The sequence below is a fragment of the Equus przewalskii genome, chromosome 3 (genome assembly GCF_037783145.1).
Source record: "Equus przewalskii isolate Varuska chromosome 3, EquPr2, whole genome shotgun sequence".
In the NCBI taxonomy this organism is placed as follows: Eukaryota; Metazoa; Chordata; class Mammalia; order Perissodactyla; family Equidae; genus Equus; species Equus przewalskii.
In genome coordinates this window covers 7,904,022-7,963,562 of record NC_091833.1, presented here as the reverse complement: position 1 = coordinate 7,963,562, position 59,541 = coordinate 7,904,022, and the positions used below count along the sequence as shown (strand labels likewise).

At 46.9% G+C, this 59,541-nt stretch overlaps 1 protein-coding gene across 2 annotated transcripts; it reads left to right on the top strand.

Annotated features, from left to right (window-relative positions):
• Positions 1-15,297: 15,297 nt before the first annotated feature.
• LOC103567208 (liver carboxylesterase 1-like) lies at positions 15,298-47,181 on the top strand. Of its 2 annotated transcripts, XM_070613676.1 has the most exons (14): positions 15,341-15,407; positions 18,296-18,500; positions 21,887-22,031; positions 25,040-25,173; positions 27,908-28,061; positions 29,744-29,848; positions 31,699-31,802; positions 34,124-34,163; positions 38,335-38,475; positions 40,338-40,418; positions 40,681-40,828; positions 45,326-45,457; positions 46,453-46,525; positions 46,806-47,180. In XM_070613676.1, the coding sequence occupies exons 1-14, from the start codon at positions 15,356-15,358 to the stop codon at positions 46,987-46,989; spliced, it is 1,698 nt and encodes a 565-aa protein (XP_070469777.1). In that variant the 5' UTR covers positions 15,341-15,355; the 3' UTR covers positions 46,990-47,180. The 2 variants fall into 2 exon arrangements, with proteins under 2 accessions (XP_070469776.1, XP_070469777.1); XM_070613675.1 differs by lacking the exon at positions 34,124-34,163 and having other exon boundaries at positions 15,298-15,407; positions 31,699-31,803; positions 46,806-47,181.
• The last annotated feature ends 12,360 nt before the right edge of the window (positions 47,182-59,541 follow it).

Below are 59,541 nucleotides of genomic sequence, written 5' to 3'. Positions count from 1 at the left end.
GTAAATACGAAGGCGGCACAGTTGAGCATCTACCTGGAGTCAGGGGGAGAGGGGAGGTTCCTTGCTGACCTTGACACATGTTATGTGGCCTTTATTGACCCTTCTACAGGTCTACAATTCTTTCTTCAACATGCACAGTATCCTCAAAGACCACTCACTGAGGCCATCTCTTCCAACAACTCATCTGAGCCCCTTCTGTAGTCTGGACCACTTCAGTCAAAGATGTGACCACCTTGGAGTGATCCCTGAAGTGTCAGGCTCTAACTGCCTCTTTAAGAATCCCTGGGGTGACTCCTGGCTTCTGCTGGGATGTAGAAAGCTCTACGGAGTGACACTCCCACCCTAATAGCAAGGAAACACTGGAGTATCCTCAAAACCATGACTTTTCCTAAACCATTCAAAGATCTGAGGCAGCAGGTGAACAATTACCCTGAAGTCTCAGGAAGACAGGCACTTTGGAGCAGAGATGGGATGTGGATGCTGACTCACTGTCTGCTACAGGTGGAAGATGGGGTCACCGTGGGTGTGGGTAGAATTACTCTAAGATTCCTAATCAAGTGCTAAAGGCCAAGTGTGGGCTAGTGTGAGGGTATAAAGTCCTTGAGAGCCACAAACGCATGGGGGAGTGTACACAGACTCTTCTCCATAGACCTCCATCAGAGGCTCCTAAGAAAGATGGGGAGCATGTAGTAAGACCAGAGAAAGCCTGTCTCAGGGGTGCAGGCATGAAGTCCTGCTCAGAGGCTTCTCCCTTAAGGAATGAAATCCCTAAACCATTGGGAAAAGGGCAGCAAAACCACCTCCCTCAGGGCCCTGGGGAAGACCTATTGAGGCTGTGGAAAGGAGAAAAATTTAAATTTTCTATTCCTCGGACTGTAACAGGAGACCATCTTGGGTCCTGGTCCTTAGAGGTCCTTTACTGCTGGGGAGGGGCAGAATCACTGAGAAAGCCCCCTCTCCATGACCAAGGAACACAGGGTCTGCCTGAGGCTGAGGCTGGACCAGGACAAGAGAAACCACTCCTGGATGCCAGCACTCAGTTAGTACACACCAAGTACTGAGAAGCAGAAGTTTACCACTGGGGAAGGGAGACAGTGTGGAGCGAGACCCTCTCTGAGGGGCAGGTGCACAGGGCAGGGCTATAGCTGAGGGTAGAACAAGAATATGGGGAAAACCTTTCAGCAGCTCTCGCCCTAAGCATGAGGTAACACTGGAAGAATGTGAATCGGGTGGTGCACTGAAGAAAACCACAGCAACAATGAAACCCAAGCTCAGCTCCACTCCTGATAAACGCACTCAACTCTCCCAACAAACACACATGCACAGACACACACACACGTATACACAAACACATTATCAGAATAGCAGAAGAGGCATTCCCATTTCCACTCATACATACTATTTACTTCATTTTCTACTCTCTCACATTTGCTGCTCAGGGGGACTCTGGATCCCTCATCCAAAATTGCAAACACACAAAAAGCAAGAAAAAACTCCACTAACATGAAACAAAACAATCAGCAGAAGTAGAGTCAGAGATGGCCCAGGTGTTAGAACTAACAGACTAGGGATCCAAAACAACTATATGGAAAACTTGTATCAACAGATGGGTAATTTCCACAGAGAGAAGCAAATTTATGTGTTAGAAATTTTGAAAAATAGTAACAGAGATGAAGAATACCTTCAATGGTTTTATCAGTATACTTGACACAGCTGAGGAGAGAATGAGCGAAGGTGAGGAGAGGTCGATAGACATTGCCCAACTTAAATAAAAAGAGGAAAAAGAGTAGAGAAAAACAGTACAGAGGATCTAAGAGATGTGGAATAATATGGCATGGTCCAACATAGGTGTAATTGGAATCCCAGGAGAAGAAGAGAGAAAGAAGGAGCAGAAAACGTATTTCAAAAACTAGTGGCTGAGAATTTTCCAAAAATAATGAAAGATACTGAAGCTTGATCTAGGAAGATCAGTCAGTTCCAAGCAGGATTAAAGAACACACACATCTAGCCATACAATGAGACAATATTGAAGGCAATGAGAGGAAAAGGACACAACATGACGTAGAAGGGCACCAGGGACGGCAATTGACCACCTATATGTATGGACAAAGGAGGCCCAGAGAGGGGAAGGAACTGGCTCAAATCACCCAGAAGACATGGATGAAACAACTGGAGCCAAACTGAGGCCTCCTCGCCCCTAAGCTGGCATCTCCCTACGGCACTGCCTGGCCACCCCCAGATCGACCCCGCCCACACAGGAAGGGCCTTTTCCTCTTGACCATACTCTCCACTCCTCACCCATCAGCCCCTGCCTGCAGCTGCTCCCCCTCCCTGCCCAGCTCTGGGGTGTGCAACCAAGTCTGTCAAACACGCTTTGCCCCCACATTCCAGGCAGCTGTGAGAGACCAGGGGCTTTGAAAGTGCTATTAATGAACATTTCCCTTAAATAATTATGACTAATCTTTGGGGAAACTGATGCTGGTGCCTGATGTAGACCAAGTCATGACCTACAATAGAGGAAGGGAAAGCAGAAAAAGAAGGGAGAAAAAACACGTAAAAGAAAGACTGGAGATGAACAAAATTCAGGCTGCCTTAAAAGAAGCAGAAACCTACAGAGGCTGAAAGAAATCCACTGGATGAGACGCTCTCCATCCTCACTGCCACTGGAATCAGCTGAGCTGCTTTTAAAAAATTACCTTTGCCCGGGCCCCATCTTGATTCTGATTCCCTTCCTCTGAGGAGATGCCTGGGCGTCAGGAGTTTTTAAAAGCCCCCCACGTGAAGACGGTGGACAGCCAGGGTTGAAAACCTCTCACCTGCTCCATTTGTTCCTGAGGGGAACACTTTCTATCAGTCTCTGCGTCTCCAGGGCCGGGCACAGAGCAAGTGCTGAATGCCGGCAGGCATGCAGGGCTGAATGCACGAGCAGGCGAGTGAAGGAGTTGTTTCCCAGGTGCCTGGAGATTGTAAACATGTGAGCCCACCCAGGATTTCTTCAGTGACTGGGATGTTGTGGTCAGAATGCAGGAAGAAGAAGGAAAGCAGCATATTGACCAGGCCTTCTGGAGACTGGAATATCATCTGGGAGATGAACCCTAGGTAGTTATGACAACAGAGTCATTGTATCATTTCCCCTGCAGTGACACCCACCTCCCCAACCCTGGATGTGGCCCTTCATGGCAACTCAACCCCTCTGAGCTTCTGCTTCGACAGCTCCTGCTGATGTCTCTGGGTCGCTGAAGGTTTCTGCTCACTGGGACCTTGCGTTGCACTCTGTCCGCTCTCCTGGCCTCTGGCTTTCTCTGCACAGTTTCAGTCCAACCTTCCTGAGACAGAAGGTCTGATTGATCGTCTCAGCCACCCTCCAGTAGAGACCATCCCAACCATGGTGTGGTTCTCCACTTCTTGGCCTGGGTGCCTGCCCTGGACTGTGCAGCTGTGACCACACCATGGGGAGCAGAGTAGCCCACATCTCACCCTCAGAAGAGCACTGGGGAGGGGCAGCCTTCTGAAGCTGGTCCCTTGTATCTGTAGGCCCTGCCTGGAGCTTCCCTGGTCAGTCCAGGAGATGAGCATCCAGAAGAGGGATGGACAGTGAGTCTAGGATCAGCAAACGTGTCCTGTCCATCAGTCCCTGTGTCATCAGCTCATTTGTGTTCCTCTGTGCACTGGCACCAGGAATAAATGTGAAGGCAAGGAAGCTGGTGACCAGAAGGGTTCCTGTTAGACTGGGGGCTCCTCGGGGTCAGGACCAAGGTCAGATTCATTTTCACGGTCCCCTAGAAAGTTCTTGGCAACAGGACTATATTGTCAGATTGATAGATGGCAAGCCAGATGGATCTTTACAAGGTGGATTTGGACATCACCTTTGGTGACCAGTAGATTATGTCTTTGAACTCTATGCTAATAATAGTAACTAAAAGTTATTAACTATTTATTATTTGTCTTCATAATAAAACGCTTTTCATATTAATTGAAATAATCTTTATGGCAACCCTCTCAGGTTGCCACAAGGCCCAAGAAAACTCAATTAGTAAGTGACAGCCAGGACCAGCTACTCAATTGACTGTGCAAAATAGAAACGTGTAATTTGCATAATTTTGTTGTGCAGAATAAAATAACTCCTCATTTTAAAAATTAAGATTAACAAGATGGTAGCAGCAGAGCATTAAAGCAACTGGGGAGCCAGGAGGCCTTCAGAGAGCCGGGTCTGTGTGACCGCACAGGTCTCACGTCCATGAAGCCGGCCCTGGTGACAGAGCTGGGATGTGAACCTCGCAGTCTGGCTCCAGAGCCTGAGTCCTTAAGTGCAAAGCACCCCTTCCTTCCTACACAGGACATTGTTTACTGTCCACGTCTGGGCCTGAAGGCATCCTAACTTCATCTCCTGATTCTGGCCAGAGGCACCAATTTGGCTGAGAATTCTCTGCTGCCCTCTTGTGGGCAGAGTCCATGCAGCCACACCTGCTTCAAAGATGGAGCCAGGACTGCACCCCAGGCCAAGACTCTCCACCGTGTCCCCAAATAGTGTGACCATGCCTGAGCTGACACATCCAGGGATGGCATTTAGAGTAATCTCTTGGCTCTTGTGGCCTCTGGGGTCCTATCCATGCAGGGCCTGCTTGGGTGGAGCTTCCTAGATCTTATTCCTCCTTCAAACTGAGATAAATGCCTTCATGCCCAGGTGTTCTCCCAGCCTCTAAGACAGAACTAATCCAGTTCCCAGCTCCTCAAAAGTGCTCAGGAAGCTCCACTCACATAACATTTCTCTGCAGAAAATCTATACTTTGCCTCTCACCTGAGCTCGTTTAAGACTATCTAGTCTGCCTGCCATTATTCTCCACCCTGCAGAGCCAGAGTGATGCATCTGAATGGCCACAACTGTTATCACCTCTCTATACACACACCTTTTGCCATGCGATTCTGCAGGTCCACTCATTCAGAGTCTGGGCTGGACTCTTGACTTGCTTTGACAGTAAAACAAGGTGGAAGTGATGGGGTGCCAGTTCTCACCTAACAACTCATAAGTCCTTGCATGTGTCCCCTCCCTCTCTTGAGCCCATGTGACTGTCATGTGAACATTCCCAGGCTAGCCTGCTGGAGAACGAGATACCACATACAGGGGAGCCATCCCAGGAAAGGCTGTCTCAGACCAGCCAGCCTCCAGCTGACCCACAGCTACAGATACATGGTTGAGCCTGACCAAGCTCAACTGACCAGGTTGAGATCAGCAGAACTGTAGGAGGCAAGTGGTCCACAGACTCATGAGCTACATACATGGTTATTGTTTTAAGATCCGAGGTGGCAATAGGAGACTGTTTTGGTGCCACCTGGAAACCACAGTGCCCGTGTTCTATTTGAATCAGCTTCATCTGTTGCTCAGGTGCCCTGTCAGCTCAGAGAAGGGGAGAGAGAAGCTGAAATGGGGAGAAATGCTCTGCTCAGCAGTCATATGCATCTACTTAGCCAGCTCAGAGGTTCCTCCCTGAATGCCAATCTCAGGTCTGTCTGTCCTCACCCTGCAGGAACTGAGTCCTGAGTCCCCATAACGTGAGCCCAAGAGAATAATGATCTCAGCCCACGGGACAAAGAAGCCCTTCTCTAGGGCTCTCATTCCACGGTGCTTTCCACAACATCCCTCCCCACCTTTTTCAGCAGATGATAGAATCCCGGGTGAGGATGCCACGGGAAGGGAGACAACGACCAGCCTCTTCCCGATATCCTTCTTGTCCTCTTCCTAAGAGAAATCTGATTCTGTCCAGAGAAGCAATGTACTGAGTTACAAATTCTTACCCCAACCTCCATACTCCCTTGTAGTTAGCAGTTGCCATGTTACAAGGATCTGGCCAATGAGATGGAGGCAGACATCTGAGTGGGGTTCTAGAAAAATCTATGCTTCTCCAGAGTAAAGAGGCACAGACTCAGCTGGCATCTGCCTTATACACTCTTTATTTTCCTTCCTCCTACGTGAAAGGTGGGCAAGATGTCTGCAGGTGTGTTACCCATTTTTCCTCCGTGAACATGAGAACCACATGCTATGGATGGTGGAACAGCAAGCTAGAAGGTTTCCAAATTCTTGATGACTTTCTTAAGCATCTCCAGAGTGTTCCTGGGTTTCTGGGCATGTCCAAGGAGAGACCATCACTAAAGTTCTTTTCCAGAACCAAGGACACCTCTCCCTCTTCTTCCTGATGAAGAACACCTCTCTCCCTGACCCATTGCCTACTTGTCACACAGAATGAGAAAACCTCATTTGTCGAGAGACCATAGTTATTTCTGTTACATGGAGCCACTTGTCATCCTTACATATATGTACTGTATATATAGTCTTTTTGCTTCTTGATAGTGAGCTCTATTTCTGGCATAAAGAACAAGAAAGCGTGGGATTGGGGTGTACTTGCAGAAAGCCAGTAAATGTATTTCCCCTGGGATACACGAGACCTCTGTTCAAGATGAACTCTCTCTTACTATGTGACATAGGATAAGTCATTTCTTCCTAGCACATTGTAGGCTCTTACATATATATATATAAATCATGTATACTTTAGTGTGTGTGCATATATATGTTTCATATATGTGTAAAATTATACATATGTATATACAAATAGATTTAATTTAATATGTATTATGCATTTGCAACAAAGAGGGTGTTCGAACAGTTGAGGACCCATGTCCCTACCACCTGGACCATGTTATGCCTGTACGGCTGGGGACCAGGGAGATGGCATATCAGAGTCGTTAAAAGAACACTCCAGAGCCTGACTTCCTGGGATCAAACCCCAGTCTCACCCCCTAGTAACTTATTTCATTTCTTTATGTCTCAGTTTCCCCCACTTGTAAATGGGCTTAATAATACTACCTCATGAACTCATTAGGAGGATTCAGTGAGCTGCAGTTTATAAAGCACTAGAAACGGTAACTGGCACAGGATAAACCAATGTGTTTGCTAATTACATGTCAGCTCAGGGCACTGGCCTTGTCCAAGGTGCTGATGCTCCTAAGGTCTCAGTCCTTCTGGGAATCCATGGCTTGTGAGACTGGGATGACCCCATTCTTTCTCTTAACAAAGCCAGGTACTCCTTCTGCCATGTTTCCCCTCCAATTCAAAAACTCCAGTGGGGACCTCTGTAAACTTAATTACCTAGCTAGTAATTCTAATCTTGGCTCTGTGTCTGCATCTGAAATGAAATGTCAGAGTTGCAGTGTTCTTTCTTATCTCAAAATTGGCCATGCCCTCACACTCCTCTCCATTGGTGGAGTATTGTTACTGCTAAGTGACTAGAGATTGAGGGGAGGGTTCAACAGCAAATTTGAGGGGAGTTTGCAAGGTTGTGGTGCAGGAATGAAATTTAGCTAAGACCAGGGAATGAGCTCAAGGTGGGCAGCCTGCAGGTGACTTGCTGTTGGACTGACCATGGCCTTCAAGTCTGCAACAGGGTTACTGTGGCCAGGGACTGGGTTTGCTTCATGCCTCTTCTCTTCTGACTCTGAGTGATCCTGTCCTAGGTTGGGACTCTGGAATGGAGTGTGAAGCTGCAGGAGGTCTGAGAGCTGCTCCCTGTATAATAGCCATTCTCTGCTGAAGAATTAATGGATCTGGGACTCCTGGTTATGTCGATGCCATGGCCCTTAAGAGAGCCTTCTCTGGGGACAGAAATGGTCTTCCTTGATTTCTTTAAGCCCAAACGCTCACCTTCATACCCTGCTAGTCTGTCCTAGCTCAGGCCTTCCGAGGCCTGAGGCTGATAGAGCCAGTAGCTGATGAGCAGGACACCGGGAGCCAGTCAGTTACCAGCTCTTTCAGGAGTCTGGTCACCACACTTCTGATTTGAGCATTCACGGATTTTGGTATCCACAAGGGATCCTGGGACCATCCAGGATAGATTGGATAGATTTTGGATAGAATTTGCCAAATCATCCCCTAAGACACTATGCTAGTTAATCTGCCACATGAGTTGTGAAACTTCCTGTTTTCCATACTCTTTACAATACTTGGTGGGGGCTGGCCCCATGGCTGAGTGGTTAAGTTCATGCGCTCCGCTGCAGGCGGCCCAGTGTTTCCTTGGTTCGAATCCTGGACACGGACATGGCGCTACTCATCAAGCCACGCTGAGGCAGCATCCCACATGCCACAACTGGAGGAACCCACAAAGAGGAATATACAACTATGTACCAGGGGGCTTTGGGGAGAAAAAGGAAAACATAAAATCTTTAAAAAATATATTAATACTTGGCATGACCACGAAAACAGTAATGGTACAAATCCTTGCCAATTTGATAGGGGCAATTTGAGTATCTGGCTTTACTTTGCACGTCTTGTTGTTCATGCTTATTGGTATGTTGAAATGACGTTTTATATGTACGTAGCGTGAAAGGCCCTTGGAACCTCGTGATGGGATGGGGGACAGTGGACTGACTCATCCTCCCACACACACTGGTGCCACCCCAATGTGCTCCCAATCTGCTTGCATAGAAGGACAAGTGGGACAGGACAGACAACGGTTTGGGGGATCTCAGAGGGTTACAACTTCCCTGTGCCTTCCATGACCTTCTAAATTGAGAACGAAGAACCAGCATCAATAGATCCTGCGATATGAGAAAGCTTTGCACAGTCCAGCACTTTGGAAATGCTTATGTCATTATTCTTGCTGAGGCCTGTGCGAGCCCAAAAGGCCAAGCTTTCACACGCAAAGAACTTAGCCATCTTTGGAAAGGAGAGCTCACCCTCCACCCTCCCAGTGAGTGCTTGGGAGGTTCCTTTTCAGAGGAACCCTCTTGGCCTCTCCAATGGCTTGCCTGCTTCTGCCACATTCTACTTTCAGAAATGACCTTTTTGTCTTGTCGTTCCCTGGATTAAAGGCTTTCAATGGCTCCCCATTGTCCAGGGTGAAAGTCACCTTTCCTTAGCTTAGCTTCTAAGCCCTCGCTCCTTATTCACCCACCCAGCCCCAGTGACCTCCCCAAGAAGCCCACAAATCCACCTTGCACCACTGCTAATGTTCTCTCTTCTCTGTGCCTCCAAATACTGCTCGCCTGTTAATGCCCTGTATAATCAGGAGGTCACAGAGAGTTCAGGGCACTAATACATAGAAACTTTCTGGGTAAGAAAACACACAAAACACTTGTCTAGTTAAGGTCACTGTATTCACTCAGATGTCTATAATAAAATATAATAATAATTTGAGCTGTGGGCCCTTTCCAATGTATGATTCAGTCTTAACTTTTCTGGGCCTAAATTTTAGTGTTTATTTCTGATTCACCCATTTACCTCTTTTTTTCATACAAAACTGAAGGAAACCTTTGTAGCTAGCCCTAGGAAGTAGAGACTGGGTTTACAATCAGGCTCTGGGAATTTAAATCAAAGAAATACAAAATCTCAGTGTTTACCTGAGGGTAGTATACTTATTCCCAGAGTTGTACAAGATTGTTTTAGATGGCATGCAAACAAACTTTAATGTATTTATATAATGGTTACATATTCACTTTGCTGTCTATTAGAAAAAAATCCCTAATATCAAATCTGTAAATTGATGTATTAATTTTGTCAGGAATTGCTAGCTTTCCATTAACGTCTGTCCTACCTTCTTTGGCGTAAAAACTGACCACGATCCCAGCCTTCTTTGCAATTAGTTGGCCACATGGCTAAGTTCCTTCCAGTGGAATGTGAGTGGAAGTGAGAAGTGCCACATCCAAGTCTGGTCCAAAATGCATCCTCCACCGTGTTCACTTCTTCATGCTCGTCCCCTCTTCAGCTGACTTGAATCAACACCCATAACAACATGCGAAACCATGAATTAAAGACAGCAAAGCCATAATGGTCTAGGTCACAGGCCACCAAACACAGGCCCATGAGTCAAAGCTCCCTGCCATCTCTTCTTAAAATAAAGTTTTACTGAAACACAGCCATGCCCATTTGCCTAGGTATAGTCTATGCTGCTTTTGCTAAAACAGCAGAGTTGAGTAGTTCCCACAGAGACCATACGACCCCCAAAGCCTAAAATATTTACTCTCTGGCCCTTTCCAGAGTAAGTTTACTGAGCACCTGGGAAGTCCCTGAATGAGCATGTGGAGGACAGACACCTTGTTGACCTGAACAGCACCCCATTTCTTTACATCAGCAGGAAATAAGCCCCTGAAATTCTGGGCCCATTCACTCCCACAGTACTCTACTCTCACAGTATGTTCTTACTCAGCAGGAGCTAAACTAGGCAGTCCCACATGATAACCTGATGTGGATGACCTGATCACCAGTTGTAATGCCATGGAGAATGGCTACTTATGTCCACGGGGCAGTGCTGCTCTCTGGGACCCACTGTCAGGTCAAAATTTCCCACAGGTGCTCTCTCCCACTCAGTCCTAGGACCGGATTGACCCCAGGAAGTCTGACCACCTGAGTACAACACAGCATCGAGGGCCTTGAGATTGTGAACAAGATGTGAGTCCTCCCCAGTTATCTGAGTGTCACAAGGAAGAAGTTCCCTGAAGCTCGAGGAGATGGCTGCAATAAAATGACCCTCGATGTAGCCAAAGCCTGGTCACCTGTCTAGTGGTCATGATTTCGGAGAACTCTGTTCCTGACCTTATGTTACTGTCTGTCAATTGTCCACTTTTCCCGTTAAGTAACTTATTTTTGGGTGTACACTTTTGTAACTCGATTGAAGATATTACTACATATATTTCCTTATCCACGTCTTATTTTTACCATCACTTTAATTTTTAAAAATACAATGACACATTTTCCATGCTTAACTTTAATTCATGGTAAGTTGTAGAAGTCTTCCATTTATGGAAATTATGTGAAATTTCATTTTTAAATGATTGTGTTAAAGTAAAATGTATTAACCCATTTAAGAAATGGAAAACTGCTAATAACAGTACAAGCGGTATGCTGATATGGCAAAAAAAGTGATGTTATTATGAGAAGAAAAAACATTAAAAATAACATCAAAATAATGCACAATAGCAAAATAACATCAAATAACATCCAGAAACACGATGTTATTATGAAAATAACTGAGGTTCCAGAAACACTGCATATGTCTAGGCCCCACAGGAAAATGTGAAGGAATTCTAGATTCAGAGAATATTGATCCAGTTTGAATGGTGCATGAGAGGTTACCACACCCATAGTAATCCCCTTGCCTCTCACTTCCTCGTTTCCGGAAAGGATCCCCGAATGTCACCCAGTGGGGTTCCCTGACCTCTGGGCTCCCAGTGCCCTGTTCTCCACCATGAAGGCTCTGCCTGGTTAATCCCATGGTTAATAGACAAAGTCAAGTGAAGGGCCCAGGAGGACAGGGGCTCATGCTACTTCAGTGCTTGTTCTAATACATGCTCTTCATGTATCTATTGAGTGAAGGATGGAGATGGAGAGGTTTGGGGGGCTAATTTGGAGACCCAGAGGTGTCTTCTCTCCTGAGACCTGCTCAGGTGCTTAGGAGGTAAGGCCAGTTCCTGGGATTTTACTCTTCAGTTCATCTCATTCCACATGGGAAACCACAGGGAGTTCCCCAAGAGAAAGCGATAATCCCAATCAACTGTCACCAAAACAGGAAGAGCTGTATTGCTTAGAGGTGATGTGACCCAGGGAGATTACACATGTAAAGCAAAGCTGAGGACTTCTTGAGGCTTCATGCACTCCAGTCTCTCCCGTCACTTCTCCAGAGTCACCATGAACAAGGAATTGATTTACAGCCTGCAACTACGCATAGCAACTTCTGGGAGTGGCTGCCTATATTTGAGAGATTGGTTGGTGTCACAAGCAGGCATGTGAGTGAACAATGGTATTGAGAGAATAATTCACCCAAGCCTTTTTTTTTTTTTTTTCGCTTTTTGAGGAAGGTTAACCCTGAGCTAACAGCTGTCGCCAATCCTCCCCTTTTTGAAGACTGGCCCTGAGCTAACATCTATGCCAAGCTTCCTCTGCTTTATACGTGGGATGCCTACTATAGCATGGCTTGACCAGCGGTGCCATGTCTGCACCTGGGATCCCAACCAGCGAACCCCAGGCTGCCGAAGCAGAAGGTGTGAACTTAACCACTGGCCCCTAATTCACTCCTGCCTTTTATATTGTGTTAAATCAGCACTCTACAATCTTCATAGGCTGAGAGCCAGGGCTGAGCTCCCAAGTTGCAAAGGCCAGCTGGCCAGGGCAAAAAGCAGGATGATTATGCCTTAACAGGTGTGTGTGTGTGTGTGTGTGTGGTGTGCTAAGTGATTAGAAACAGCCTTGCTATGTGCTATCAGAACCACCCAGATTGTCCCATGCGGACAGAGATAGGGGTGCTCTTTATTAGGGTGCTCTTTATGACCCGTGTTTCTTTCCTGGATAAAAGGGAAGAACACAGGCCAGGTCAGTCTTTGCAGAAGCAATGACCTCTGGGGACTGACTCTAATGCTGTCACAAAGTTCTCACCCCACCACAGGGCTCCCTCTCTGGCCTGCCACAGTGTCTAGAATTAGTGCAACTTAGCATCATGTTTTTAGTTTTGGGTCTCCAGAAGCTTGATTCAGCTACAGCCTATGGCTTTGGCCAAAAATCCATGAGCTTTTCTTAGACTGTGATGTGCTTTATGCTGCTGGTTGCCCAGTTTTCCCTGACGTCAATATTGGTCTGGCCTGCACAAAGGCAAGCTTTCCCATGACACTGAGAAAACAGTGCGAGCGTGGAGAAGGCACAGCTGTCTCTTTACCGCATTGGCTTGCAGACAACCCTGCTTCACATCTGCCCCCTCTCCATTGGCAAGAATGAATGTCATGACTCCAGTTAACTCGAAGGGGACTAGGGCACGCAATCCTGGCTGGGCAGCATTTTCTCAGTGACGAGTCTGCACTGGGAGAGGGAACCACGAAGTGTGAGACATCAGCAAGCACCTCCACCACCTGGTCACTCCCTCTCCCAGGAACCCCAGCACTCCTGGTTCCAACCAGCCTTCCAGGCAGCCTGGGGATCCAGGAGGGGTCAACAGAAAGGTATAGCCTTTTGAAGGGATGGAGGTGGCGGAGATCCAAGAAGAGTGAGGTCACCTGAGCTCACCTATAGGGGAACCAAGAAACAGAAAGTGGGTTTGCCATAAAGTTTTTGACACCAACGCAGAGTGGTTGAGAGTATCGGCTGTGACGTTGTGCAGCTTTTGTTCAATCCTCAGCTCTTCCCCATACTTGTTGTATGACTGTGGGCCAGTTCCTGACCAGGCTGAGCCCCAGGAGATAATTGTATCAATTCACAGGGTTATCTGAGGTCTAAGTGAGATCCTGCATACAAAACACTTCAGCACAGTGTTCTCCACACAGTAAAATGAATGTCCAAATGAATAAAAGTGGAAAATATAAATGAGTATAAACACTCAAAATCCTACAGCCAGGAAATGGCTATTGTAATACTAATTAGATGTATAACCTTCCAAAATTTTTCCTATGTAAATAAAGATATATTTTTACTAAAGTGGAACATTATATGTAATATTTTAAATTTTAAAATATTTTAAATAATGGTAAATTTTAAAAAATATTTGTTTTATTGAAATACAATTCATGTACCATAAAATTCACCATTTTAAAGTGCACAACTCAGTGATTTTAGTATATTCGCACAGTTGTATAATCATCACCACTTTGTAATCCCATAACATTTCCATCACTCCCAAAGCACCCTCATCCTCGCTAGCAGTCATTTCTCCTTCTCTCCTCCTTTAACCCCTAGCAACCTCTAATCTACTTTCTGTCCCTGTGGATTTGCTTATTCTGCACATTTCTTATACGTAGACCCATACGATATGTGGCCTTTTGTGTCTGGATCCTTTCACTAGTGTGAGGTTTTCAAATTTCAGTCTTACAATGAATGAAAAGATCCTTGTTGTAACAAATATCTATATTTCATTTCTTTTATGACTGAATAATATTTCATGGTTTGGATAGATCACATTTTATTTGTCCATTCATCTGTTGATGGATATTTGGGTTGTTTCCCCTTTTGGCTATTATGAATAATCCTCCTTTTGTGTACAAGTTTTTGTATGAACATGTTTTCAGTTATCTTGGGTAGTTAACTAGGAGTGGATGCTAGAAAATATGGTAACTTTACATTTAATTTTTTTAAGGAACTATTAAACCTTTTCCCAAAGAGCAGCCATAACTGTTCTGTCAGCTGTTCCTTTTTCCCTTCACAACACATCATGACTGTCCTTCCTTGCCAATAAATAGCTGTGGGCATCACTACTTTGAGTGAATGGATAGTATTTCCTTAGCCAGCTGTGCGAAAGTGTCTATAACTGATTCCCCATTGTTGGACATTTAATGATCCTATGAAATAGGCTTTGAGCATATTTCTCATGGTACCCAGAAGGAAAAGGACACTTTTCCAGGTGGACCCAGAGCACTTTGCATCCCTCTATTTTGATTATTTCATATTGCACTGCAATTCACACCCCACACACACACACACACACACCATCTGTCTTACCTACTACACAGTGAGCTCCTTAGGACATGGAACATGTCTTTAATTCATCTTGGTATTCATAACACCTAGCATGGTGCCAGGCATTTGGTAAATGTTTGGAGAATGAATGAATAAACAGAATAAGAACAAATGGAAGGATGGATGGAAGGATGGATAGAAGGATGGATGGAAGGATGGATGGGTGAATGAACAAATAGATTGAGGAACATGGAGAGATGCAGTTTGTTGCTCTAAGAAGATTCTATCCAAAGATCCTTTCCTGTAGAGGTAATGAGTTACATGACCTGGGAAGTGTGTGAAAGGAGGCTGAGTCACTTGGTAGGAATATTGTAAAATTAATTTAGGCATCAGAAGGGAGACTGGATGCAATTTAAGATGCCTCCAAGCCTGATAGCAGAGACCCCTATGAAACAGAAGCCCAGGGAAGCTAAGAGATTTGTCCTCAGTTCCCCAGCTGAGCATCTGTGGGGCTGGGAGCTGCTCTAAAGGTTTTTGGGTTTGTTCTGGGAATCCAAGACCAAAGTGTCCCCTTGTCCAAAAGCATCTGTTGCTTATGCCTTCCTTTGGGAAGCTCACAGCGCACTAAGGCTAAAGTCTAGTAAGGGAGAAAAACTTATGTAATAAGTTGTTTGACCAGTCTGTGGCTATCTGTAATGGCAGAGTTCATTCTGTGCTGTTTAGATAAAAGAGGGTAAACTCTAAGAGGCACAGCATAAAGGATCCACAAAGCCCAGAGTGATCTTTGGAAGGGGAAATCTGTTCTGCCTGATTAGGCTATTGGCTGGGAGGGAGGGAGCTGAGGGGCAGGGCAGGAGCTGGGGCTCTGGGGCTGACTGCACAGCCCCTCCCTGACGCGCTGAGTGCTGCAGGTCCGGGAGCTGCTGTCCTTCTGAGATGTGGCTCTTTGCTCTGGTCCTGGTCTCCCTGGACACTTCCACAGTTTGGGGTGAGTCTTTCTGACATCTAAATAGGGGGCCACGTTGGAAATCCTGGTCCAGGGACGAAGTGAGGGACATGCATGTAGGACAAAGGCGTGACAGGTCCGGTTCTGCAGCAGCTGCCCTCCAGATGTGGATCTCCCGGTGCAGACTGCCCCATCCAAGGGGAGGATAAACACCCAACCTCAGGTGCCAGGGCCGCACGCAGGAGGGTAGCAGCTAGTGTCGTGGCCCCAGATAAGAACTTCGAAGAACTCAGTTTGTTTCCCCTTGAGGTTAGTCCAGATATGGCCAAATCAATGACAGTGGCCTCACAGAATATAAATATCAACTCTGGGGCAGAAGTGTGTGGGTTTAAGTCCCTGCTCAGCACTTAACTAGCTGTGTGTCCTTAGGTGATGTACTTTGCCTTTCAGTGCCTCAATGTCCTCCTCTCAGATGGAGATGAGGACAACACCTAATTCATCGGGCTGTTGTGGGGACGAAATGCATTGTTCTTGCTAAGGGGTATATTTTCATCAAAGTTCAAAATAAAGATTAATAACTGAAGGGGTGGTTTTAAAATATAGTATATTCATAGAAATTTGAGGTATGGTAAGACCAACAGAGCAGGACACCACTGCCCCTGAAAAGATAGTTTGTTACTCACAGTTCCCAGGGAAGGAGGCATGTCACCACCATGGTGGCCACAGCGTGAAGGACCAGGTGGGTCTGGAGACAGAGGGAGGAGGAGGAATTGGGGACAAGAGTCTTCATCCTGGTTGCTGTTGGAAGGAAGGGGTGAGGCAGGGTAAGCAGGATTAGGGTTGGCAAACTCAACAAACTGCTCTGGGGCCTGGGACCATCCACCGTTGTCAGGATCCTGGAAGTGGAGTGATTAAGGCTGGATAACAGTGGCCTGGTATGTGAGAGGCCCATGAAGAAGGTGGTCGGGGTGTGGGCTCCAGCAAGCTGGAAGGGCAAGCTAATTCCTGCCTCTAGGAATGGCTGAGTCTGGGAGGGGTGGTCCCTCCATGGTCAGCAACGTCACCGATGTCAAAGCATCTGATCAGAGAAACAAAAAGACACGGTTAACACAAGGGTGCAGCAAGGGGCCTCAGAAAGCATTTGTGCCATTTAATAGATGGAGAATGTGAGACTGAGACAGGGAGATATCTTTGTCCAAGAACAACTGAAAAATCACCCTCTGGAGTCTGTCTGTGACTCCTGAACCCAGAGCCAGTGCTCTGGCCATCAGTGGGGACAGGCCAGGCCCCACATGGATTTCATGTTCTTTCTGGTGGTATGACACCATGAGAGGCCTGGAACTGAGTGTCAGGGCAGAGTAAGAACCAAATTAGGGAAAATAATTCCTTTACTAATGGTCCCCTTTTAGCAAGGCCACCCCATTTCCATCTTCAGAAAGTCCGCAGTGGCTGCCTGCATTTCCTCAGCTTCATCATCTGCAAAGAGGGCACAATACACCTACCAGGACAGGCCTTTGTAAAGATTGATTTAGCTGAGCTGGAATGCACATTGGCACATCGGAAGTGCTATTACCTATAACACACGTGGTAACTCCTGCTCTTGCACTACGACTGATGCCTCTCACACCATCGCCCACTTTGTCACCCTCGGCATCCGGCTTCTGTCCACTTCATCTCTCCTGAAGGTTAGCATTGGATATCCTTCTTTAAGAACAAGTCTGGGTTATTCTTTCTGCTCTGGCCACACACTTTGAGGGAGATGCTGCCCTTGTGTCTACATCTAAAGACCAGCAGTTGGGAGGACGAGAGGCTAGACATCATTTCCTACGAGGAACACTGGAACCATGTGAGGACGGACAAGAGGAGGCCTGAGGGATGGGCAGGCTCAGGGGTCTGCAAGGCCGCTGCCACATGGGAGCTCAGGACGGGCCACAGCAGGTAGAAGCAGGGCTGATGTGGAAGCTGCAGGGGAGGAACTTCAGCTCAGCGAGGAAGAGCTGTCTGCTCCACAAGAACGGAACAGACGGGGATCTGACCCCAGTCTCAGCCCCTCTGGACGACCCTGCTCAGAGCCGCCAGAAGAATCCTCCTCAAGCTGATGGAGTCACTCTCCCGTACTCTAACAGTTCATTCCTGCTCATTTACCCACAATAAAGCCCAAATCCTTAGCCTGGCATTCAAGGCCATCCCATACATGACCTTTCTGACGCAAGGATTATTTTCCGCTCCCCATAGACTCCCTCTGGCTCACAAGGGCCATCACTCTTCCTCGGGCAGGCCTTGCCTTTTGCTGTCTCAGAGCCTCGCCTCGGCACATTCTCTTCTCTGCTTTGTACCCTTATAGACCCTTGTCCATCATCCCTTGCTCAGTCCTCCCCTACTGCAAGTCCCAACTCTAAGGTCACCGCCTCCATGATGCCACCCAATCAGAAGGCCTCGCTCCCTCTTCTAACTCCTGCAGGACCTTACTGGTCCCTCTCTCAGGACACTGACCACTGTCTCCCCAGCAGTAGGGTCAAGTGTGTATGTGGCTCATTCTCCCCACAAGGCTCAGAGCTTCTGAGAAGATGGGCTGCCTCTCATCCATCCTCCCATCCAGCACGCAGCTCAGTGCCAGGATCCTCGTGGATAACTGTCTCCAGGGATCCTGAGAGTGCAACCCAATGTCTGCTTCACTCCCAGCAGCTCTCCTCCTTGCATTTCCTTCTCACTTGATGCCGTTTTACCTCCATGTCCACTTTGCTCCTTAAGACAGCCCTGGGAGTTAGGAAGCACAGTTGACCTCCGCTCCCTTTTACATAAGAAGAACTGAGGCCTAGAGAGTTGAGGTGACTCTTTCAAAGTCACATGCTGAGAGTGGCAAGACTCCCAGAATCCAGGTCAAGCCTTTCACCGCTGACGTGTCCTCGTTTCCTCTCGCTGTCCCGCAGGGCACCCATCCTCGCCACCTGTGGTGGACACCGCGCAGGGCAAGGTCCTGGGGAAGCACGTCAGCCTGGAAGGATTTGCACAGCCCGTGGCCGTTTTCCTGGGGGTCCCTTTTGCCAAACCCCCCCTGGGATCCCTGAGGTTTGCTCCGCCGCAGCCTGCAGACCCATGGCCCTTCGTGAAGAACGCCACCTCCTACCCTCCCATGTAAGCCGGGGACTTTGGCATCTTTCAGTGGGTGTGTGCCTCAAAGTGACGCAGGAAGGAGCCAAGGCCATCTTCTGGGTGGCTCATACTTTGTTCTGGAATCCTGAAGACACTGTAGATCCTTAGAGACACTCCAGAACTCTCACAGCATTCTAGAGCTCTCTATTGAACACATAGTTATTGAGCACCTACTGTGTGCCAGGCATGTTCTAGGTCCTAGGATCCATTAGTGAACAGAACAAAGATCCTGTCTTCATGGAGCTTACTTTCTAATGGGGAGACAGATAATAAATAACATGCAAATTAATGTGAACTATGTCATATGTTAGAATATTTGATAAGTGCCTTGGAAAAAAATAAAATGTTGACCAGGTGAGGGGATCAGAAGTAGTGGTTCTGTTTATTCGCCTGTCTTAAAACATTGCTGTAATTGACAGGTAGGGTGAACGAGAAAGTGTGTGGGTGGGGAGGGCCTGGGGTGTTGACCAGGCAAGTTCTCAACCCTCCTAGTCACAAGCGGAAGAGTGGGTCGTGTGTCCTAGTCACCCTGGACAAGCCGGGCAAAGAGGACTTGCAGCTGCACCCCGGAGACACAAATGCGTCCATGCATCCAGTTAGACTTCATTCTTCTCAGCAAGTCATTTCTGGGAATCTCCAGGTTCCCACCTCTTGCCTTCTTTTCTTTTTTCTCCTTTTTCCTCTTCTCCTGTCACTTTCCTCTTTCCTAAAAAAATAATGTTCACTGTTTTTATTTCTTGATTGTAAGTGTAATACATACTTATTACTGAAAAGTGCAGGAGTACAGGTAAGGAAAGGTAAGAGAATGAAAATCCTTTATGATTCCACCCCTGGAGAGAACTGCGGTTCATGTTTTAGGTTCTGCTCTTCCAGTCTTTCATGTGTTGCATGTTTTCTCTCTTAAAAATAGAACCACCCAACATTCTGCACCCAATTCAACATGGGGAGTTTTGTCCACACTAGCTGGAATTCAACTCAATTCAGACACTCTTTACCAGGAGGTAGTATCAGATGCTACGAGTTAAGAACTCAGTCCCACAGGACTGTCCTCTCCTTCAGATGCCCATCACAAGTTCACATTGTTGTCTGTGCTTCTGATTGACCAGCTATAAATCAGACATTCCCATGGCACCCTCCTTGAGTTCCATTAATTTTCTAAAGCAGCTCACAGAACTCAGGAAACTGGTTGACTCGCTACATTACTGGTTTATTGCGAAGCACATTAAAGAATATGAATCAACAGCAGATGAAGAGATTCCTAGGGTGAGGCTGTGAAGAAAGCAGCTTCTGTTCTCATGAAGTTTGGGTCTGGCACGGCGGCACAGGGAGGCGTTCTGGTTCATGCTCTCTGAGCCCTTGTCCATTTGGTTTTTATGGATGCTTCCTTACATAGGCATGATTGATTAAATCTTTGGCCATTGAACATTGATTCAACACCCAGCCTCTCTCCCTTCCCGAGAGGTCCGGGGTGTGGGACTGAAAGTTCCAGCCCTGTAATCACTGATTGGTTTTCTGGCAACTAGCCCACATCCTTAGCTTAGGTCCAAAAATAACTGTGCACCTTAGGTGCAAAATTCACCTCATTAATATAACAAACACACCTTTATGGCTCTCGTCTCTTAGGAAATTCTAAGGGTTTTAGGAGCCCTGTGCCAGAAACTGGACGACAAATAAATAGATATATCTTATTATAAATCACAGTATCCCATCACGCTATACGGATAGTTTGGATGCCTTCTTTGCTCACTTTTAAGTATGTCATGAACGTCGTTCTATGTCATTAAATATCACAGTCTGACATTTAATAGCTGAGTTACCTCAGGGATTGAATCATCATTTATTTACCTGATCTCTTATTTGGGTCACAGTTGTTCTTAATGTTTTTGATAATATATAGAGCATGAATAATATAGTTAAACGTTTATTCACACTCATGAATATTTTTGGAGAAGTTCCAAGAAATGACTTTTCTGAGTCAAAGAATATGCACTTTTTGTAAAATTTCCTTCCAGAAGTGTCCCAACTATACACCTTCCATTAATGTATGAAAAGCTCCGTTCACCGAACATTTGACAATGCTTGAGGTTGTTTTAAAGAACGTGTTTTTGGCTAATGGATACGCAAAATAATAATAATTATTATCATAATTATTATATATATACTTTGGCTATTTATTTTGCATTCATTTGAATACCAGTGATGTTGAAGTGTTTTCTGCTTTTTTGACATTTGATTTTTTTATTTTATGAATATTATGCCCCTTGCTCTCAGTGATCTCAGACAACTTCCTCCAGGGTGGAGATCAGGAAGTCATCTTTTCAGGCCTGACTCTGCCTCCTGACAGCTGTGTCATCCAGGCACCTTAGTGCCTCAGCCACCTCATCTACACACTGGGGGCAGTGACATCTGCCTTACATTGAGACTCAGAAATGTTGCTTTTAATGTCTTGGAAATATAAGCAATCCATACTATGGATCTTTCTGTCTGCGTGAACAAAGGATTTCTAACGTGTCTGTCCTTCAATTTTCCTGTGTATAAAATCTGGGTAATAATAGAACCTATGTCACGGGGCTGATTTGAGGATTAGATGAGTTAATACACAAGGAGTATAGCACCTGACATGCTGGGAGAACTAAGGAAATGTTACCAATTATACTCTACGCTGGACCTTCATGATCTGTTATTAGGGCAACCATTAGTGCTTGTCTGGGCTGGATGACGGTAGAATATTAGTATGTCAGGGCTGCAAGATCCTTAAAGAAATCTCTCCCTTCTCCTAGATCTGAAGATTGAGGATTAGAGCAGGGAAGGAATTCAACCAAGGTCACCAAGCTCAGTAATGGCTAACACAGGACTAGAACACAGTTCCTTTAGTGTTGCCCCACAAATATTGCATCCCTGACATGTGGTCTGCCCTAAGTGTCTGCCATTTGAGTGACTTCTTGTGGTTTGTGGAAGTCTCCCAAAGACTAGGACACCTGGTTTACCTGGTGGAGGAACATGGTCACCCTGCAGCCCACCACACAGAGCCCAGGGGAGAGCCAGGCTGTGTCCAGGGCCTGCAGGAAATGGTCCTCTCCCAGGTGTAGAGCCGGACTCCTCTCCTTGACCCAGGGCAGCCCGAAGGCTCTGGGAAGGGGACAGGTGCCAGGCTTCCTCACTATACTCAGTCCTGGAAGATCTTAGTGAGGCCCAGGGCCCCCACTCAGATCCTCAGATACCTTCCTGCTCATTCCAGTGTCTCAAGTGTGGTAAGAGCAACTCTGTTACAGGTCTAACCCACACAATCCAAGGCTCAGCCTGACTGTAGGAGACGTCTCCTTGCTCAGCTCTGACTGACTCAGGAGTTCTTCTTTCTCCCCTCCCAGGTGCTCCCAGGACACAGTGGCAGGGCAGATGCTCTCAGACCTCTTTACCAACAGAAAGGAGAACATTCCCGTCCAGATTTCCGAAGACTGTCTTTACCTAAACATTTACACTCCTGCTGACTTGACAAAGAAAAGCAGGCTGCCGGTAAGCAGTGGGAACCACTGGTCAAGGCTGGTGAGTTCCAGCCCTCCAGGATCTTCTGGTGGAGACTGGAAGAGGATGAAGGCAGTTTGGGGCAGCGGCATCACCAGCCATGGCTGTTTCAGGGGCCCCAAGGCTTTCTTTACCCACCACAGCCAGACCTCGTGCGTGACCACTGGAAACTGTAGGGGATAAAAACTTTTCCCTTCTTGCCCTCTAGGTTCTTTGGATGGCCCATTAATTAAAGTGACACAAGACAGATTAACGGGAGAAAAACAATTTTATCTTCATAAGTACAAGAGGTTATCAAAATTTGAGCATCAAAGAAATGACCAAAGCGAGGAGCATTTATACATTTTAGACAAAGAAAAAGTTATTTGTGAAGATTTGACAAAGCAAAGGGGTTTGGGTTGGAGTGAAAAGTTAAAGAGGAAGTGACAAAGGTTGTTCATACAGCCTTCTTGGCCTTGACTTCCCCATCTCTGGTGATAAGGACGCCTTTCACCCTCAGGTGCAGGGAGGGTATCCTTCACATGGGAGATTTATTTCCTGCTTTCAGGAGACAAACGAGGGTTAGAGTGTCCTTGCACTGGCTGTTTCCTAGGAAATTTTCTTGACTAAATTTAATTCCAAATAATCAATATCCTAAAATGGCATATTTTGGGGTGGCATATTCTGCTCCCCTTCAACCTCAGTTATCCCTAGTGACAGACATAGGATCTTTTGGGGAGTTTGCTATACATCTGTAATGTATCTTTCCATTTTTCCAGGTTCTCTTGCATTATAGAAGAAGAATGATTACTCTTGGTTGCTAGGTTAGGAATCTGATACCCAGAGCAGCTCATATATAATTTCCAACAAGGACAGAACTGAAGGAATCGTAGAGATAAGCCAACAGCCTAACCCGTCCTTTACAGATAGAGAAATTGAGGCCCAAAGAGAGGAAAGCGAGGTCACACAGTAGGGTTGGCATGACAAGAGCATGAGTCTTCTGATTTTCACACGCTTGCTCTTTGACTCAAACTAGGAAATTGAGCCTGTGTGTGGACTTTCCTCAGCACACAAAGAACCCTGCCTCACAGTGTCTCTTGATAAAAGTGTGGAGAACACAATGCGATGAATCCAAGAAGCACCTTCCTAGGCCTTTGGCCAACTCTCTGGGACTTTTAGCTAATTTCCCTCCATAATTGTCCCTGGCATGGGCTGAAGACCCAGTGAGTCAGCATTTCCTGAATAAACAGAAGCCCAGAGATGGGGCAGGCTTCCAGACTCAGGCTGGAGGTGGGGGAAGGGTCTTCTGGAAAAGAAGGGGGTCCGTGGGGTGGAGAAGGGAGGGGTATGAGCTTCCTGGGTTCTCCCAGAACACACCTGGCATGATGCCCAGGAGAGGAGGAGGCATCTGTGAACTTGTGACTAGAAGTGGCACTGCTCATGCTTGGCTCAAAGAGGTGGGACAAAACTTCACTCACTCATTCATTCACTCATTCGTTCATTCTTCTGTTTTGTACTCAGAGCGCCACACACAGAGCTAGAATTGGGGGTTAGGAGAAAAGAGGAACATACAACCATTGCCAAGCAGCCCCTGCCTTCGAGGGTCTCACCATCTGGGCTGCACAGATGGACACTAACTTCATCAAATCTCTGCTGCCCCGACCTTGGCTCAGCCTTCACTCAGAGATGACTCAGACTCAGCCGCTCCACCTGGAGGCAGGCGGGGAGCGGAGGTGTGGGAGGAACAGGGGCTCTGGAACCTGCAGGCAGGAGACCTCTAGTTATGGACACAGTTCCTGGAACTTTAGGGCCCAGGTTTAAATCCTGGTTCTGCCTTTTAATTGCTGAGACACCTGGCTCTTTTCCCTCAGAACTGGAGTAATCACGTATAAATATTCAGTGATGACCGTTAGGCTATATCTCAGGGCCTGCCGAGGTATCCAGGACAGTGCTCCTGACACGTCACTTAGAGCTGGCCAAAGGCAAGATCTTCCTCCTTCCCTAACAGCTGACCTACTGCACCCTGGACATTGGCTGCAGTGTGCTGGGTGGCCCAACATGTGGACTCTGGAGCCAGACCACCTGGGTTCAAGTCCCGCTTCCACCACTTATTAGCTGTGTGAGCTCGGGCAGGTTAAGTGCCTCAGTTTTCCTGTCAGTTAAATGGGGCAATAGGAGTCCCTACTTCAGGACTGGTTTAATTTTAAATGCTGAGTATAGTACTTGGCACATAGTTTGTACTATGAGTTCTTTTTTTTAAATTACAAAATTATTACAATATTATTATTTTAGCTACTCTCACTTCCTTGCTATGAGAGCTCTTTAAATCCAAGAGCCATGTGTTATAAATTGTTGTGTCCACTCTGATCCTTAATTCTTATCACATTCCCCGGCACAGAGTAGGTCTCAGATCGTGTTAGTCAAATGACTGAAGACTTCTTGGAGGAGGTGACTTTTAGGTTGTGCTTTGGAGTATTGGTGGTATTTGGGGATCAGAGGAATCGGGAGGAGGGAGAGGGAAGGCATATCAGAAAGACATACCACTTGGGGAATATCTTGAGATAATCATTCATGCATGAGAGAAGTTTAATTCACTGCATAAGAGATAAGTAAGATAAAGCTGAAATACAAGGGTTGTGGCATGCAGAGTATGCTGAGCTGAGAGAGGGGTCCACGGACAAGGATGATGGGAGTGTTGGGGAGAAGATGACACCTATAGCCTTGACTGTTCCCATGACGGTGTTCTGAGCATGAAGAGCCCTTGTAGAAGGTGGCACTGAGGATGGGAAAACAGGCAGGTGCAGCCAGCATACATTGAGTGGGGTGGTAGCCTGGAACCCAGCTAGGAGAGTCAAGAAGGAGAGTGACAGACTGCTCCAACTTTGTGGGACACTGGTGGACTTTGAGTAATGGCCTCACTGAGTCATGGCTAAGACATAGGCGACCAAACCAGACTTCACCTTGGGGTCCTTCTCAGATCTGTTCCTTATAAGCGGTGTTGCTGCTTCCTCCCCGTCCAGGTGATGGTGTGGATCCACGGAGGTGGTCTGATGGTAGGTGGAGCATCAACCTATGATGGGCTGGCCCTCTCTGCCCATGAAAACGTGGTGGTGGTGACCATTCAGTACCGCCTCGGCATCTGGGGATTCCTCAGGTAAGATATAGGACTTCCTCACTGTGCATTGGCCCCCAAAGCGAGGGTACTAGGACCCCACTCTTGTCATGTCAGCTCTCAAGGGGATCTTTACTAAATTCCCTAGTGAGGCACCCAAGTCCCTTTATAACTGAGCTACACCTCCCTTCTCATTCCCCAGACACACTGGTCCGCTTGCTTCTGAGCATTTGCATGTGATGTTCCATCTGCCTGGAATATCTATTCTTTCAAAATTTTATTCATCCTGTAAGATCCTACTCAAATGTTTGTTGTTAGCGCTGTTGAGTTGATTCTGTCTCCTAATGACCACGTAAGGAAGAGACAGAAGCTGCCTGATATTTTTGTATCATCCTCTCATCTTCTGGCGTTGTACCAGAGAATGCTCTGCTGCTATTTTATGAGGTTTTCATGGCCAATTTTTTAATAAGTGGATGGCTAGGTCCCACTTCCTGGTCTGCCTTGGTCTGGAATCTCTGCTGAAACCTGTCTGACATGGGTGACCCTACTGGTATTTGAAGTACTGGTGGCATAGCTTTCAGCATCACAGCAACACACAGCCGCCACATTATGGCCACTAACAGACTAGTGGTCTATTTCCCTGAGGAGCAAATAAGCCTGGGATGCAACGGTCAGAGTCCTGAATCTTAACCCCCTAGACCACAAGGGCTGGATAAGTCACGTTACCTCCTCAGAAATGCTCATCTCCTTTTCACCTGTGCTGCCCCAGCACTTGCAACCTGTAAAGTGACAGCATCAGCACAGCAGTTATAGGATTACACATCTTACCTCACGGGAAAGTGAGGAAGGAGCAGATTCTTGTTGGGAGCTCAGTGAACGCTTGTGGGTGATGGAATGTGTGGCCAGAGGGGGGAGGTTGTTGCAGCATCTGATCTCAATGCACAGTCCTCCTGGGGAAAGTCGGGTCCACTCATCCCATTTCCTTCTGCATTTGGGGCACCCATGAGTCAAGGCTAGAGTCTTCTCCATTGAGTCTCCATGGAAACTGGAACCAGGTTTCCTGAAGGACACAGTTGCTAGGAGCATTTTCTGAATGCACCAGCCCCAGGACCTCTCACCCTCAGATAGCTGATGGGTGGGCTGGTGGAGGGGTGGACTCCTCACTGGAAAGACCTATGGAGCTGGAGGAGAGTTATCCCAGGTGAGTCATGACTGAGGATATATTGCCTTCATTGAGACTGCTTATCTCTTTCACCGTTTCTCTGCTCCCCATTACAGTGAAACTGCTACATTAGTGCTCCCCGCTTCCTCTCCTCCCAGTCTCTCCTCAAACCTATGTCAATCAGGTTTTCACTCCGACCATGCCACCAGACTGTTGTGGTCACCAATGACCCACCAGCTCTTGGCCCAACCTTGGCCACACACCATCTTGGCAACATCCACACATGATGGGTCACACCCTTTTGAAATACTTTCTCTCTTGGGTCCCGGCCACCTCCTACCTCCTGGACTGCTCCTTCTCAGCCCCTTCACTGGACCCTTCTCCTCCCTTTCCTCTTGCCTGTGTGTGTCTCCCTCTCCATTGAACAGTGGTGTCCTAGTGACCTCAGGGGGCACTTTTACAGCTCCTTATCCCCAACTACTCCTTTGAAACCCAGAAGGACATCATTAACTATCTCCTTCTCCCTCCTGCTGTCTCCACTAGACATCAAAGGGCATTTCACACTTTACTTGGACAAACTAAACCCTTGACTCCCACTGCCCCTCCCCCAAAGTACTCCTCTTTTCCCCACAGTGCTCCCTGTCAGCTGCTGGCAATTCCATCCTTCTGCTTTCTCAGGATAAATGCCTTGTGGTCAGCCTTGACCCTTCTCTTTTTCTCACACCCATATCCCGTGGACCAGAAAATCCTCTGGTTCCACTTTTAACATTCATTCTAGATCTCAGCCACTTCTCATCTCCTTCTTTGCACCCACCCTAATCTAAGCCCTCTGTGTCTCTCACGTGGATTATTGTAACAACCTCCACTCTTATAATCCTGCTACTTTTATATTCTGTCTGATCTGCACAGTAGCCAGAGTGATCATCTAAGACACAGACGGAGTTATGACCTTCCCCTGCAGTGACTTCCCCCCTTACTTACAATGACATCCAGTCCTTACCAAGTCCCACAGGGCCCTCTCTAGCAGCATGTGCTATACTCACACTTTGTTCACTGAACCCGGGGGTCTCTGCACTTGCTGTTTCTTCCACCCAGAATTGTCTTCTTTGGATATTTGCAAAGATCTGTGCTCTCTCATTCAGTAGTCTACTCAAATGCCACAGCCTCAAAGAGGCCTTCCCTGGTCATGTTATCTGAAATAGGATCCTACTGCTCCACCTCTGCCATTTCCCTTACCAGATTTTATTTTTCCTGAAAGCATTTTCACTACCTGACATTAGATTCTATGCTTATCTCTTTATTTGTTTGTGATCCATGGTGTGAGCTCTGTGTAGTCAGAGGCTTGCCTGTTTTGCTCTCAGACTTGCTCCTGGCTCTTAGAAGATTGTTTGCACATAGCAGACGCTCAATAAATAGATGGCGGATGAAGGAATGTAGAACCCACGACGGAACAATGCTACAGGAGAGGAAGGCAGATGGAGAGCTCTGTGTCAGGGCAGCGGAAGCCCTGTCTCATTCCAGAAGGCTCACCTAGAGTTCCCAGCCCCATCTGTGGTCCTGAGAGCCCTGCCATGACATCTCTGTTCCCACTCCAGCCTGTTCTCTTACTCACAGCACAGGGGACGAACACAGCCCAGGAAACTGGGGTCACTTGGACCAGGTGGCCGCACTGCGCTGGGTCCAGGATAACATCGCCAACTTTGGAGGGGACCCAGGCTCCGTGACCATCTTTGGAGAGTCAGCAGGAGGTGAAAGTGTCTCTGTTCTTGTAAGTGCTCCCGGCCCTGTTGTGGCTGTGGATGGGACTTAGTGGAGACCAATCAATCTAGACATGGCACCTTTATTCACAAGACCTAGATTCAAAGCTGAGTCCACACTGCACAGCATCGGATGGTAGAGAGCTAATGGCCCAGCTCTCCTTGACCCCCAGGAAGCTCAGAGCTCAAACAGCATCGTGGGGCCATAAAAATATTCAGCCACACCTGCAACATTGCACATTTTCTAACTTGGTTGCTCTCTCTCTGTCCTTCCTAATCATTTTCCCATTAGGGCTCATCTCACTTCTCTTGGGATGTAGGGGTGGGAATACATTATGAATAAGAGGAGGCAACCTTAAAGGTTGGGCAGAGTGTCATGGTTTGCCTTATAGCCATATACACGTCAAGGGGACACGGGCACAAAGATCGGGTCAGGGGCCTCCTCTGAGATGGTCTGAATGTCTCTGCATGCCCAGAGGGAAGGCAGTAGTCCCTGGCATATCTTGCTAGTGGTAGTGGGGCTGAGGGAAGCAATGGTGGAAGACCAGATTAGAAGGTGCTAGGAGCTGTAAGGAATCCTCCAGCTGCCTCACAGTTGAGCAGAGGGTCAGCACTATTACTGTTTGTTTTTTGGGTTTTTTTGCTTTTTGGTGAGGAATATTGTCCCTGAGCTAACATCTGTGGCAATCTTCCTCTATTTCCTATGTGGGATGCCACCAAAGATGGTTTGAGGAGTAGTGTGTAGAATCACACCTGGAATCTGAAGCTGTGAACCCCGTGCTGCCGAAGCAGAAGGCAGGAATTTGACCACTATGCCATGAGGCCAGGCTGCTATTATTGTATTTTTAATACATGTATTGGTTTCATAGTTGAATACTCACAGGTATTCTTTTTGTGTTTTATAAAGTGGAGCAAAAGGAAAACCACAGAGAAGCTTAAAGGAGAAAAAAGTCATCCATAATCCCATTACCCAGGGATACCCACCACGGACATTTGACATGTATTTTTCTAGGCTTTTTCCATGACTCACTCTATCTATTTTTCTTTCTATCTACCCGCCTATCTGTCTAACTACCAGCTATCTGTCTGTCTAGCTATCTAGGGGTTTTTTTTTGAAAAAAAATCATCCTTAGCATTATAACAGAACATAAATATTTTCCTCAGTATTAAGCACTCCTCCATAATTTTATTTTTATAGTATTTTAGTATTCCATGGTAAGATTGAAAAATAGCCTATTTACCAAATCTCATAATATTGAAAACTAATGTCATTTTCTACTTTACATTTATAAATGCCATGAGCATTCGTAGAAATCGTTGTGCACCTCCATGGTCATTTTTCTAAGGATATATTCTGAGTAATGGAAATGCAGAATCAGAACCGTGTCTTTAAAGTGTTGTTGGGAATTCCTAAGCGCCTTTCAGATACTTTTGATTGTTACAATCAGCATGTGCCACTCACATCCTGTTCTGTCCCTCGCTCTGCACTCCTGGCTGGCTCCAGCTGAGGGAGGTTTTCTTGGAGAAGCCAGGTCCTGGGGTCAGCCTGGGGAACAGGCCAGGCCAGGACCTGTCATGTCCACTGAGCCCTAGGGTCTCCAGGGGAAGGGCCAGGGCAGAGCTCTGGATGAGACTAGCTCTTCAAGAGCCCCCCTGTGAGCGTAAACTCTCTACATCTCCACTTTCCTCCCAGGTGTTATCTCCACTGGCCAAGAACCTCTTCCACCGGGCCATCTCTGAGAGTGGCGTGACCTCCACTGCTGGCCTGGTCCAGAAGGACTCAAAGGCCGCGGCTCAGGTGAGTCTCACGCTGGGACACCCCTGCACCCTTAGCTCTGCTTTCCTGGAGTCTTCAGGGGACTTTCTTGCCATGGGATCCAGCTGACATCCTCAAAGCATCACAGAAATAAGAACGGCTGTGTGGGAAAGGCAAGGAGACACCTCACCCAACCTCCCAGTTATCTAGCTGAGCAACCTGGGGCAGAAAGTGGAAGGATCTGGCCAAGATCAGAGAGTGATGGGGGCAGAGCTGGGACTCAAGCTCACAATTCTGCACTGCCAGCACTGTGCACTGTCCACGGACCACACTTCCCAAAATGTCCCAAGGTGGAGTGCCAGGCCAGAGAGTGGGCAGTGGACTGTTACTGTGTGTTGTGTCTCTCAGGGTCTCAGTTCTGGTGAACACACTTTCAGCATGTGAGCCTGGAGGGGTTCCTCTCTGAGGGGCTTGTGACTGGGGGTGGTTCCTTATGACTACGGGAGAATTCACTCATTGATCCATTTAGTCATCAATGAATAATATTGATATACCCAATATCTAGCAACCTTAGGAAGCTTTCATTCTAATGCAAGGCACAAATTAATGAAAACATGACCAAACAAATTATAAAATGTTAATAGTAACAAGAGCAATAAAGGAGAGATACCTGGCGTCATAACAGAATCCAAAAGGAGCAGTTAGTCCATGAGTAGGGGAGGGTATCAGGAAAGGCTTCCTGAAAAGATAGTCAATGAGTTCAGATCAGAGGGATAAGCAGTAATTTACTTGGTGAAAAAAGAATATTTCAGGAAGAGGGAACAATATGTGTTAATGTCCTGTGACAGAAGGAAGTATCTCTAGTGAGAGAATGAGAAAGGCTAGTTGAAACCAGAGCAGAAGGAGCAGAGGGAACCTGGAGTGAGCTGAGGATGGGGACATTGCGGGGGCCGTGCTGCACAGGACCCTGGTGAGGACTTTGTCTTTATCTGGAGACTGTTAGGAAGCCAAGGAAGAGTGAGCCACAGGAGGCTCAGCTGAGGAGAGCCCACTGGAGTCGGTGATGTGGGGCGTTTACGTAGGGCTGTGACTGCTGGTTTCGTGGAGCAATGGGGGCAGCAGTCAGATTTAAAGGGGCTGGTGAGGAGGAGGAGAGGAAAGGAAGACATCAGGAATTTTTAGAATTTTTGAGAATTTTTTTCAGAATTCTCTGTTCATAAACAACAGAAGCTCACTTGACCATCCTTTAGTTTTAAGGGGGAATATATTTAAAGGAAACAGAGGTGGCAGAGACGGGACTGTGTTTCGCTATCAAACCGGAATAAGACATTGGCAAAATGAAGGGAATCTAAGACACTTATTCTCTCTCTCAGTCTATCTCTCTCTCTCTCCTCTACTTCTCTCTGTGACTTTTTATTTATTCAACAAATACATCCTGAGTATTGATTCTGTGTCCGACACTGTACTAGATTTTGGAGAGTCATGCACACTCTCCAAGTTCTCCCATTGTGGAGCCTGCCTTCTCTCCATCTGCATCTTCTCCTCTGGTCGCTTTGTAAGTGACTTCCCTGAGTGCAAATGTCTAGTAAGTGGATGAGCTGAGATGTGAAGCAGGACAGTGTGATTCTGGACTCCATGCTCTCAGCCCCACTCCCGCAGCCTCTCCTTAGATGTTCAGCTCTGAGATCCCTGTGCCCGTTCTAACACACAAGGTAACAGAGACAGAGGCTGTGTAATGGGCATGACTGGCACCAGGACCCACACCCACTGGTCTAGAGTATTTTCTGCCACCCCAGCTGCCTTTAGAAATTGAGGTTTGGATGGAACAACTCTTTATTGACCAAAGGAAGAGACATGGCTCTGAATTCTGCGGTTGCCTGTGATCTCTGCAGCAAATTGCTGTGTTTGCTGGGTGTAAAACCACCACCTCGGCTGTCATTGTTCACTGCCTGCGCCAGAAGACAGAGGACGAGCTCCTGGAGACGTCGCTGAAGATGGTAGGTACATCTATTCTCGTTGCCGCAGCAGCTCCCACCCTGTAAACCTGGCTGCAGGCTCCATCATTTCAGCTGTCCCCTCACCCCAGAAAATCTACCTGGGACAGTGTCTCACCTCTCAGGAACAGTGTCAGCCTCTGAATATGAATGTGGAAATTCTTTTTTTTCTTTTCTATCATGAAATATCTCAATCATCAACAAAATCAAAAAAATAACATAGTGAGAATTGTGTAATACCCAGCAGCTTTATCAAATCTTATCATTTTGCCTATCTTAGTTTCAGATATATTTTTAAGAACTAAACATTCCACATTCCCAGAGGTAACTACCATCCTGAATTTGGGGGATGGGGACATTAAGAAAAAAGATTTTCAGAAAGGTTGACACAATTTATCTTGACTCATTTAGAAACTGCCTCAATTATAACCCAGTGGTGGCTTCTAGATTTTCTAGACTCTACCTCAATTGTGATTCTAGGATAACTACACATCCATCCATTCATCCATCCATTTATCCATTTATCTTCTTATTTTCCATCTATACATCCACCAATGCATCCAATTCATCAATATCGTTTAATCAATTTAATATCAATGTATCCATAACTCTCATTCATGTATTATCAATCATCCTGCCACCATGTGTCCTCACTCCATCATCCATCTCTCTAAAATCAGTTATCCATCTATCTCCTATACGCAAGTTATCATCCATCTAGCCACTTATCCATCCAATTCACCCATATGCCATATATTAATAAACTCCATCAATCCATCCATCCACTTGTCCATCCATCTATCTATCCATCTACCTGTGCTGAGTGTATGATGGGTAAAAGCAAGGGTTATGCACACGAATTGGAGGCAGTGCCTGCTCACAGGGAACTATTCAATGAAAAAAACACTCATATACATCCTGGGTTAAGTATAGGGGGAGTACAGAAAGGGGAAACATTCATTATAGTCACAAGGACACTTCACAGAGAAGATGACATTTGAGGATTTATGGATGCCTATTGCAATGGGTCATCACAGGGAAGGCACAGCAGGACAGGTGCCCAGAGAATGCAACATCCAGGGACAATAGGAAATCCTCCCTTTGTGGGAGAAGGGTGTGAATGTGAGCCCAGGAGTAGCCTGAGTCCCTGGACTCTGTCTGCACCCTGGGCTCCTGAGGATACTCCTGGACCCCCGGACAAGCGTCTAGCGCTAGACTCTGCTCTATTTCCATGGGTTGAGTCCAGTGTGACCCTAAAATTGGATCCTGGGTTTTAAGGTTCAACTAAGGTGACCAATGTGTTCAAAGAATTAAAATAGAACTTTTTTCTCATGCCTGGAAAGAGGCAACCTTATTTTTGCAATTCTCCATGTGGCACGAGAGGACCTCTCATTTAAGAGTTGGGGTTCCTGGAAAAACCCAGAGAAACAATGAGCACATGTTCTTCTTAGATCTTCTGAGAGCACGTGGGAGAGTTTCCATGATTATGCACTCCCCTCAACACACACACACACACACACACACCCCTGGATGGTAAGGCTACAATCCATAATAGAGGGACCCTTACTGCTCACTTCCTCCACACTGATCAGACTTGTTAGCTACAGTGTGCAATAGGTGCAATCTTGTGAAGACACAGCATAGAGAAGCGGAGGATGGGGTGGATTTCTGTGAGCTTCAGTGAGTCAGGACTTTCTAATGTGAGATGTGCCTAGAGAAGAAAAAGGAATGTATTGTAACAGACTCTTCAGGTAACTACCTGAAAACTAAACTATAGTTCAGGAGTAGATGGCTTCAGGCGTGGCTGAATTCAGATGCACATATGATATTAATAAGAATCTGTCTCCAACCCAAAGTTTTTTCTCTCTCAGTGTTGGCTTCACTCTCAGGCAGGTGTGTCCCCTGGGGGGTAAAGACAAGAACACACTCTAGAAGCATATTATATCTGCTTAGAAACCCTCTTTCCCAATAATTCAGCTAAAGTTTTTGGGTAAATTCTATTGGACTTACATGGCTTGTGCCCATCCCTGAGCTAGTCTCCGTGGTCAGGGGGATGCGGCACCCCAGGTCACACATAGAGGCCTGGATTCATGGACTGAGAGTGGGGAAGAAGAAGGCCCCTCAAAGGAAAAAGAGGATGTTGTCTCCTGAGGTAACAAGAAGGGGAAATGGATGGAGGGCAGGGCAGGCACCACCACAGACATCCTCTCCAGAGCCCCTCCCCCATCCTATGCCTACAACCTGTGCTCATGCCCAGGGCAGCCAGGGTCAAGCTTTTCTCCAGGAAGCCTCCTCACCCACACCCTCTGCCTTCGTCTTCACGGAAATTTCTCAGTCTTGACTTATTTGGAGAACCCAGAGAGGTAAGTACATTTAGTTTCTTGATTACAGGTTTTAAGTCTTGACACCTTCAAGCTCCACTTAAATAGGAATGAAAGAGTTCCCCTTGTGGACTTATAGTAACGTCCTGTGTTCATGCTGTTGAGGACCAGAGAAGGGTTGTAACTTGCCTGGATAACACAGCCAGGAGGACTAGAGGTAGGACTGGAACCCGATCTTCTGAGTCCCACTCCAGTGCTCCCGTTCATTAACTCTGTGCCCCTGAGACCAGCCTAGCCCTTGTTTTTTACAGTTCTTGCTCCAAAAAATGGCTGCTTTAGAGAGAACTGGACTAGAACCTTCCACTGTGGGGAGATGGAGATAATTGGGTAAGGGGTTTCTTCAGGAGCCTTCACTGAGGAGCCCAGATCTTCTCCTGGAGGCTGCAGGGCTGGTTAGCTGTGCAAGCTGCACTGTCTGCAGGGCCGTCAGGAAGGGAGCCAAGAATCTCAGTCCTGAGGAACCCCCCTCCTCCCAGCCAGGAGGAAACTCCAGCAGCATCCTCCCCATCTCCTTCTTCCTCCCCTCCTGCCTTCTAACATGTTTCCAGATTCCAGTGACGTTACCTCTGCAAAGACTCACATTCCTGTCGTCTCTGCTCCCTCCCTGGGGATGGTAGCACTTAGCTTAAAAGGTGTTGCAAGGATTAAATGAGATTCGCTCAGTCATTCAGCAAAGATTTAGTTAGCACTTACTATGTACCAGGAGCTGATTCAGGAATTGGAGATATAGCAGTGAAACAGGCACAATAGAGATAATGCCCTGCCTTCTGGAGTGAGGGAAGAATCAATAAACAGACAAATAAAATACATACTGTGTGTGATGTTGGGCAGCATTAGGGTGGAAAAGTAGTTTGGAAATGGAGCTGGAGTTTGCCAGTGATTTGAATTTGCAAGGCATGATTGGGAATACTCCATGAGGAGGTGACATTTGAGCCCAGTTCTGGAGGAGGAGAGGAATCCAGCTGTCAGGAAGGCAACAGGAAAAGTGATCTAGGCAGTTTTCTAGAGGGAAGAGCAGCTGTAAAGGCCCTAGGCAAGAGGCCAGTGTGGATAGAGTGGAGGGAAAGAGGAACAGGATTGAGGCTGAAAAGGGAATGGGAGGTGGGGGTGGTCCTTTAAACGACTTGGATTTTTATTCCAAGTGTGACAGGAAGTCTTGAGAGGGTCTTGAACAGAGCAGTGAGTGACCTTGGATGTTACAAAGGGCTCATTGAAGGCTGTGTTAAATGGAAGGTGGGGAAGGGGCAGAGCAGATGCAGAGACAGCAGCTGGGGCCCCTGGGCTGGAACAATCCCGGCAAAGAATCACGGCGTCTTGCACAAGCCCACAGCAGAGGAGGTGGTGAGAAGGACTTGCTGCCTGGATATTTTTAAGTAACAACTGACAGGAGGTGCTAGTGGACAGAATGTGGAGCATAAGAAGAAGAGAAGGGATGAATCAGGCCCCTGGGTTTCTGACGTGAGCCAGGGGATACAGGAGCCCCACACAGGGCAGCCACCTGCAGCCACTCTGCACAGCGGCCATCACTGCCATTTCCACTGTTGCTGGTGTCTGTCAGCCCTGCTGGACACCACCCTGATCAGGCCCTTGTAGTCTGCCTCCTGGGCTTTCACTTCCACCTCTACACTCCCTCCCATTCCCATGCCCCACGGCGCAGCCAGACTCAACCTTGTGGACCCAGGTCAGGGCATGTCACCCCTTCTTAAAAGGCTGACCCTCCTTACGAGACAAGTCCCCTCACCTCTGTGGAGTTACCCTTCAAAGCACATCTGAGTCCCTGCTCTGTGCCGGACATGGTGCAGAAAGTTGCTGCACCATCTAATCTCTCTGTCCACGCCCCACAGCCTTCCTCCAAGCCCAGGGATGCTGGGGTCTGAGGTTCCTGGGATTAGTGCTACACACCTCGGTCACTGAACTCATGCCATGCCCACTGTTTGGAAAATCGTTCTTTCTCCAGGGCCACAGCAGATGGCAGGCATCTCCCCGATGTGGGCTGCCCTGTGTCTTCCTCCCAAAAGGAGTTGCTCCTCTAGGCAGCTTCCCACAGCAGCCCTTTCTGAACTGCACAACCTTTCAAAGAAAGTAGCAGTAGCACCCAGATCCTTTGTCCCTATTGTCAGCCATATTGCATTAGGATGTGGGTCCTTGTCCTGCTGAGTCAGACTCATTTGACAGAACTTCTCCTCCGCAACCAGAACGTGCCCATCGTTGACCTTTTCAGAGCATATATACGTTGCTGGTCTCAAAGCCTGGGAATTGTCCAGTTTCACCTGCCATCCAGGGGGGAATATGGCACATAGCATGTGGAGCTGGAAATAAGGCCCATGCAGCTGATGTGTATGTGAGGGGTCTGTAACCACACCTCTAATGAGTATTAGCTAATGTTTATCCAGCCCGTTCCAGGTACTAGGTACTGTGCTGAGCATTTTGCATGTGCTCAGCCATTTAAGCCTCACAACAACCCATCTTATAGATGAGGAAAGCTAGGCAGAAACAAGTGAAATTACTTCCCCAGGTCACCAGCTAGTAAGTGGCAGAGGTAGGTTTCAAATCCAGATAGTCTGGCTCCAAACCCATGGTCTTAACAACTTCTGTGACCAAATATGGAACATTCCTGTACCCAGAACCAGCTTCCCAGGTGCTGACCTGTGAGTCAGGCTCTGCAGGATTTGTGGCCATGTAAATATTTCCCATCAAAGGTAAAACCGAAAATTAAGACATTTATTCACACAACGTGAGCCCATCCCTGATTCTTTTTCTCCTGCTGTTCCTCTCTGATAGGGAGCCAAGCCTCAGTTTAGGCACCTGGAGTGATGAGGAGCTCACTGCCTCCTTGAAGCAAACCTTTCGTCAAGAATAGCTCATGTTTAAATATAGAGACATAGACACAGTCACTTGTCATTGATCATGAATTCTGTTTTTTGTGAATCACCTACTCACTGAAATTTATTTCTTACTCCAAATCAATACTTGGGGCACATTTGTGGTCATTGATGGATGTGCAAAAAGGGGCAGAAACTGTGAGCCACATGATGACACGTATGTTCCCATCTGAGATCAAACAAGGCAACACACTGTCTTCTGTTTCGTGTCTCATACTATTAACAAATGTCCTTTCCAGGGTTCATTTAGTCCCACATTTTTCACATTCTTGTGCTTTCTGTTGGTGGTTTGTCTGTTTAAAATGGTCCCAGGCATAGTGCTAAGGGGCTGTCTAGTGTTCCTAAGCACAATAATGCCATGATGTGCCCAACATGGCAGAAAGTACGTATGTTTGATGACCTTCGTTCAGGCGTGGGTCACAGCGCTGTCAGCTGTGCGTTCAGTGTTAATGAATCAACCCTGCAGCCCATCCAGAAAAAGGAGGAGGAAATTTGCCGTGAGGCCCCTCTGGAAAGGCTAAAGCAACATCCATAGTGTGTGATGAAGCTGTGGAAAAACAGCTACATTTGTGGTTTCATGAGAGATGATGATAAACAGCATAGTGGACGGCACTGTCACAAGGCTGAAGGACAAGGAAATTACAGTCATATTACCCAGGGCCCAGGAAATGTGGAACACTTCTCAGCTGATGCTTTATTATAAATAAGAACTACAGATAACTAATTATGTATACTAAATGTATATTACGTAAGACCTCTTTTAACACAAATAAAACACGGCTGATGAAAATGTGACCAGTGACTGGCAGGAACATGACCCCGTATTTCCCCTGGGAGCAGTGGCTCAGTGTTCGCTAATTCAGAGTTCACGGTGACTTACAGACCTAAACCACCACGAATAACGAGGACTGACTGTAGAGAGAGATACACATAGATGTACATACACTTTAATTGAAATACATGTAAAGTGTGTATATATAATATCAATTATTAAATATATTTATATATTTATATATATTTGAATCTATATAAATGTGTGTATATGCATATATATTCCACTTTGAGGGAGACTTGCCCCCATCACCTTACCACCTCTAGTCCCTGATTGAAGTTCTGCCCTCTGGTCCCTTTGATGGGACCCTCAGTTCTGTGGTCACTGCCATGGGCACGCAGGTCTGTGGTGCTGGCCTTGTGCTCAGAACAGGTGGAGATGAGGAGGAAGGTGTTTCCTTGAGACGAGAAGTGCACACACTGTGCTCCCTCTTCCCCAGAGCCATCCCTTCCTGCCCACTGTGGTTGATGGAGTGCTGCTGCCAAGGATGCCTGAGGAGATTCTGGCTGAAAAGACGTTCAACACTGTTCCCTACATCGTCGGAATCAACAAGCAGGAGTTTGGTTGGATTATTCCAACGGTGAGAATGTGCTGGTCTCTTAGACTCACCTCCCCTGCCCTTCACATCACCTCTCCCATCTCAGGTCACAGGAGCTCTTCCTTCTCCAGACCTCCCCCCCTCCCCCGGGGTCCAGGGCAGCCATCGCCTTCACACAAGTTGACATTTCCATGGAAACCTTCTCTGAGATGTCCCAACTGTCACCTGCGTGTGTGGCCCTGGGTACTCCTGTCCCAAACACTCTCTGATTGTTCTCCAATCCAAGAATCCTGAAATGTCAATGCTGGGGGGCCTGTAGAGACAATCACGGGGCAGATGAGAAAACCGAGGCCTGGAACGGGAAGGAGCTTGGGGCTGAAGGAATGTGAGGCTGGGGCCCTGCAGCCTCTCCTCCCAGGCTTGATGCCTTCATAGTTTCTCCATAAACTCCAGACATGCTCCTGGTCATCCAACTGCAAGCATTCAGAGGCGCTCGCTTCCTCCTGAGTTAAAATGACTGCTGACAGCTAGGAAGGACTGTCCCTTCTGCCAAAGATCAAGCCGACAGGAATGTAAGTGGTGAGGACAGGTTTCATTCAGTTATATCACTGCAGTGGGGAAAAGAGTCCAGGGTGAACTGAGCTCAAGTCCCTGAAACTAAAGCTTGGGGCCTGTTCAAAGGGTCCATATGCTCAGGGAAAGGCACGGGGTATGCAGGGTAGTTTTTCTATGGGACTAGGCCACCTGGTTTAGTCAATGGTGTTCATTGGAGGAGAAGTAAACTTTCCTGTTTTGCTTTTTTCTGTTTTGTTTTTGCTTGAGGAAGATTGTCCCTGAGCTCACATCTGTGCCAATCTTCTTCTGCTTTCTATGTGGGACGCCTGCCGCAGCATGGCTTGATGAGCAGTGTTCAGATCCACGCCCAGGATCTGAACCAGTGAACCTCAGGCCACTGAAGCAGAGCGGTCAAACTTAACCACTAGCCACTGGACCAGCCCCCACACTCTCTTGCCTTTACGACAGGAGACAGTGGTATATGTTGGAGCAAGGTACCCAAAGCAGTTAGGTTTTTATCCTCCCACAGGGACTGAGAGAGAGCAAGAGACATCCCCTCAGAGTTTGCTTTCAGAGAGATGGCTCTCCGGTCCTTGAGGAAACAGTTTCGGGTAGTCTGTTTACAGCTTAAAGGTCAGAGAAAGGATTTATAGTTGCAAACTCTTTAAAGTAACTGCTCTAAGAGGGGGTTCAGGGACCTATCAACCTTTCAGCAGGTGTGGCTGGAACAAACAGTAAATTCTCCTGGTTGCAGGCGCTTTCTCAGGCAGGCATTTTAAGGGAAGCTGTGCCATCCTAAAGACAGGGTCTTAAGCTGCTAGGGCCTTGTTAGAGTTTCAAAAATTCTGTTACTCTAGAGATCATCTTGGAGCTGTTATATGCAGAGGGATGTATTCTCGCTTCAGAACAATTTCAGCAGTTACACGAAAGGACCAAAGCCATAATGGCAGGATTTGGGGCTCCCTCAGTTCAGCTGAGACAGGGAGGGTATTTGTGAGCTCTGTGTCCTCTGCCCAGAGCCCTCCACTTCCACATTAGCCTGGCTTAAGCCTTCCCACTCTGTTTTGATGACCATTGTGGGGACTCTAGCCTGACATATATATGCGCATACATACTGCAAAGAGCTGGGACATCTTTTCTTAATATCTGCTTTCTCTTGTTTGTACCCCTTGAGTATCTGGATATAACAAGTCAGTTTGATTAATTAATTTCACCCAAATCTTCAAAGACCCTGACTGTGAAGACATTACAAGGTGACCTTCAACCTGCATTGGTTTGGTTGGTTGGTCAGTTTGGTTCTTCTTGCTAATTCCCAATGATTCACGATTGCTTAACCATTGTTTTAACAGATGATGGGCTACCCATTCTCTGAAGGCAAGATGGACCAGAGGACAGCCACGTCCCTCTTGCAGAACTCCTCCACCCTCCTTGTAAGAGTCTAGGGAGTCACAGGAACTGGCTGAGACCTAAAGATGGGAGGAGCTTGCCCCAAATCACAAAGCAATTAAATGGCAGAATGAGGACTGGGGCGGGAAAGTTCTGCACCCACTTTTCTACCTTTCTTACCCACCACCCGAGGGGGGTGATATTTGCACAGGGCTCATGAGGCTCACCATTAACACAAGAAGAGAAGCTGTGTCATTTACTGGGGGTGGGGGGTGGGTGGTCACTTTCACTCTTGACCCATTTCAGCACATCCCTGAGGAACTGACTCCAGTGGCCATTGAGAAGTATTTAGGAGGGACAGACGACCCTGTCAAAAAGAAAGACCTGTTCCTGGACTTGATGGGGGATGTGATGTTTGGTGTCCCATCTGTGACTGTGGCCCGGCTCCACAGAGGTGAGTCCTGACGATTGGGTAGGAGAGGGACACTGACTTCACCAGCTTCACTGTCTGTCCGTCCACCCCTCAGCATAGACAGGTATGGGGAAACTGCTGAAGGTCGGGCCTGCAAGGCTTTTCCTATGTGGCCTAGGGTGGCATGTTGTCCTATGTTGGTTTCTACCAGAAGGTGACTCTGGGAAAAGGATGCAAATGCAAACAGTTTATTTTGGAGTTGATCCCAGAAGACACCAATAGGGGAATGGAGAAGTGAACAAGAAGTAGAAGGAAGCCAATTCATGCTGCCCTGTCAAGCAAGTACCTATGTGGACACTGGAGTTGGGGAGCTCTGGGAAACCCACAGAAGACGTTCTCAGGGTTATTCTGAGTGAGCAGCATGGGAGCTCCAGTATTTATCCCCCAACTCCCAGGAGTCATTGGTTGAAGGCTGTTCCCAAGTGGTTGTTAATTCTCTGGTGCTTTGACCCGCTGTACACATGGAAGGGTGGTCTCTGGTGGCCAAAGACCTCAGGTAAAGAGCTAGAGATGCCAGGGGTGGAAGTCAGGCTGGCACGTCCAGAAGTCGAGGATATGGTGAGGCATTGACAGTGTCTGCTACAAGCACTGCTTGCTTGAAATTTTTGTAGTCCATGGGGCTAGAGCAAATCTTAGAAGATGCATCTTGAAAAGTCCAGAATTAGCTTCAAACTAATTCGTTAACTGGTGGAGCTACAGGTAAAATGAGGCCAAGCAGAAGACCAAGAGGGCTGCCCGGGACCAAGAAAGCTGAAAGAAATGAGTAGCGGGAGGTGTGGGGCCGGGTGGTCTGGCGAGGGTCAACGTCTGCAGCTGGCTTTTGTCCAGCCTGGTGTGTGCTGGGTCTACCACAGGACCTCCCACACTGACCCAAGGCTGTGTGAGTGGGGTGTGAAGTCGGGGTGGATGAGCTCACCTAGAGAGAAGGTGTCCCTTCTGGGTCCCTTTCTGAGGTCCTCACAGAACCCTTCCTTTGCTAGGAGCCCTCCTTCAACTAGTCTGCAAGCCAGGAAATGCTTCTCTGCTCCAGACCTCTCTCTCTAACCTTGCTGGGAGGGCTGTAAATTAAGGACATGATGAGCAAGGTGAAAAGTAGCTACAGCTGACCTACCATGTCCCCGAGCACTAGGGACAGTAAAGTACAGGTGCTGGTTAACACTTCCTCCTCCCAAGGGTCCTGATGAAACTCTTCGGCCAGGGGCCATTGGGTCAGACCTGTTCTTTCATGAACTTGGACTTTCCTCTTCCTACCTGTCTGATTTGTGGTATCCCTGTCTGCATCATCTGCTGCTCCAGCCACACCAGACTTGTGTTTTGCATCTGAAATCTCATGACTTTGAGTTCAGGGTCTTTTAACAGGACTACACAGATTTTGTCAACATTATTCTTTCCTTTGTGTATTCTTTTTACTGTCTTTTTGATAAAAAAAGAACTTTCTGAATATAAAATTTGTATATAATGACATATAATATATTATAGTTGTGGAAAGTTTTGAAAATATGGAACACATAAAGAAAAAATTAGATATAACTTGTAACACCTCCACCTAGAAGTATCTGCCATAAATTTTTTTGTTGTTTTGTTTTGTTTTTGAGGAAGATTAGCCCTGAGCTAACTAGTGCCAATCCTCCTCTTTTTTCTTTTGCTGATGAAGACTGGCCCTGAGCTAACATCCATGCCCATCTTCCTCAGCTTTATACATGGGATGCCTACAACAGCATGGTGTGCCAAGAGGTGCCATGTCCACACCCGGTATCCAAACAAGTGAACCCCTGGCCACTGAGAAGTGCAACATGCGAACTTAACTGCTGCACCACCCGGATGGCCCCTCTATGATAGATTTTTGATATGTTTTCTTCTATTGACCTTTCTGTGTTTTACATAAAATTTAAAAATTAATTTATATTATGTTTTTGTTCATAGAACACTATATTGTTGGCTTTTCCTCAGTGTCAGTAAAAGCTCATGGAAGACATCCATCATTTCATGGATTAAAATTTATTTTAGTACTTGGGGCTGGCCCAGTGGTGCAGTGGTCACTTTCGCCCATTCGACTTTGGTGACCTGGAGTTCACAGGTTCAGACCCGGGGCATGGACGAAGCACCATTCATCAAGCCATGCTGTGGAAGCATCCCACATACAAAATAGAGGAAGATGGGCACAGATGTGAGCTCAGGGCCCATCTTCCTCACCAAAAAAAAAATTATCTTAGCATTCCTATCATATTGGATATTTTGGCTGGCTGCTCACATTGTGATGCCAGAAAAACATTCTTCTCAGCCTAATTTTCATAAATCTTTAATGTGGTCTCTAATAATTTTCCAGGGATTGGTTTTTAGAAGTAAAATGACTAGGCTGGGATGTAGGAGCATATTAAAGTTATTGATACAGATTGTGAAATTGGTTTCCAATGTTAAAAGGTGGATTTCTTAATTCTCTCACCTGGAACACTCAGGCTAAAAAGTAAAAATAACACTGCCAATTTCATAAGCCTTTCCTCCCCATAAAGAACAAAAAGTAGAGATCATCACACTGTTTCAATTGGCATATTTTTGATTACTAGCTCTCTCTTTCCTTCTGCTTGTCTCATTGTTCCCAACTGTAATTATCTAAATCTGTGCCTTACTTTACTTTGAAGACGTGTTGTGATTGTAAGGATCTTATAAATCTCAGTGGTTTAAGGCAGAAAGTTAAAAAATAGAGAAAAAGAAGTATATCTTTTGGGCAGTGTTGTGCCAAAAATAAGTTCTCTCATTCACAGAAGATCTCTCCTCTATGGCTGTGTTCTGAGCTCCTCTCTAAAACGTTTGGGCAGCAGAGGCGAGGTGAACCCCTCCTTTCAGGGAGCTCTGCTTGACCTGGAAGCAGCTGTTTAACAAGTGGATTCCTGAACCGCAGGGGATTGCTTCTTCCAAACATCTCCTCTCCCCAAACCAAGGGTGCAATGATGGGGAGTGGGAGGCAATTAATAAATTATTCTACTTCCTCATGTCAGCACGGCATGTATTGTAAAATCATGTGGCTGACTATTTAATAATGTGAAGAAATGATTATAATATTTACATAATAACATGTACAATATTGTCTCAACTTTATATACGTAAGAGGAACATGTGGGGCTGGCCCCATGGCCAAGTGATTAAACTTCTGGGTGCTCTGCTTTGGTGGCCGGGTTTGTGGGTTCAGATGCGGGGTGCAGACTTGCTCCACTCCTCAGCCATGCTGTGGAGGTGATCCACAAACAAAGTAGAGGAGGATTGGCATGGATGTTAACTCAGGGCTAATCTTCCTCAAGCAAAAAAAAAAAAACCAAAAACCAGGATATGTGCTAAAATATTGACAGTTTTCTCTGAATGGTGAGATTATATCTGATCTTCCTGTACGTTTTCCTTTTTTCTGCATTTCCCAAATTTGTTACCTTGTCCTAGGCAGGGAAAACTTGTAAAGTTTCTCTACCAGCCTGACTTGGGATATGACCCTTAACTCCTCACAGGCAATATGATCTATGCAAAGTGTCAACAGCCATGGCCAGGTGGCCCACGAGTTACACCTGAGGGAGCAGGGATGGGCAGCTCTGGTGAAGCAGTCAATAGAAAAACTGACATCTCTGGGACTTGGAGAGGGGGAAGTGAGAGAGGGGGCAGGGGAGAGGAGGAGAGAGGGCAGGAGAGAGGCAATGTTGTCGTTCCTCAGCCCCTCTTCTGTCTCCCACCACCTTAACACTCCCCAGGCCAAGGAAGAAGCAAGATACATGAGGTGACAGAGAAAAAGGAAGGGCTGAGTTTCTGGTGCCCTGAGACACAAGACACAGATTGTCCCCTTTCTGCATGTGTTTGTATTTAAATATTTGTGCTTTCACACTAGCATCTTGGATTTGCTTCATTTTTCTCAGAATAGGTGAGAAAAAACACTGGAAACTCTCAAAACTGGGCAGAACAGAAGACACCTATTCGGCTGCAGGGATTTTCCAAAGGAATGGAAACTAGCCTGTTATCAATGAAATCCAGTAGTGTAAACTGGAGGTTTGTAGGTGTTCTTGAGTGTGGATGCATCAGTAGGCAAAGGAGTTTATGTGAATTGACCCAGTGACCCTATAATGATAGTTATTTTGAATGGCTCTATCTAGTGTTTCAACAGTCATTCATTCATTCTTTTAATATTCATTCATTCATTTGAGAAACACTGGCTCAAATCCCATTGCACCTCCACCAGCTATACACCCATAAGAAAGTGACAGAACCTTTGCAAAATACTACTTCTCCATTACGCTGATAACCAGGACTTTCCTGCAGGGACACTCAGTGTCCAGCACACAGCTGACACTCACAATGGCAGCTGTTATTAATATTGTCATTGTTGTATACTCAGGACACAGGCGTGCCACCAATTCCCTGAGTGCTCAGGGCCCCCAGAGAACTTGATACCATCCAGGTGTGCATCAGGTAAAATGAACTGTGTATGAATCCATGTCTTCTCAGATGCCGGAGCCTCCACCTTCATGTATGAGTTTCAGTACCGCCCAAGCTTTTCATCAGCCATGAGACCCAAGACGGTGATAGGGGACCATGGAGATGAGATCTTCTCGGTCTTTGGGGCCCCATTTCTAAAAGGTGATGTCCCTTTGGTGACTACAAACTTCAGATTAGGAGATCTGGGTACAAATCTCAGTTTGGTGGCCTTGGGAAAGTTACTCCTTCTCTCCAGGTCTTAGTTTCCCAAATTCTCCATAACAGAGTTGAACAAGAAGCGTCCCCAACCTTTCTCTTGCTGCACCGTGCATGATAGAGAATGTATGTCCATGTGCCCTCATTCATGGTCACTACAAGAATCCAGAGCTGAGCATCAATGTGACAAGCGGTTGGTGACTTGTCAGGTCCGGATCAAGGACGAGAATGCCACCACCCATTTCCGCTCACAAGAGCATAGCAGATTGACTTATAGAAAGGTTAGAATGGGTGTGGACCTTGAATCAGGGCTACTGTGTGTCTATTTACCTATCCAACAATCTGTCCATCTTTCTAAAACTCATATCTTTTCAAACTTAATATGTTAATAATATAATATTTTAAAGAAAACCTTTCACAAATGTCTTCAATGCCTTAATTATCCACAGTGAGGGATGTAGCGCGTATGACCCACCTCAGGGCTATTTGTGATACACCAGTGCCTCTGGGGATTTCCAGGTTGGGTGAACCTTTAGGACCATTACAGCTCTGTTATTTATGAGATTCTGTGGAGGTGTGGGTGGGTGAAGGAGATTGAGTTAAAACTCAAAGGAGAGCAATCATAGGGGGTGGGGTTGCTGTGATGCAAAGCCTAGGGTACAGCAATGTGACTCTGAAGGGGGACGGCAAGGGCTGGTAGGCACAGAAGACAAACGCCACCCACCCATGGACTGGCTGCAGCCCTTTACTAGATCAGTAAGTCTCAAACTTGAAGTGCACATACATTACCCAAGATCTTCTTAAAATGCGTCATTTGACTCAGGAGGTCTGGAGTAAGGGCTCAGATTCTGATTTCCTAACAAGCTCTCAAGTGATGCCGCTGCTGTGGGCCCATTAAACACACTCTGAGTAGCAACGGCTTTTTTTCTTCTTCCCCACAGAGGGTGCCTCAGAAGAGGAGATCAAACTCAGCAAGATGGTGATGAAATTCTGGGCCAACTTTGCTCGGACTGGGTGAGCCTGACAGCAAAGATGGAGCAGGGATGGGAAGGGGTATGGCATATCTATTGGGAAGGGTAGCTTCTAACGTTTGATGGTCAAACTCCTAGACCTGTGTTCTCTGACATGAGAGCTCTCTAAAAATGGACAGGCTGCCCAGGAGATAGTGAGCTGCCTGTCTCTGGAGGCATACGAGCCTCTAGGCAGAGATGACACCAGGCATCCCTGAAAATTTCAAAGGATTGTTGGGACCACACAGTAGATTTGGAGAATATCTCTTTGATTCTGTTCCCAGGAACCCCAATGGTGAGGGGCTGCCCCACTGGCCAGTGTACGACCGGAAGGAAGGGTACTTGCAGATTGGTGTCACCACTCAGGCAGCCCAGAAGCTGAAAGACAAGGAAGTGGCTTTCTGGACTGAGCTCCTGGCCAAGGAGGCAGCAGAAAAGCAACAACAGACAGAACATGTTGAACTTTGAATACGCTACCTGTCAGGCCTCGGGGGCCTGGGGGAGCCAAGACAGTGTGTTCTACCAAATTTGCTTAAAGTCCAAAGAGGCACCTTATTGTGGAGGCTGGGGAATTATCTGGTGGGGGTGGACAGAGACCAGGGAGTGGCAATTTCTGTATGTGGCCAAATTTTTGAAATAAATGTTCTTTTGGAGACCAAGTCAGTGTCTGTGTCTTGAACTGGAGGGTAAGCTGTCCATCCTCATTAGAGAGAAGCATGAAGAGAGAGGGCACTATCTGCAGAGAGTTGCCTCTGACAGGTCTGACTTGGCCTCTGGACAAGCAGAGCAGCAGGCTGGGCCCTGGGACACTTTGCATCTGCTCCAGGTCTGTAGGCCCTCAACACCTTCCAACAACAGAATGTGGGTTGGCCAGAGTGCAGTGTCCTTGTCCTCCCTGTGGAATTACGTATAGAGATGGAGAATGCACAAATCGAAGATGTACCTGGAGTCTGGGGGTAGGGGAAGTGCCATGGTGACCCTATGCCACTGTTGTGTTGCCTTTAATAACCCTTCCACAGGTCTACACGTTTTCTCCAACATACACAGTACATTCCCAGTCCTTTCCCTGAGGCCGTCTCTTCCAACAATTCATCTGAGCCCCTTCTGCAGCCTGCACCACTAGAAGTGCAAACAGTGACCATCTTGGAGTGAGTCCCTGAAGTATCACCCTAAAACTGCCTCTTTCAGCATCTCTGGGCTGACTCCTGGCCTCTGCTACTTGTAGAAACCACTAATGAGTGTCACTCCCACCCTAACAGCAAGAAAAAGCTGGATATTCTCAAAATCATGACTTTTCCTGAATGATTCAAAGAGCTGAGGTTGCAGGTGAACAATTACCCTGAGCTCTCAGGAAGACAGGCATTTTGGAGCAGAGCTGGGATGTGGATGCTGACTCACCATCTGCTACAGGTGGAAGATGGGGTCACCGTGGGTGTGAGTAGAATTACTCTAAAATTCCTAATCAAGTGCTAAAGGCCAAGTGTGGACTAGTATGAGGGTATAAAATCCTAAAGAGCCACAGACCCACGGGGGATTGTATCCAGACTCTTCTCCATGGACCTCCATCAGGGGCTGCTGAGAAAGATGGGGAGTAGATAGTGAGACCAGAGAAAGCCTGCCTCAGGGTTGCATGCCTGAAGCCCTGCTAAGACCCTTCACCCTTAAGGAACAAAATCCCTAAACCATTGTAAAAGGGCAGGAAACCCACCTCCCTTGGGGCCCTGGAGGAGTCCTATTAAGACTGCAGAAGAGGAAAATTTAAAAACCCTCTACCCCTGGGAGTGGGAAAAGAGACCCTCCTGGGTCCTGGTCTTTAGAGGTCTTTTACTGCTGGGGAGGGGCACAATCATTGAGAAAGCCCCCTCTCCACGACCAAGGGACGAGGGTCTGCCTAAGGCTGAGGCTGGACCAGGACAAGAGAGACCACACCTGGATGCCAGCACCGAGGTAGTATGCATCAAGGAGTGAGCAGCAGAAATGTACCACTGGGGGAGGGAGACAGTGTGGAGAGAGAACTTCTCTGAGGGGCAGGTGCACAGGGCAGGGCTACAGCTGAGGGTGGAACAGGAACATTGGGGAAACCTTTCAGCACCTCTCGCCCTAAGCACAAGATAGCACCGGAAGAATGTGAATCGGGTGGTGCACTGAAGAAAACCACAGCAACAACGAAACCCAAGCCCTGCTCTTCTCTTGATAAATGGACTCAACTGTCCTGACACACACACACACACACACACACACCGTGCAAACATACACGCACAGACACACACGTACACATACACATTATAAGTCTAGCAGAAGAGGTATGACCATTTCCACTCATACATACTATTTACTTCATTTTCTACTCTCTCACATTTGCTGCTCAGGGGGACTCTGGATCCCTCATCCAAAGTTGGAAACACACAAAAAGCAAGAAAAAATTCCACTAACATGAGACAAAAGAATCAACAGAAGTAGAGTCAGAGATGGCCCAGGTGTTAGAACTAACAGACTAGGGATCCAAAACAACTATATGGAAAACTTGCATCAAGAGATGGGTGATTTCAGCAGAAAGAAGCAAATTGGAATGTTACAATTTTGTAAAAATGGTAACACAGATGTAGAATGTCTTCAACACGTTTATCAGTACACTTGACGCAGCTGAAGAGAGAATCTGTGAACTTGAAGAAAGGTCAATATAAATTACCAAACTTAAGTAAAAAGAGAAAAAGAGTGGGAAGAAAATAGTAGAGAGGATCTAAGAGATGTGGGACAATACGGAATGGTCCAGCGTAGGTGTAATTGGAATCCCAGGAGGAGAAGACAGAAAGAAGGAGCAGAAAACATAGTTGAAAAGCTAATGCCCAAGAATTTTCCAAAAATAATGACAGACATCGAAGCCTAGATCCAGGAAGATCAGTCAACTCCAAGCAGGATTACAGGACAACACACACATCTAGACACACAATGAGACAATATTGAAGGCAACCAGAGGAAAAGGACAGGACATGACATAGAAGGGCATCAGGAAGGGCACTTGACCACCTATGTATGGACAAAGGAGGCCCAGAGAGGGGAAGGAACTGGCTCAAATCACCCAGAAGACATCAGCAAAACCTTGGAGCCTCCTTGTGCCTAAGTTGCAGTGTCTCTACTGCACTGCTTGGCCACCCCCTGATTGACCCCCTCCACGCATGAAGGGTCTTTCCCTCTTGACCATACTCTCCACTCCTTTTCCCTCTGCATCTGCCTACAGCTGTTCCCCCTCCCTGCCCAGCTCCAGGGTGTGAAACCCACCCTATCAAACACTCGTTGCCTCCACATTCCAGGCAGCTGTGAGAGACCAGGGGCTTTGAAAGTGCCATCAAAGGACATTTCCCTTAAATATTTATGACTAACTAATCTTTGGCAAAACTGATGGCATGAGCTGGAGCCTGATCTACACCAAGTCATGACCTACAATAGAGGAAGGGAAAGCAGAAAAAGAAAGGAGAAAAAAACATGAAAAAGAAAGACTGGAGATGAACAAAATTCAGGCCGGCTTAAAAGAAGCAAAAACCTATAGAGGCTGAAAGAAATCCATTGGATGAGAAATTCTCCATCCTGGTTGCCCATTGGAATCAACTGAGCAGCTTCTAAAACATGCCGTTGCGCGGGCCCCATCCTGGTTCTCATTCCTTTCCTCTGGGGAGATGCCTGGGCATCAGGACTTTTTAAAAGCTCCCTATGTGGAGATGGAGTACAGCCAGCGTAGAGAGCCCCTCACCTGCTCAGTTTGTTCCTGAAGGAGGACCCTTTTTATAGATCCTGTGTCTCCAGGGCCCTGCACAGAGCATGTGTTGAGTGCAGGCATGCACAGCTGAATGCAGGAGCAGACAAATAAAGGAGTTGTTTTCCAGGTACCTAGGGATTGCAAAAATGTAGGCCCACCCAGGATTTCTCCAGTGACTGGGGCTTGTGGTCAGAATGCAGGAAGAAGGAAAGCAGCACACTGACCAGGCCTTGTGGGGAAAAGAATGTCATCTGGGAGATGAACCCGAGGAAGCTACGACAACAAGGTCATTGTGTCAATTCCCCTGCAGTGTCGTGTACCACCCACTAACCTGGCTGTCCCCCTTCATGGTCACTCAGCCCCTCTAGCCTCTGCTTCTGCAACTCTTACTGATGTCTCTGGGTCTGATACTAAGGTTTCTGCTCACTGTGACCTTGCATTGGACTCTGTCCCCTCCCCTGACCTCTGGCTTTCTCTGCACAGTTTCAGTCCAACCTTCCTGAGATAGAAGGTGTGATTGGCTATGTCAGTCACCCTCCAGTAGAGATCATCCCTGACCAGTGTGTGGCTTGTGCACACTAGTCCTTCTTGGCCTGCGTGCCTGGCCTAGACTGCACAGCTGTGACTACACAATGGGGAGCAGAGCAGCCCACATCTCCCCCTCAGAAGGGCACTGGGGAGTGGCAGCCTTCTGAAGCTGGCACCTCGTAACCGCAGGCCCTGCCTGGAGCTTCCCCGGTCAGTCCAGGAGGTGAGCACCTGGATGAGGGATGGACAGTGAGCCCAGGGTCAGCCAACGTGTCCTGTCCATCAGTCCCTGTGCCATCAGCTCATTTGTGTTCCTCTGTGCACTGGCACCAAGAATAAATGCGAAGGCAAGGGAGCTGGTGAGCAGAGGGGTTCCTGTTAGACAGTGGGCTCCTCAGGGTCAGGACCCAGGTCAGATTCATTTTCATGGTCCCCTAGAAAGTGTTTGGCAAAGGGACTAGGTGGATGGACTCATGGATCTTTACAAGGTGGAGGTGGACATCAGCCTTCGGTGACCTGTGATTATGTCTTTGAAGTCTATACTAATAATAGTAACTAAAAGTTATTGAATATTTATTATGTGTCTTCATAATAAAGTACTTTCATATTAATTCAAATAATCTCCACAGGAACCCTATGAGGTTAGAACAAGGGCCAAGAAAACTCAACTAGTAAGTGATGGATAGGACCAGCTACATAATTAACAGCGCAAAATAGAACTATATAATTTACATAATTAGGTTGTGCAAAGTAAAATAATCCTCATTTTAAAAGTTATTAAGAATATCATGATGGTGACAGAGAAGCATATAAGGCCTGCGGAGGCCTTCAGAGAGCCGGGTCTGTGTGACTGCCCAGGTCTCACGCCCATGAAGCCGGCCCTGGTGACAGAGCTGGGACATGAAACTCGCAGTCTGGCTCCAGAGCCTGAGTCCTTAAGTGCAAAGCACCCCTTCCTTCCTGCGCAGGACACTGTTTACCATCCACCTCTGGGCCCCTCCTCACCTGTATCTTCATCCCTTGATTCTGGCCAAAGGCACCGATTTGATGGTTCTCTGCTGCCCTCTTGTGGGCAGAGTCCATGCAGCCACACCTGCTTCGGGGGTGGGGCCAGGACTGCACCCCAGGCCGAGTCTCCCCATCATGTCCCCAAACAGTGTGACCATGCCTGAGCTGACACATCCAGGGACGGCATTCAGAGTAATCTCTCGGCTCTTGCAGCCTCTGGAGTCCTAGCCATGCAGGGGCTGCTTGGGTGGGAGCTTCCCAGCTCTTATTCCTCCTTCGAACTGAGATTAAACACCTTCAGGCCCAGGTGGTCTCCCAGCCTCTAAGACAGAACTAATCCAGTTCCCGCACCTGGGAAGTGCTCAGGAAGTTCCACTCACACAGCATTTCTCTGCAAAGCGTCTGTCCTCTGCCTCTCACCTGGGCGGGTCTAAGACTCCTATCAAGTCTCCTGCCTCTGTTCTCCACCCTACAGGGCCAGAGTGATGCATCTGAACGACCACAACTGTCATCACCTCTCTGTACACGCACCCTTTGTGATGTGATTCTGCAGGTCCACTCATTCAGAGGCTGGGCTGGCCTCTTGGCTTGCTTTGACAGTAAAACATAGTGGAAGTGACGGTGTGCCAGTTCTCAGCTAAGGATTCAAAAGGCCTCACACATGTCCACATAATTCTGGAGCCCATGTGATTGCCAGGTGAACAGGCCCAGGCTAGCCTGCTGGAGAGTGAGATACGACATGGAGGGGAGCCATCTCAGGAGAGGCTATCTAAGACCAGCCAGGCTCCAGCTGACCCACAGCTGCAGACACCTGGGTGAGGGTGACCAAGATCAGCTGAGCCTGGTCCAGATGAGCAGAACTGTGGGAGACGGGTGGTCCGTAGACCTTGAGCTATGTACATGGTCATTGTTTTAAGATCTGAGGTGGTTTGTTACCCAGCAGCCACTCACTGAGACCCTATACACACCCAAGTATGATCACATCATTGCACCAATCTAAAACTTCCAACCCACTCCCCAGGGCCCCTGGAAAAAGTTGCATCTCCTCATCCTGCCACAGGAGGGTCTTCGTCTTCTGGTTTACTTTATTCTGCAGCCTGTCCACGTAGACCTTGCAAATTTCTGCAAACTCTTGTACTACCTGTACTGTGTCATGCCTCTGTGCTGTCACTTTTGCTGTCTCACAACCTGGAATTACCCTCAAGACTGAGCTCAAGTGCCTCCTGTTATGGGGAGCCCTCTCTGATGTCCCCAGGTGGGGTTCTGTGCATGATTTCTCTGCCAGGCTGTGAGGTGGCCTTGTCTCACTTGTCTCTGTAACCCAACCATCCCCTGAGGGCCGACCATGTGCCAGACACTCGTCTAGACTCTGCAGACATACAGAGAAGTGGTTGTGCCTCCTGTCCGAAAAGTTGCTGGCCCCTGAAAGATCACGTCAACAAACTGTGGTAAGTGCACTGACAGGCGTAGGTCAGAGAAGACTCTTCTAGGGGTGAAATCTTGAGGGAAAGATAGGACTTAGCCAGTTTCAGAGAGATGGAGAAAGGCCCAGGGATGAGGGCCAGGGGCCCACAGCGTGCTGGGCGACACACCTGCATTAGTCTAGGGCGATTGGGGCAGAGAGGCGGGGTGAGATGAGGAGGGAGAGGCTGAGGAACTTGGATTTACGTGAAGGCAACGGGAAGCCGCTAGAGGACTTCAAACAAGCATGCAGGAGGTGCTCAATATGTATTTCCTGATCAGCACACCAGCTGTCTCCTCCATCAGACCGAGAGTTCCTTGAGGACAGGGTTATTTGACCTTTGTGTTCTCTAGTTCCTCCCTGCCTCCTAGAAGGACTGGGTATGACTCTAATGAGTGAATCAGTGAATCCATCCAAGATATAACTGTACGAAACCAAGTAGGTCTTTTATTCAGACAAGAACCTGTTTCACTCCCTGGTTCAGGGAATTGTTGAGGGTTGAAATAGGCTCTGAAATGAGTCCAGAGACAAAGACCTCTAAGTCCTCCTGGCTTCCTTCAGTCTCTGCTTGGCAGAAGGAGCCTGTTTGGGTCCCACCTGGGGACCACAGTGCCATATTCTATTTTAGTCAGCTCTCTCTGCTGTTAAGTGCCCTGTCAGGCCACAGAAGGGGAGAGGGAATCTGGAATGGGGAGAAATGCTTTGCTCAGCAGACATAGCCCCCTGCTCAGCCAGCTAGAGGTGCCTCTGTGAACGCCAACCCCAATCTGTCTGTTCTCACTCTGCAAGAATTGAGTCCTCAGTGCCCACAACTTGAACCCAACACAATAATGATCTCAGCCCGTGGGTTAGAGAAGCCCTTCTCTATCAGTGCTCTGACCTTGGTGCTTTCCACCCCTTCCCACGGTTATTAGCAGATGATGGAATCCAGAGGGAGGAAGCCATGGGAATGGAGGCAACGACCAGCATCTTCCCTATATCCTTCTCATCCTCTTCCAAAGGGAGCCCTGATTCTGTCCAGAGAACCGATGTACTCAGTTACAAATTCTTACCCCACCCCCCAGACTCCCTTACAGCTGGAAGTTGCCATGTTGCAAGGATCTGGTCAATGAGATGTAGGCAGACATCCAGATTGGGTTCTAGGAACTCTACTCTTCTCCAGAGTAAAGAGGCATAGACTCAGCTGACCTCTGCCTTCTGCCCCCTCTGTATTTCCCTTCCACCTGCCTGATAGGTGAGCAAGATGTCTGTAGGTGAATTAGCCATTTTTTTTTCTCTCCATGAGCATGAGAACCACATACTATGGATGGTGGAACAGGAATCTAGAAGCGTTCCAAATTCTTGTTGACATTCTTAAGCGTCTCCAGAGGGTCCCCAGGTTTCTGGGCATGTCCCGGCTGAGATCCTCACTAAAGTCCTACCCCAGAACCAGCGACACTTCTCCCTCCTCTTCCTGCTGAAGAACATCTCTCTCCCTGACCCACTGACCTTGTGTTACAAGAGAATCCCATTTGTTAAGAGACCATAGTTAATTCTTTTACCTTCAGACACTTGTCATCCTAACACATATGTACTGTATGTGTAATCATTTTGCTTCTTGATAGTAAGCCCAATGGAACCTGTATCTGGCACAAAGAACAAGAGTATGGGATTGGGGTGTGCTTGGAGAAAACCAGCAAAGGTATTTTCGCTGGGAGACACGCCAACTCTGCTCAGGATGAACTCTCTCTTACTATTTGACCTAAGACAAGTCATATCTTCCCAACCCATGGTAGCCACTTAAATATTTACATATACATTTATATATAAATTATATATACTTTAGTATGTGTGTGTATATATATAAGTTACATATATGTGTACAATTACATATACATATAAAAAGATACATTTATTTCTATATGTCTTATATATTTGTAATGAAGAGATTGTTGGAAGAGTTGGGGACCCACGTCCTTACCATCTGGACCATGTTATGCCTGTACGGCTGGGGACCAGGGGAGATGGCATATCACAGTGGTTAAGAGCATAGACTGGAGCCAGACTTCCTAGGTTCAAAACCCCAGTCTTAACAACTAGTAAGTTATTTCATCTCTTTAAGTCTCAGTTTCCCTGACTTGTAAATAGAGTTAATAATATGACCACATGGACTCATTAGGAAGATTCAATGAGCTGCAGTTTATAAAGCACTAGGAACAGTAACTGGCACAGGGGAAACCAATGTGTTTGCTAATTAAATGTTAGGTCAGTGCCTTGGCCTTGTCCAAGGTGCTGATTCTCATATCAGTCATACTGAGAATCCATGGTTTATGAGACTGGGATGGCCCCATTCTCTCTTTTTACAAAGCCACAGATACCTTAAGCCATGCTTCCCTTCCAATCTCAAAACTCTAGTGGAGACCTCTAGGAATTTAATTACCAATCTAGTAATTCTAGTCTTGGCTCTGTGTCTGACTCTGCATCTCATTTTAAACGTCAGAGTTCCAAAGTCCTTTCTTATCTCAAATATTGGCCCTGCCCTCTCACTCCTCTCCATTGGTGGAGTACTGTTACTATGAAGTGAGTGGAGATGGGGGTCAGGGCTCAAGGGCAACTACCAGGGGAGTTTTGAGGGTTGTGGTGCAAGATTGAAATTTACTTTGGATCTTGGAATGGGATCCAGTTGGTAGGCAGGCAGGTGCCTTGTTGTTGGGCTGACCATGACCTTCAAGTCTGCAACGGGGTCACCGTGGCCAGGGGCTGGCTTGATTCAGGCCTCTCCTTTTCTGAGTCTGAGTCATCCTGTCCTATGTGAGACTCTGGAAAGGAGCTTGTAGCTGCAGTGGGTCTGGGGGCTGCTCTCTGTATAATAGACCTTCTCTGCTGTGGAAACCATGGATCTGTGGCTCCTGGTTATGTCCAAGCCCTGGCCCTTGCTAAGGCCTTCTCTAGGGATAGAAATCGTCCTGTCAAGGTCTTCCTTGATTTCTTTAAGCCCAACCCCTTACCTCCATACCCTGCTAGTCTGTCCCAGCTCAGCGTCTCCAAGTACTGTGGCTAAGAGAACAAGTAGATGATAAGCAGGACACCAGGAACCAGTCAGTTTCCAGCTCTTTCAGGAGTCTCTGGTCACCACACTTCTGAATTGAGCATTCACAGATTTTGGTATCCGTGTATGGTCCTGGAACTAATCCCCTGCGGATACCAAGGGATGATTGTATTGACATTTTGCCAAATTGCCCCCCAAGAATGTATGCTAGTTTATCTCCCACATCAGTGGTGAAAATTCCTGTTTTTCCATACTCTTTCCAATACTTGGCATGACCACTAAAACGCTAGTGGTACAAATCCTTACCAATTGGATAGGGGCAATTTGAGTATCTGGCTTTACTTTGCACGTCTTGATGTTCATGCTTATTGGTATGTTGAAATGACATTTTACATGTGTGTACTGTGAAAGGTCCTTGGAACCTGGGTGATGGGATTGGAGGACCATGGACTGACTCATACCACCCCTCACACTCTTGTGCCCACCGCGAATGTGCTCCCGACCTGCTCCTTTATACAGACAAGTAGGCACAGAAGAGATAACAATTTGCGGGTTCTCAGAGGGTTACAACTTCCCCATGGCTTTGGTGACCTTCTAAATTGAGAACTAAAAGGCCAGCATCAATAGATCCTGGGACTTGGCGAAACTTTGTCAGTCCAACATTTTGGAGATGCTTACATCATTATTCTTGCTGAGACCTGTGGGAGTGCAAAAGGTCAAGAATTCACATGCAGAGAACTTAGCCATCTTTGCAAAGGAGAGCTCACCTTCCACCCTCCAAGTGAGCACCTGGGAGGTCCTTTTCAGAGTAACCCTCTTGGCTTCTCCAATGACTTGCCTGTCTCTGCCAGGGTCTACTTTCAGAAACGCCTTTTTTCATCTTGTCATTCCCTGGATTAAAGCCTTTCGATGGCTCCCCATTGTCCAGGGTGAAAGCTGGCTTTCCTTAGCTTGGCATTCAAGCCCTCCATCCTCGACTCACCCTTCCGACCAAATGAGCTCCCCAAGAAGCCCCTAAACCCACCTCGCACCACTGCTAATGTCCTCTCTTCTCTGCTCCTCCAAATCCTGCTACCCTATTAATGCCCAGTATAGTCAGCAGAAGTCATGGAGAGTTTGGGGCGTTAGCATATGTAAACTTTCAGGGTAAGAAAACGCTTGTCTAGTTGAGGTCACTGTATTCACCCAGATATCTGTAATAAAATCTGTAATAGCAATTTGAGTTGCTGAGTGCTTTCCAGAGTATAATTCAATCTTAAATTTTCTGGGCCTAAATTATTACATGTCTTTTATTCATCAAATGCTGAAGGAAACCTTTATAGCTAGCCCTAGGAAGCAGGGACTAGGTTTACAACCAGTCTCTTAGAATTTAAATCAAAGAAATGCAAAAACTCAGCGTTTACCACTTATGTGAGACGGTTTTAGATTGCTTACAAGAAACTTTAAATTATTTAGATAACATTTATATATTTGTTTTGCTATGATTAGAGAAAAATATCTCTAATATCAAATGTATAATTTAACGTATATTACGTGGGGCAGGAGTTGCTACCTGTCCATTAAAGTCTGTCCTACCCTCTTTGACGCACAACCAGACCATATTTCTCAGCCTTCCTTGCAATTAGATTGGCCTTGTGGCTAAGTTCTTTCCAGTGGAATGTGAGTGGAAGTGAGGTGTGCCACATCCAGGTCTGACCCCAAATTCAGCTCCCGCTGTACCATTTTCACTTCTTATGCTCCTCCCCTCCTCAGCTGGCTGGAATCAACACCCATAACAACATCAGAAACCATGAGTTCAAGTTAGCAAAGCCGTCGTGATCTAGATAAAGGGTCTGTAAACTCTGTCCTATGGGCCAAATCTGGCCCACTGTCTGTTTTTAAAATAAAATTTTATTGAAACAGAGCCATGCCCATTTGCCTGGTATTGTCTGTGTTTCTTTTGCTACAACAGCAGAGTAGAGTAGTTGCCACAGGGTGTGTATGACCCACAGACCTTAAAATATCTGCTATCTGGCTCTTTACAGAATAAGTTTGCTGAGCCCCTGGTTAGATCCCTGAATGATCATATTGACGACAGCCAACTTGTTCACGTGAGAAGCACCACAGTTTATTACATGAGAGAGAACAATAATAAGTTCCTGAAATTCTAGGACTGTTTGCTACCTTTGTTTACTCTATGCTCATAGTACTTTCTTACTCAGCAGGAGCTCAACTAGGGAGTCCCACCAGATCGCCTGATGTAGATGGCCTCACCGCCAGTTGTTTGTGCCATGCTTATGCCCCTGGGGCAGCACTCCCCTCTGAGAGTCACTCCCAGGCCAAAATTTCCCACGTGTGCTTTCCCTCACTGAGTCATAGGACCAGATTGAAGTCAGGGAGTCCGGACACCTAATAACAGCCCAGCAATAAGGGCCTAGAGTGATGTGAGCATAATGAGATTTCTCCCCTATGAACTGAATGTCAAACAGAAGAAATTCCCTAAAGCTCAAGGAAATGGCTACAGTAACAATGACCCTTGATGTAGCCAGTGTCTGGTCACCCACCAAGTGGTCATGATGTTGGACAAGGTTGTTCCTGCCCTTATATTACTAACTGACCATCAATGGTTCCCTTTTCCCATTGAATAACTTGTTTTTGGGTGTACCCTTTATTAAATAATTGAAGGTATTATTGCTTATATTTGATTCTTCACTTCTTATTTTACGTACTTATTGTACGTTATACAAGTCTTGCATTGATGGAAATGATGTAAGATTTCTTTTTTGAATGATTGTGCTAAAGTAAAAAGAATTAATCCAGTTAGGAAATGGAAAAGTGCTAATAATGTTTCAGATGGTACTCTGATATCCCCAAAACATGATGTTATTACAAGAACCAAAGGGGCCGGCCCGGGGGCACAGTGGTTAAGTGCGCACGTTCTGCTTTGGTGGCCCAGGGTTCGCCGGTTTGGATCCCGGGTGCAGACATGGCACTGCTTGGCAAGCCATGCTGTGGTAGGCATCCCACATATAAAGTGGAGGAAGATGGGCACGGATGTTAGCTCAGGGCTGATCTTCCTCAAAAGAAAAAAAAAAACAGAGAATCAAATTACATCAAAAATGACATCAAAATAACATACAATAGCAAAATAGCATCAAAAAACATGACGATTTTACGAGAATAACAGAAGTTCCAGAAATACTGCATATGTCTAGGCTGTTTTGGAAAATGTCATTGGATTCTAGATTCACAGAATATTGA

Excerpts from the sequence above, each read along its gene's own strand:
- LOC103567208 (XM_070613676.1), top strand. The coding sequence starts at position 15,356 with ATGTGGCTCTTTGCTCTGGTCCTGGTCTCCCTGGACACTTCCACAGTT. Across the intron at positions 40,419-40,680 it reads AGAACTCCTCCACCCTCCTT|CACATCCCTGAGGAACTGAC; the intron begins GTAAGAGTCTAG and ends GACCCATTTCAG. Across the intron at positions 45,458-46,452 it reads TGGGGCCCCATTTCTAAAAG|AGGGTGCCTCAGAAGAGGAG; the intron begins GTGATGTCCCTT and ends TCTTCCCCACAG.